General features: G+C 47.6%; 5 protein-coding genes and 3 pseudogenes across 5 annotated transcripts in view; 1 reads left to right on the forward strand and 7 right to left on the reverse strand.

Annotated features, from left to right (window-relative positions):
- Positions 1-26,722: 26,722 nt before the first annotated feature.
- Positions 26,723-27,617, reverse strand: LOC120847464. Its single transcript, XM_040219236.2, has 2 exons — positions 27,190-27,617; positions 26,723-27,107 (listed from the first exon to the last, which is right to left on the reverse strand). Exons 1-2 carry the CDS (start codon positions 27,615-27,617, stop codon positions 26,723-26,725), a joined length of 813 nt encoding a protein of 270 aa, XP_040075170.2.
- Positions 27,618-34,967: 7,350 nt separating this feature from the next.
- Positions 34,968-36,370, reverse strand: LOC120835988. The gene is made up of 2 exons (XM_040219244.2): positions 36,331-36,370; positions 34,968-35,730 (listed from the first exon to the last, which is right to left on the reverse strand). Exon 2 carries the CDS (start codon positions 35,724-35,726, stop codon positions 34,968-34,970), a length of 759 nt encoding a protein of 252 aa, XP_040075178.1. The 5' UTR covers positions 35,727-35,730; positions 36,331-36,370.
- Positions 36,371-37,671: 1,301 nt separating this feature from the next.
- On the reverse strand, positions 37,672-39,859 carry LOC115309823 (annotated as a pseudogene).
- Positions 39,860-48,000: 8,141 nt separating this feature from the next.
- On the reverse strand, positions 48,001-50,513 carry LOC115309827 (annotated as a pseudogene).
- A 1,544-nt stretch (positions 50,514-52,057) lies between these two features.
- Positions 52,058-52,468, reverse strand: LOC120847463 (piggyBac transposable element-derived protein 4-like). The gene has a single exon (XM_040219234.1). The coding sequence runs from the start codon at positions 52,466-52,468 to the stop codon at positions 52,058-52,060; it is 411 nt and encodes a 136-aa protein (XP_040075168.1).
- A 12,103-nt stretch (positions 52,469-64,571) lies between these two features.
- LOC121836507 lies at positions 64,572-66,774 on the reverse strand. The gene is made up of 5 exons (XM_042291422.1): positions 66,582-66,774; positions 65,665-65,802; positions 65,480-65,574; positions 65,197-65,398; positions 64,572-64,594 (listed from the first exon to the last, which is right to left on the reverse strand). The coding sequence occupies exons 1-5, from the start codon at positions 66,772-66,774 to the stop codon at positions 64,572-64,574; spliced, it is 651 nt and encodes a 216-aa protein (XP_042147356.1).
- A 1,773-nt stretch (positions 66,775-68,547) lies between these two features.
- The window catches only part of LOC115309820, a 4,671-nt pseudogene continuing 2,569 nt past the window's right edge, over positions 68,548-70,649 (forward strand).
- The window catches only part of LOC120847466 (tigger transposable element-derived protein 6-like), a 2,103-nt gene continuing 1,394 nt past the window's right edge, over positions 69,941-70,649 (reverse strand). The window contains exon 1 of the mRNA XM_040219243.2: positions 69,941-70,649. This exon is cut by the window's right edge and continues 1,394 nt beyond it. Within this exon, the coding sequence (XP_040075177.2) occupies positions 69,981-70,649 (669 nt within the window). The 3' untranslated portion in view covers positions 69,941-69,980.

Raw genomic sequence — 70,649 nt, forward strand, 5'->3', positions numbered from 1 at the left:
CAGTCGAGATAACCGCCATCTTGAAACTGGCGCTCACGTTGGGCCTGAGGTCTCTCGAGAGCTTTCCGCAAAGCCCGCTAGCCCGCAACGCAACATCCCCAGCGTTGCGTGCGTACGCGATAGGCTAGCCCTTCTATTACGTTCTGCGCATGTGCACTCACGACCTGCAATTTTCTTGCGTACGCAAAGCCATAGCGTACGGTCCACTAAAACTCTCCTAGTCGCGGCGTCTCCTATATATTGTTTGACACTCTTGAACGAGGTACTAGTTAGAAACACCCATAAAGAAATTTGTTAAAAGTAAAAATAAGCGCGAACGTCGGAGCGACAACCGACAACAGCAGTCGAGCGGAAAGCCATGGACACCCATCAAAAACAAGAAATGAATAAGTAGATTGAATTAAAACGAAACACACAAGAGGACGAAACAGACGACACAGCTTTCGACTTGCAACTACAGATTTACTGGGGCGACTCGTCGCTCAGAGCTCGACTTGGGGAGGCGATGGGGAAAGGGGGGAGGGGGATGAGGGGAGGTGTAAGAAACACAGGGAGACCGTTGCGGGGGCGAACACAGCACACAGCGGGCGGTCGGGAGTCTGGTCCACGGCGTGGTCTGGTCCGTGTCGCCTCTCTCGTAGATGACACCTCGCGTCGCTTCGTGCCGTCGGGGGCGCGGCGGAGAGCGGGGTGACGGGGGGGGGGGGGGTCATCGGAATTCCCCGGGGAAGGCGCAAGACGGACCGGAGCACCAGAGGGTTAGGCGAAAACAGAAGGCGAGAAGGAGTAAAAACAGAGGGCGGCTTTCCGGGGTTGTTTTTGTTGGCCACTGTTTTCCCAAACCTTTAAGTTCTAGTGCCGCGTGTGCTGGGGGGCTCCCCTCCCTCGCAGGAAGCTAATCTCTCTCTCCGAGAGGGAAAGGGAAGGGCTGGAAAGGTTTGTTGTCGCTGACTTGATACTTACGGATTCTATTATTTCTCTTCCGAATCGAGATCGGTGTCCACCTATGATTTTTGTTTGGGTGAAATGGGGTGTGCAAGAGGAACATTTTTTTGCGTGGACAACAACCGGATGCACGGAATCTTGGGGCGGGCTCGTTATCTCCCTCGCGTGTTCACGGAGACGGTCGTTGATACATCGGCCCGTTTGACCGATGTACTCCGCTCCGCACGAAAGAGGGATCGTGTACACTTTCTCTCGCGCGCAGGGGCGGAAGCACTGGGCGTGTTTTTTAGTGCAGGAGGGCGGAGGTTCGGGATTGTTGACGCGCTTGCACATTCCACCCAATTTGAATTTGCAGGTGAAAAGGACCCTGGTGTCGAATTTGCGTGCAAGCGCACTCAAACGATGGGATGTGGGTTGCACGTAGGGAATGCAAGCAGGGCGGGAGGAGAAGGATCTGGGTGGGGAATTGCGGGGGCGGCTCCCGGACTGCACGATCAACTTTCTGATCGTGCACGATCAACTTTTTGATCGTGCACGATCAACTTTTTGATCGTGCACGATCAACTTTTTGATCGTTCAAAATTCTTCTAAACTCTGTGTCCGAGGCGATTGAGATACATGGGGTGACGAGCTTTCAGAACGCGTCCGGAATACCTACCGGAGGCTTTCTCGACCTCCTCCGGCTCTACCTGAGATCCTCCCTCGTCGAGTACGAGGGGGAGATCTTCATCCAGAGGTCTGGAGTGTGCATTGGCTCCTGCCTCGCACCGATCCTTAGTGAGATCTTTCTCTTCTTCGTGGATCGTGCGGTGCAGGAGGATCTTGCTCGCTCCGGTTCTGGATGCAGGATATTCAGGTTCGTGGACGATTACCTCGTCGTTCACCCATCATCCACCTCGGACGTCTCTGTCCTGCATGCCTTCGCTGCCAACGCTGGGGGTCTTTCCTTCACAAAAGAGGATGCTAGCCAAGAGGGGCTCCAATTTCTGGATCTCCGCCTCACCCCTTCCTCCCACGGCCTATGCTGGTCCTTCCAACAGCGCTCTCAAAAACCTGTCCTTCCTTTCGCTAGCCATCATTCGAAAACAGTTAAATCCGGCATCGTCAAATCTCTTCTCTCCTCCTCCTGTAAAAAGTCCTGTCCCCACCTTATCAAGGAGAGTCTCTCGCGCCAAACGACTAGGCTTCAGGGGGCAGGATACCCCGCGGATCTGATTGAAAACAACATCAAAAAGTTGATCGTGCAGTCCGGGAGCCGCCCCCGCAATTCCCCACCCAGATCCTTCTCCTCCCGCCCTGCTTGCATTCCCTACGTGCACAACACATCCCATCGTTTGAGTGCGCTTGCACGCAAATTCGACACCAGGGTCCTTTTCACCTGCAAATTCAAATTGGGTGGAATGTGCAAGCGCGTCAACAATCCCGAACCTCCGCCCTCCTGCACTAAAAAACACGCCCAGTGCTTCCGCCCCTGCGCACGAGAGAAAGTGTACACGATCCCTCTTTCGTGCGGAGCGGAGTACATCGGTCAAACGGGCCGATGTATCAACGACCGTCTCCGTGAACACGCGAGGGAGATAACGAGCCCGCCCCAAGATTCCGTGCATCCGGTTGTTGTCCACGCAAAAAAATGTTCCTCTTGCACACCCCATTTCACCCAAACAAAAATCATAGGTGGACATCGATCTCGATTCGGAAGAGAAATAATAGAATCCGTAAGTATCAAGTCAGCGACAACAAACCTTTCCAGCCCTTCCCTTTCCCTCTCGGAGAGAGAGATTAGCTTCCTGCGAGGGAGGGGAGCCCCCCAGCACACGCGGCACTAGAACTTAAAGGTTTGGGAAAACAGTGGCCAACAAAAACAACCCCGGAAAGCCGCCCTCTGTTTTTACTTCTTCTCGCCTTCTGTTTTCGCCTAACCCTCTGGTGCTCCGGTCCGTCTTGCGCCTTCCCCGGGGAATTCCGATGACCCCCCCCCCCCCCCCACCTCACCCCGCTCTCCGCCGCGCCCCCGACGGCACGAAGCGACGCGAGGTGTCATCTACGAGAGAGGCGACACGGACCAGACCACGCCGTGGACCAGACTCCCGACCGCCCGCTGTGTTCGCCCCCGCAACGGTCTCCCTGTGTTTCTTACACCTCCCCTCATCCCCCTCCCCCCTTTCCCCATCGCCTCCCCAAGTCGAGCTCTGAGCGACGAGCCGCCCCAGTAAATCTGTAGTTGCAAGTCGAAAGCTGTGTCGTCTGTTTCGTCCTCTTGTGTGTTTCTTTCATTTTAATTCAATGTAGATTACCAACACGCTCAAGTCTATAATGAATAAGTAGATTTTGGGCAGTAGCTAGCACCACCTGCCCCATGCACCCTGTTTCTGCTTCGAAACTGAAAAAGATACAATCATTGCTTTATCGGATGCAATTAATACTTAAAAACACTAAAATCATCGGAACCTTGATTTGAACGGTAGATTGCAGAGAATGCTGTCTTTCGTTTTAGTACAAAATCTGTCTTCATTTTTTTTTCACAATTTTTATTTTTGAACAGAATTATTTTTGCACGTGATTAAACATAATGATGGGCTACTTTAATTCACGGTACGATTGAAGTTGTTTGTGTGACTAAATTTTGTCCCTTTACCTGTTGATATTTGAACCGCAATTTACTCCATATCGAAATAAAAGTGCACAACGAGTTTGATGCGTTTTTTTACCCATTGGAGATAACACGCCAGCTCATTGTCCTTGCTAGTACCTTGAGCATTTCACGGCGATGCGGAATACAAACACTTCTAAAGCAGTCCCCTTTACCAGCGCAGCCAGCGTGCCCCGACGAGCTGCCCCATTTTGTGCATGCGTGTCTTCATGGCAACCACGCCGTCTCTACACACGCTGTTTGTCGGCTTCCTAGTTGGTACCTTTTCATTCTCGTAGTTTAGCCACACTTCAAAACAACTATTTGGAGCACTGGTTCGCAGTTCAAAAACAAACAAATATTGGGGATAATGAATGCAGACCAGCATTTATTTTCTCCAAAATCTCACAGAAACGTGACAACAAAAAACATCGCACTATCGCATTTGTCGAAGCTAGCTGCTTGGCAGATTTGCCAGAGTCGTGCCAAGCGACTCTGGTGATTCCGCCAGAATGCTTCAATGAAATCAATATTCCACAGCGACCTCTTTCTGACAGATGGCTGGTCTGTTATCATCATAGTAGACTTTCACGCTGACTCAAGAAACAGACACCGAAGAGGGCGGACGATGCCTAATTACGCAATGCATTTGTTTGAAATTGTAGTGCACTTGACAGAACCTTTACAGACAATGCAAAATTCAGTCCCACTTTCATTGTGTACCGCTACTATCGTTTACCTAGCCGAGGCACCCCAGATGAAAATTTCTGGCCAGCTAATGGTTCGAATGTCTCACTGGGTCAACCGTTCCCGTACCATTGTTGGCGCCTGTTTTGATCGAGAACAGCTGCCAGTGCGTATAACTAGCACATGATAATATCTTGTATTAAAACTGCAAGTTGGGCTAGTTGGTATTTAAATATGGTGGTAAATACGCTTAAAAACACGGACAAAGAAAGAAGCACACAGGACGAGGCGTAACTTGCAACTGAACTTTACTGAAGGGAACACATAAAAGGAAGAATAAAACTGCACATGCGCAAAGATGATGGACTCTCATTAACCACCTGAAAAGCCTGCCGTCACTGTTTAGTGACCGATAAAAGCCTGCTTCTTATCGGATAAGGTAACAGAACGAGCACTGATACACACATTCGTGCCATGGGCCATTATCACGAATGTCTCATGTTCTCGTGTTCCAATTTCGTTTTGAATTTTTTCATTATCTTGGTACCATTAAACTCGGCCTGACACTCACACCTATCACCATGTACAGCAAAGTGGTCAGACGGAGATTGCCTGGTGCCGACAGAGTGTTTTCCGATTCTATCATTGATGCACCTCCCCGTCTGGCCAACATAAACCCTACTGCAAGACAGGGGGACCTCGTAAGTGACCCCTAAGGCACATTGCCGAAACTTGGTGGCATGACGCTTGCCGCGCATCCCCTCCTCATTGCCCGGCACCGGCATTATTTATTTTTTGGCAAAGCTTAGAAAGCTTGTTTGGGGCAGAAAAAACTACAGGAATGCAAAACTTATTCGCCACCTTTTTGAGGTTGTAAGATACCTTATGTACATAAGGCAGGATAACAGGTCTAACTTCAGGCCTTCCCCTCTCAGCCTTCTCTCCCCCAACAACCTCTTCAGCTTCTTTACCAACCCTTCAGCAACATCACATAAGACCCAGGAAGGGAACCCCACATACTGCAATCTGTCTAGCTGCAACTGAAAACTAAAACTCATCTTGTGAGGGCAAGATTTTTTCGAGGAGGCAGCCAGACAACTAGAGGCAATTCCCCTTTGAATGGGCCGAGTCGTATGGAAGCAGCTTTTTCTTTGATCGGAGCTCATACGCCAAACACACATGGTCGCTCTCAAAGAAAAGACCCAAGTCCAAAAATTGCAGGCGCCCGGCACTTGCGGTTTCATGCGTAAAAGCCTTCCGCACAACTCTTCAAAAATCTCAAGCACTCCAGAGACCATATTATCTTCGTTAGCCTCTAAGGATCTCTGCTTAAAACTAAAAAATCGTCAACGTACCCAAAAATCTTGAGCCTGTAATTCTTTGCCAACAACTTTTCTATTGCCCTATCACACGAAGCAAGAAAAATATCACACAGTATTGGCGCCACCCTTGATTCATTGCATATGCCTCTCTTGATGTTTTGCTGGGCCTCATCTTTCGTAACGCCCGGGCTCTTTGCCCCTGGTTGAGGTCCTGCCGGTGAGTTGCTAGGTGTGGAATTTTTCACATGGCGTTCTTTGTGACGTGATTCTCAATGGTCTTCACCTGACCTCCATCGAGATTGGCTGTCGCTGGGCTGCGAACTTTCCTGCGGTCAGACCAATCCAAGATTCCCGTGGGTAATTGAGGTCAATCCAAGATTCCCGTGGGTCGAGAGGGTTCCGTCGCCAGGGGGCCCGGCCCACTTAAGGCTCGTCCCTCTGGAGGGGGACTCAGTCGAAGGGCAGCAACCGTAGCAGAGGGTATCCTTCTCCACCCCAGATAGACCCCCCCCCCGAAAAACAGTGTGGCAGATTCGTCTGGAACGTACCTTCTTCTGGCCGCCGCTACCATCCTGTGCAGATTTTTTCTTTTACACTAGCCATGCTGCCCGCCGCGGTCCCCGTTACCCATGCCGCCCAAGACTTCTGCTCACCCCGACGATGACGACCAAAGTTCGGAAAATGAATCCGATGCTCCAACTGTGGTTAGAGCACTCGAATCCCATGCGCAGCGGATTGAGGAACTTGTGCATGCTCACCGCCTCGCCGCCAATCAAACGCTCGAGCGCCTTCTGCAGGAAGCACACAGGCAGCAGCAAGAATCACAGCGAGAAACAGCGAGAGGGGAAAGGTAGGGTCCCCGCCTGGTTTCCTCAATTACGCCGGCTTGAAGCATCGACGCCACCGCGTCGCGAAGGACGGGTAGTTGGGTTCGAGGAGGGTTACGTGCATTGAAGACTGAGCTCTTCTTGCTTCTAATGACGAGCCATTTTTTTACCACTTTTTTCTCCATCCGCGCACAAGACCACTAACGTGCTTCCGCTTGGACGGCAAGTACTATAGGTTTAGGGTTCTGCCCTTTGGAATCAGAATCGCACCCTTTGTGATGCAGCACCTAGCGACCGCCATCACACGAGAAGCCCGGGCCCGTGGGTTATGGTGTTGGTCCCACGTAGATAATTTTCTTTTCGCGCATTCCGACGCTGACTTTCTCCGCCTCAAAACTGACCAGTTTGTGAACGACCTCATCGATTGTGGTTTCCGACTCAATCCGGATGACTCTCAATTTGTGCCTGCCCAACGCATACGCTTTTTGGGATTTCTTCTCGATGGAAAAGCCGGCACCATCGGCCACACCCCCGGCCGATACAAGGACCTCCTCGGGACCCTACAAGCCCTCAAGGCCCCGTTACCCATCTCGACTTACCAGCGCTTAGCTGGACTTTGGAATTTTTATTTTTCTGTGTACCAAGGTCACTTCCACGCCCTGCGTTTACTTCACCAGGCAGCCGTGACCGGTACCCCACCGCCACTGGACTGGGTCCAGATTTTTTCTTTTACACTAGCCATGCTGCCCGCCGCGGTCCCCTTCGTGCCCCCGGCGGTGCAGCACGCTGCGTTTTCCGACGCCAGCTTGACTGGCCTCGGTGTTTGTGCAGCGAAAGGAAACATCGCTGTCATCAGCTCAACGCCAAGAGGCATCTACCGGAGAGAGCTCTACGCCGTTTTTTTTGCACTCTTGTGTGCCCCACCGAGAACTCTAGTGTACTGCGACAACGCCGCACTTGTCTTTGCTCTTACGCGCGGCCACGGTCGCACCTTTACTTTCTTGGAAGCCTTAACGGCTACTGAACTTTTGACGAATAAAGGCAGCTGGCTGCGTTGGCTCCCAACGGCTGAGAACCCCGCCGACGTTCCCTCTCGGCTCAACCACACACTTCTCCGTGGGTCGAGAGGGTTCCGTCGCCAGGGGGCCGGGCCTACTTAAAGGGTAACTGCAAAGAAAAAAAAGTTTTTTTTTAAACAGCCTAATTGGGACAAGCATGTCACAAAACAAATGTTCCGCGAAAAAAAATATTTTTTTTATCAATATTTACGCCACAGGACGTAATTTAGTAGAGTCAGAATTTCTCCACATTTGAAACTCCCGCTCTTTCGACCCCCGCGGAAGAGGAGTACGCCCCGCCCCTCACTCTCCTTGCGTTGCGGAGTTGAACGACGCAGCGTCTCGACTTCCGGCAAGATCTGGCAACCACGCCAGGCCGTGGTATTTTTTTGGTTTGGTGGGTTTGACGCGGTTTGCGAGCACATGTAGCGAAGACGTGACCGGAGAAGTGCCCCTGTGATGTTCTCGGAAGATGGAAAGTATCGTTCGTAATCGTCGTGCGCGCTTTCAAAGCGAAGGGAGTCACAGAATCCACGAGTGCGCAACCACGAGCCAAGGTTCACGACAGCGCTGCGTTGGTTTCGGCGATCTCGTTCCGTTTGGTGCAACACGGCGATGCGACAGAGCTGAAACGTTTGTGGTGTGTGTAATGCGGTGCTAACACGGAGCGCAAATTGGTTGTTGTGGGGTTGACGTTCAACCAGTTAAGTCCCGTCGTCGTCAGCTGATCCAGTCAAACTGGTCCGGGGAGGACGCTGGGAGCGTTCTTAAAAGTAAATCTGCCTCGTTCTGTTTCAAAATGTGGAAGTTTCCCGACGCATTCCGTGAGTAAAAAGCTGCGGGCGTTTTCAACAAAATTACTACGTTTTAATTGAACAATGGACTCCGCATTGTTGTCCTAAATCTGCCGTTTTTATGCTTCGTGTTGGACTGCGTTTGCACAGCGACGTGTTGCATCGTCCGGTGTGAATAAATTTGGGCACGATTTCGTACCTGCCTACAGATGCATGAACTGAGACCATTTTTATGTAGTGGACATAGTGCTTTTTTTTATGTTCTGTCTAGTCGCGGACGTTAGGTGCACACGGGGCGAATCTCGACGGCCTCCAGAGCGATATGACGATACCGTAACTGGACACGTTTGTCGCTACGCGAACGCCCGATTGCCTCCACCCAAATAGCATTCCTTTCGGGGCGACATGGCTGCTGGAAGGCTCACTGTCGGGATCACGCATCTAACATCTCCGAAACGTCAGCATTTGCACGCACAAACAAGCCAAAAAAAAAAAAAAAAAAAGCACGCTAAGCAAGCAAAGAGGAAAACGAAAGAACCGCGCTATGAAAGCCAAAACCCCGCGTCGCTTCCTATCACTAACACCTGCGACAGCTGCTAAACACACACTACTTCACTTCAAGAAGTCTCACTCAAGCACCTGGGTCAGCACGAAACGACGAAACACTGATCACTTCGGCGAAACGATTAGTCGAGGTAGGCGAGACAGGCGGGAGCAGACTTCGGCGGCCATGAAAGATGGCGAAGCTTTTGTTTGTATGAATCCAAACGGAAGTGCCCGTCTTGTAAACCTTTTGTAAAGAATAATAACTCTCATCAGATGGGTTATTCTTTAAACGTAAAAATATGCCGCTCAAAAGGAAATTGCAACGAATAACAAAGGTTTAACAACCAAGATCTAAGCTGTCAATCAAACTCTTAGCCAATGAGAACCTTTTGGGATTGACGTCACATAATCACAACTTCGTGGCGCGCGATTTAAAACGGACGAAATAGCCGCAAACTAAAACGAGTCTCACGCACTAAATATTGCTGTAAAAAATGTTTTTTCTCGCGGAAAAATTGTTTTTTGACATGCTTGTCCCAATTAGGCTATTTAAAAAAAAACTTTTTTTTCTTTGCAGTTACCCTTTAAGGCTCGTCCCTCTGGAGGGGGACTCAGTCGAAGGGCAGCAACCGTAGCAGAGGGTATCCTTCTCCACCCCAGATAGACCCCCCCCCCGAAAAACAGTGTGGCAGATTCGTCTGGAACGTACCTTCTTCTGGCCGCCGCTACCATCCTGTGCGCGCCATGCCGCCCAAGACTTCTGCTCGCCCCGACGATGACGACCAAAGTTCGGAAAATGAATCCGATGCTCCAACCGTGGTTAGAGCACTCAAATCCCATGCGCAGCGGATTGAGGAACTTGTGCATGCTGACCGCCTCGCCGCCAATCAAACGCTCGAGCGACTTCTGCAGGAAGCACACAGGCAGCAGCAAGAATCACAGCGAGAAATGGCTGACGCCGTTGCAAACGCCGTCGGGAGAGTCCTCTCCCAGGGACTTCACCACCCCGGAGCAGCCCAGGCCATCCCCCCCCAGACCGTGCAGCCCCCCATCACAAGCTTTGGCGGGCTCCGACTTGGAGGAGGCCCACCGGACTCCCAGCCCCCGGTCACCATCCCCCCTCCCGCCGACCCCTGGCCGCCTGTGTCGCAATCCGAATTTAACCCCTCCGCTGCGACTCACGCGGCCGCAGTCGCCGCCCCGGACCCCCGGCTCCAACAGCAGCAGCAGCCCTTTGGGGTCCCACCCCCCGACCCCGGGAGGTTTTATGCGCCGTTTGACTTCGCCGCAGCACAGCCCTACAATGTCCAAGTCGCTGGCCGCCAGCGCGTCTTCACGGTGCACGACCCCCCCTCCAAAAGGGACATTGCGGAGGCTTTCCTTCACATCCAGCAAGCATCAAGACATTCACCCCACATCGGGAAGCGCGAAATCACGGAGCTGCAGCTCCTTGAGTGTTTTGTGCAAATCTGGGATTGTAGGTGCACAGGGCTCCCCAACCGGGACAAGCTCAAAATCTTCGACCGAGTACGACTTTTGTATCACGTCGCCCAGTCCGGTTGGGGAGCCGCACTGGATGGGTACGCCGACCCCAGTGCCTCGCTTCTCTTGGGACCTCCCGTCCCCACACGCCGACCGCTCCAGCCCAGAGCGACCTCACCTGAGAGAACCTCCAGCCCTACAAGGGCCAACCGGCCCACAACCAGGAGCCAGCGCCCTCCCCCCAAGTCCCCGAAAAAAACCAAGAAGTGAGGAACAAGAACTGAGCCCTCCCGGCTGCCCTGCCGCGAGTTTAAAGGCTCCCGCCCAGGCCACCCCCTCCCAGGACCTTCTCCAGGGAGATCGACCTGTGCACCATCCGACCTTAAGTGACAGAATAACCGGGCCTTCCCCGGTGAACTTTTCACTACCAGCCTCGACGACCTCCACCTCAGACCTTCCCCCCGGAGACGTCGATGCAGTGGTCACCAGTGTATCCCCTGTGCCGCTCCCACCAGGAGTCTCGGTCCCTCCTGAGTGCCAAGAACTTTTGACGTACTACGACGCGGCTACTGGAGTACCCGCGCCGCTACAGCTCATCCTGGGTAATGCCCAGTCCGTCTTGGCCATCGTGGACGGCACGCCAACCTTGGCAATCTTGCAAGACCTTATCCTTCCCGAGGATATCCTAGCCCAGGCTATCAGGGAAGCGGGGATACCCGCACACCAACTTGCAGTAGAAGCGCCTGGCCTTCCCAGGCACTCCACCACGCAAGACGAGACCGAGACCTCATCATCCAACGCCACCCCGTCGGAGCCTTCCTCCACCCCTTCGAATGATGAAGACGCACACGAGAACGACAGCCTCGAGGACGCGGCACTACGAATCCTTAAATGGCTTCACGTCCACGAGCCGTTCCCGCCCCTCCCCGAAGACGACTACAACGAAGAGCAGGATAGCCGCAGACCAGCCTTCCTGGCCGCCGGCGCCCCGCACCCTCCGGTGCGGCCAAGCCTTCCACCCCCGCTAGTCAACTGGGAACGTGTAAGTGTCACGTTTGGGTTCTCACCCCCCTTTGACCCGTCAGCACTCGTCATTAGAAGCAAGAGCTCAGTCTTCAATGCACGTAACCCTCCTCGAACCCAACTACCCGTCCTTCGCGACGCGGTGGCGTCGATGCTTCAAGCCGGTGTAATTGAGGAAACCAGGCGGGGACCCTACCTTTCCCCTATCCAAGTCGTCCCGAAATCCAAGACCCTTTCGAGGTTCATCCTCGATTGTTCTCACCTCACGCCCCATTTACCCGCACCGACCTTCTGCCTCCCACCTTTGCCGAAGGTCCTGACCCAGTGCCTCTTACCGAAGGCCCCTTTTTTTACTAAAATCGACCTAAAGGACGCTTTTTACCACTTTTTTCTCCATCCGCGCACAAGACCACTAACGTGCTTCCGCTTGGACGGCAAGTACTACAGGTTTAGGGTTCTGCCCTTTGGAATCGGAATCGCACCCTTTGTGATGCAGCACCTAGCGACCGCCATCACACGAGAAGCCCGGGCCCGTGGGTTATGGTGTTGGTCCCACATAGATAATTTTCTTTTCGCGCATTCCGACGCTGACTTTCTCCGCCTCAAAACTGACCAGTTTGTGAACGACCTCATCGATTGTGGTTTCCGACTCAATCCGGATGACTCTCAATTTGTGCCTGCCCAACGCATACGCTTTTTGGGATTTCTTCTCGATGGAAAAGCCGGCACCATCGGCCACACCCCCGGCCGATACAAGGACCTCCTCGGGACCCTACAAGCCCTCAAGGCCCCGTTACCCATCTCGACTTACCAGCGCTTAGCTGGACTTTGGAATTTTTATTTTTCTGTGTACCAAGGTCACTTCCACGCCCTGCGTTTACTTCACCAGGCAGCCGTGACCGGTACCCCACCGCCACTGGACTGGGTCCAGATTTTTTCTTTTACACTAGCCATGCTGCCCGCCGCGGTCCCCTTCGTGCCCCCGGCGGTGCAGCACGCTGTGTTTTCCGACGCCAGCTTGACTGGCCTCGGTGTTTGTGCAGCGAAAGGAAACATCGCTGTCATCAGCTCAACGCCAAGAGGCATCTACCGGAGAGAGCTCTACGCCGTTTTTTTGCACTCTTGTGTGCCCCACCGAGAACTCTAGTGTACTGCGACAACGCCGCACTTGTCTTTGCTCTTACGCGCGGCCACGGTCGCACCTTTACTTTCTTGGAAGCCTTAACGGCTACTGTACTTTTGACGAATAAAGGCAGCTGGCTGCGTTGGCTCCCAACGGCTGAGAACCCCGCCGACGTTCCCTCTCGGCTCAACCACACACTTCTCCGTGGGTCGAGAGGGTTCCGTCGCCAGGGGGCCGGGCCTACTTAAGGCTCGTCCCTCTGGAGGGGGACTCAGTCGAAGGGCAGCAACCGTAGCAAAGGGTATTTTTTGATACCCTCTGCTACGGTTGCTGCCCTTCGACTGAGTCCCGACGGCGTTGCAAACCTCTCCCGATGGCGTTTGCAACGGCGTCAGCCATTTCTCGCTGTGATTCTTGCTGCTGCCTGTGTGCTTCCTGCAGAAGTCGCTCGAGCGTTTGATTGGCGGCGAGGCGGTCAGCATGCACAAGTTCCTCAATCCGCTGCGCATGGGATTCGAGTGCTCTAACCACGGTTGGAGCATCGGATTCATTTTCCGAACTTTGGTCGTCATCGTCGGGGTGAGCAGAAGTCTTGGGCGGCATGGCGCGCACAGGATGGTAGCGGCGGCCAGAAGAAGAAGGTACGTTCCGGACGAATCTGCCACACTGTTTTTCGGGGGGGGTCTATCTGGGGTGGAGAAGGATACCCTCTGCTACGGGTGCTGCTGCTTTGCACAACACGCACATGCGCACATACTTGACTGGGTCGGCGCAAGCACGAATCGAAGCAGCCTGTGAATGTCCTTTACCAAACTGTAGTGGGTCAGACTGCCGATCACAACACTGTTGAGATACAGATTTCCAGATCACATTGAAAAGTTGACTCTTTTTCAGTGAACAGTCTTTGTTGGAGGTGTTCATCACAGATGCCGCAGACGAATCTGTCCCAAAGCATGACACCTTGTGGCAGCATAGTGGAGTTCGTTTGTGAAATGAATGTTGTGGCTACTTGTGTCAACACTGATGCTGCAGTCGTCGTTGTTAGCACTTCGAAATTGCAGTCAGCTGTCAGTCGTTTGAGCACTGCGACGCAGCTGCTGATAGTCTCATCCGGCAGTTGGTCGCGTCCTTAGAAGACATACAGACTGTAAAGCTCAGATGGTCTTGGATGGAAGTGCTTTTATACAAGTCACCAAAGCTGACTTCATCTGGGGCCTTTGGTGCAACTAACACACAAGCCGTTTCAATGGTTGAGCCACACAGCGGAAGGAGGAGCGCGCGCTCCTTTTGTTGATTTTTGTTGTCACTCGCCAAGAAGTAAAAACAAAGTTGGTTGAACTACAATGCCCAGTTCCTGCCCTAAAATTGCTCGACGATGCCTTGCAATCCCCCAGTAGCCACGGCCTTGACCTCAAAACTACATCCATTCTTCGATCCAACTTCTCGTTGCCCGTGTTGGGGGCTTGCAGCCCTGTGTTAGAGGAATGACATGAGTCTGGGTTTCCTGAATGAGAACTTGTTTATTGGTATAAGGAATATGTATGCTTGAGATGGCTCATGTGAGGAAGTCACGGCGGCTCAGCTAAGGATACCCAACGTTCCAAGGTCCCGCAGGGTGCACCGTGGGACAGCTCTATGTCCGTTCCTGCACTGCACCCGAGCGTCGGTATTTCTCGAGGAGCAGACATAACATCAAGAACTGAAGTAAAACAAGTCCAGCTGTTAACAGGGCATTTTCACCAATGAAACTGATATAGAGATCATGACACATATCTCGAAATGTTGTGAAAGGGATCCAAGCACAATCTTCATTATGTCTTCCATGAAATCTGTGAATGGAACCTGGAATGTCTTGTTGAATCTGTATGACCACCCCATGTGGATGTGCAGAACTTCCCGCATTTTCCTGCACATCCTCATGGGGTGCAGCGTCCAACACCATACTGCATGTTGGATGCTCATCCAATATAAAGGGTGGAATAAAGCATGAATTGGTGAGAGGGGTGCTAGCATTAATCATCAGACGTAATGAGCATCACTCATCAAATGTAATGGAGAGGAGCATAGGGTGGTAGCTACATTTTGTAGGGTTTATGCAGAAAGCTCTCAGCAGTAGGAAAGGCACATTATTTTGCGGAGCACAGAAACAAAATGGCTTTGATCGCAAAACATCAGTATATTTTTATTCATCAAGCTGCTTCAATAACAGGATTTGGTCTTGGGAGTGGTTTTAGCTACAATGTGCACGCAAGAGAATTATAAGGTGTAACAGGTGCACAGCTGTAGTATAGAGTTCCAAACATCTTTATTCAGCATCCAGGTACCCGGTGTACGAGTCGGAAGCGAATTCTTTACGAATTCTTGATGCCACGCAGGCTGGCAGAACTCATCTGTTGTTGCGTCCTAGCCACTTCCACATCCAGCGCACAAACTGCTTGTATGCCACAAAGCGAAGTCTTTGAAATTAACAAGAACCAGATATTAGTAATTTCACTGTGACATGTATGATTATAAATAGGATTCCGTGTTTTTGGATTTTATCTTTCTTCACATTTGGAAAGTGTTTATCGGAGGTCATTTTTGTTGGATTCCTCATTCTCCAGAATTCAGAGTGTAATTACACAGTGTTTCTTATTAAGAATAAATAGAAATGTCCAAATGTAAACGTATGCTGGACAAAAGAAAAGAAACGCAATTGTATTAGTTAGTATTTTCTTCAGTTGTATTTTGCATTGGTCAGGGGCGAGATAGGTGAACCAGGTTTTGGAGTCATCATCGTCGATAATGGCCACATTGGTCTGGGGTGAGACTGAAGCAGGTTTTGGAGTCATCATCGACGATGATGACCAATAAGTCATCATCGTCGATATGCACTAAGATAAAATATAAAAGAAAAAAAAATGGAAAAAGCAATTGCGAGCCCAATGCACATAGACAAGAAACGCAGGTTTGCTGCAAAGTTAGGTGGGCACCAGGTACCTCAAGCTTATACGAACTGGTGCCAAAGTGCAATTGTAGAGCAAAACCTTTTAAAGCGGTGATTCGAGAGCGTGAACAGGGAAACACGGTTTACAACCAGACATCGATCGTAAGTTGGAAAGTACCATGTGCAGATAAATAACTCCCCACAAAAAGTAAGTTACAAGGTAAAGAGTGAATTGGTAGAAAATCTATGAGCAGCACATGCACGCTAAATACGGTCGTGTGACCGATTCATCCGATTGTTCACGCACTGGAAGCACGTGTGGGATAACCGAAAGTACTCACGGCGACGGCGTTGTCCATTTTGACGAGAAGGTTGCGGACACGAACAAACAATTACACAACGGAGGTGCTCAATAGCACTTCATACCTGCCAACTCTCCCGAATCGTCCGGGAGCCTCCCGAATTTCAATCACATCTCCCGATTGTACGGACGCGACCTCAAATCTCTCGAAAAATATCCGCCGTAATTTTTTAGATTTTTTTAATGACGTTTTTTCTTGCTATAATTATCACGCGTGTGTCATTGCGAGTTACTCAAGAGTAGGTTTAGGTTACTCCGGCGGGTTATCACGTGACAACTCGGAGCAGTAGCGTAAAACGATGGAAGATTTTCACACGCCAAGGTACAAAACCTCTACTCCTACTACGGCTTATATGATCATGGGTGCGCCAGGCTTCAGATGGCTTTGTCAGGTCGTCGAGTGAGGTGCGGGACGCCAAACTACTCTTCGTGTTTCCCCGATTTTAGTTGGAACCACTGATCTGTTAAAACGATCGATGGCACTTTCAAAAGCCAAGAAGTACTTGCAAGTACTTCTGAGATCATACACGACTGAGTTTCCGTGCTTTGTCGCTTCGGGGAAAGCTGACAAGTATGGATTCTGTAACATGTGCGCCTGTGATGTGAGCGTTTCACAGGGCGGCAAGCTTGACATCAAGATACACATCGCTTCACGAAAGCATCGAAACCATGCTCGTGCCGTAGAAGGGCGGGGCACCACCGGCAGTTTACTCCAAAATAACTGCGAAGACAGTGTGATTTGCGCAGAGTGTCCCTTCACAAGGTTTCTTGTCAAACTAAAAAAAAAATAAAAATAATGTTTCAACCCCCCCCTCCCCCCCTCGGCGGTCCGAATTTTTATGTTGCTGGGTTGGCAGGTATGGCACCTTCAAGAAGAGATTTACTCTCAAAATGAAAGAAATGCATGCTAATCTTGATAGCCTGTGCTCGCGGCCAGACAGCAAGACCGCGTGACAGTGCACCGGTGGCATGCAGTCACAAATGACGGCAGAAAATAGTAGGAAAATCGGGAAGCGACCACATATCAGAGGTAGAGAAGGGTACTACAGCTGAAATCTTCGAATCCGGCGGCTGCTTGCGCCACCTTGTACCTGTGCCGTGTACTTTACTATGATGAGATTGAATGATGCCAACCAAGCTCTCATTCCCCGCTAAATCTAGCGTCGTTGCAGACGTTTTTTTTTTTTTTTAAGTTTTTGATTTACTTTGGCGCAGTGTGGCGCAATTTCGAAATTTCGCGCAGAAAATTGGGTTTGTATCAAAATAGGGAATTGGCACAGATGTCACACCCCTGATTGGTGCCGTTACTACTGACAATACTATTCCATCCATCTACCGCGGGAGGTAGAGCGGTAAAGAATGTAATAGAGAGGTTTCAAGTGTCCCTCTTCCCCGCTTTATGCAATTTCTATGGTCCATAGCTTTCACTGTTACGAAACCACAACCTCTCCTTCCTCTAAAGTACAAATAATATGAGCCAAGCTGGAAACATAAACAGTGACTTTTGTCGTGACCCAAAAGTACAACGACCTGTTGTCCTGACCGAAATTTTAAACATAAGTGGGTTGGCATTTTTGCAGGACCATTGACTTTGTGCACTGATCAAACCATTAATTGTCAAATACTTTCGTGTGTCTGGGGGGGGGGGGGAGGGGGGAGGGGAGGGGAGGGGAGGGAGGGGGGGGAGATTGGCACATCGAAATTTTGAGTTTATCGCTTAAATCTGAAATCGCCAAAATTTTACCAGCAGGTATTTTTCGGATTTATCGGAAAACACTGAACCCTAATTATAAAGTAGAAGTCGGGATTCATGCTCCCATGGGTATGAATCTGGACTACGCAAGTCCAAGAATATGAAGTCGAGACACATTCAAGGTTGAAAAATGCAATGAGATTTAGTCATCAGATTTCGACGGGAACTGGAGGACCACAGAGATGTGCTGGCTTAAAAACAGTGAATTACTGGGAGTCATACAGCATTAGGTATGTGTCTTATTGTACTGTGTATGTAAAATTAAATGCATGTAATAAACTTTATTTTGTTTCAAAGCTGTCTGTTCCATCATCCATCAAGTGCAATAAATATGGTCCCAGCAGTTGGGAATAGATATTAAAGTTTCAGAATCTGGCAATATCCAATTAAAAGGTATAAGTGATTTTCAGAAATTTTCGAGAAAATTGTAAAAGGTCGAAATTGGCACTATATGAAAAATGCTACATGCTGGAAAGTCTGCCTTCGGTAATGCAGAGCTTTTTGGCAATGCAAAACTATGGTTTGTTTTTATTACCAAACGCCCTACACTATGAACACATGTTCACAATCTTTGTCGGCCCCCAGGTTTTGCAATTCCTACAACAAGATAAATGGGCCACTGGTACATTTAGAGAATATAAAGTAAGTTCTGACATCTTAAATGGAAAGGGAAGCTGGACTGGGGACTCCATGGCTGTATACATTGCTTGAGTTCAAGAATTAATTTTGGAAGAACATACTAGTGGTGTTCGTGAATGTGTTGCTGTGACCATTCGATCCTGCACTGGTGACCACACCGGCTAAGAACCTCAAAAGGGGAAAAAAGGCAGGCGTCAGCTGTTCCATGAGGGTAACTCGGATGTAAGCAAAAACTACGGATTGCGTGCTTGTTTACAGATATTCCGAATGTCAGTACTTTGCACGACATAATTACTGCAGACACCGACCGAGCAATTGTTTAGCTATGGACTGGCGTCAGGAAGATTCCACTCCTTCAGCTGTATGAAGGGGCTCAAAACCTGCGATCGTGTGTGCATGCCAGCGGTGTAGAGTGCAGCTAGCATGGCGGCCAGCAACAGCTGTCTTCAAAACAATTGCAGACCAATAATGCACGTCTGTTCGCCTGGTGCCGGTTGCAGACCTGCTTCGTCCAGAGTTCAGTGAGCTACCCTCAGCACAGCATGCTGGAGGCAGATTATGGCAAAGTCCATGTGCTCTGTAACACAGCCCTCCGGCTGAGTCGCTACCGTGGGCGGACTATCGCGGCAGCAGAGGCACTCCCTCCACGTCGGCATGACGCTGCACCACTTACAGGGGCACTTGTGATTAGAACAAAATAGACGTTAGGCAAATGCTAGCTCAAAATAGCCTAGCGAAGTTGAGAAATCTGACGCACACGTCTTACCATGCTGTCGACGAAAGCCGCCACCCGTCTAGGTCGGGGCTGTCGACGAAAGCCGCCACCCGTCTGGGTCGAAACTTGGGTCAGGCGGAGCTGTCGAGTCCTCGGGGGAGAATTGCTGTTCTCTATGCTGTTTTGGAGACGTGCTCGCGTACGCCACAAGTCCAGCTGACTTGCTATACGCAAGCATCTTGCACTCGACGTCGCTCAGGCCGTCCACCCATGCCGCCATGTTGGTCGGGAACCGACGGGAGGGCGGGGAGAGCGGCGAACGCTGGGGAAACGGAAGCCAGAAGAACCCAACCGGAAACCAACGCCACTCCGAATGACGTCACAGTCGAAGATGGTGCTGCTTCAATGTTGAGTTGAGGGGTGCCAGAGATGTCAATTAATGAAAACTAGGGCAAGCAGGAAAGAATAGTTTTTGATTTTTTGTTTTATATGTAGCCGGGATCAACTCCTGCAATTGATTAGCCAAAATCCACAAATTGTTGCACTGCCCCTTAACTAAAAGAATTATTTTTTATTTGTAAAATTTTTATTTTCTTCTTTGAAGACGAAGAGCTTAGGGGCTGCTGCTGTTCCACATGCTTTCAGTCGCCCTGGAAGAAGAAATCAAGTTGGTTTCGAAATGTCTGGTTTCCTTTCAAGATTTGGTTGGAGCTTAATTTTTCGGACTTTAATTCTCACCCAGCCAGTCAGATTTCTGCCGAATATGTTTACCGTATTTGCACGATTCTAATGCGCCCCCGATTCTAACGCGCACGTCTCGAATATCCGGGTGTCAATTGACACCCGGATATTCGAAAAATAACTTGATGCCGATTCTAACGCGCAAGTAAGAAAAAGTCAAGGCTGAGCAGCACATACCTGATAAGAAGTATTTATACAGCACAAAAAAGAATACAAATTGACAGACTAGTCGTCGTCAGAGTCCGACGAGAGGTCCTTGTCACTTTCCACGGACCACAGGCAGTCGTCTTCGGTTCCGTCTAAGGCTTTGGAGATGCCGCACTTCTTGAATGAGTGGGCGACCATTGCCTGGGGAAGTGCCTTCCACGCGTTGAGCACCTACTTGGCGAGGTCGTTGAGTGCCGCTCTTTTGAGACGTCCTGCTGGCGTCAGAGCGTGCTCGCCGTTGATGAGCCACTCGTTGTAGGCAGCCCGGACGCGATCCTTTATTGGCGTGTTGAGGCACACGTCCAGTGGCTGGAGTTGAGATGTCATTCCGCCTGGAATGACAACGAGATCGGTGCGGCACGCCGCGAGCTTGTCCTTCACACGCTGGGTGATGTGACACCTGAAAGAGTCCAACACTAGCATGGACCGCATGGCTAGGTCAGCTCCTGGCCTCTTCCTCCAGACGGAGTCAATCCAATCGACCGTCAGGTCCGTGTCCATCCACCCTTTCGGGTCCACTCGGACGATCACATTCGCGGGGAATGCCACGTTTGCCGGCAAAGTCTTCCTGTTGAAGATCAAATATGGGTCCAGCTTGTGTCCGTCGGCCGTGCAACAGAGCATCGCTGCCACCCTGTTTTTCTTGTTGCCGGATGTCAGTATCCTCACTTGCATAGCGCCTTTCGTCTCCACCGTGTAATTTGACGGCATGTCAAAAAACATGGGCGTTTGGTCTGCGTTGCCGATTTGCCCAGCGATGTAGTTTGTGCGGCGAAGCATAATCACAAACCACTGGAATGCCACCAGCTTCTCGTAAGCTTCCGGGAGCTTCTGGCAGATGCTGGTTCTTCGCCTCAACGAAAATCCCTTCCGCGTCATAAACTTCGTGATCCAGCTCTGGCTGGCTTTGAAGCTGGTCCGTGGGATCCTGGAGCTCAGGGCCAGTTGAAGGGCTTTCACCTTGATGATGTCGGAAGATACGGGCAGCTGATTTGTGCGCAGTTTCTTGACGAAGTCAGAAAGTGCGCTCTCCAGTTCGGGGAAACGTCCTCGCTGAGGGCCATTAAAACCCTTCCTGGTGGCAAAAATGCGGTTTCTCTGTTTCTGCCACTCGTGAACACACGTCTCGGGGACACGGGACGCCGTTCGATTTCACTCTTTTTCGGCAAGCAGAATCACTTTTCGTTTGAACGAAGCCTCGTAGCGAAACCGCTTCTGCTTCTCCATTTTGAAGTTCGACAACGACAAAAGCAAAATGGCGAGGCAAGCGAAGGAAGAAAACATGTGACGACGTATGGATTGGATTGGATTTGGAGCTTACACAATCCAGTGAAAGCCCAGCGACCCAGTGTCCATTACGATGCGGGTAGCCATCTGACGCCAAGTTTATTTTTCCACTTTTTTTTTTCGGTTTCGATTGTAACGCGCATGCAATTTAGAGGACAATTTTTTCGGAAAAAAAGTGTGTATTAGAATTGTGCAAATATGGTACTTTCAGATCTTCTCTTTAATTGGCTATGGGTCCAGACAATTTGGTGCGCCTGTATTAAATCCTCTGAAAAAAAAAAAAAAAAATTTGAATCTGAATTTGAGAGTAGTAGCAAAAGTTAAAAGAAAGAAGGATGCTTACTGCATTGGCTATAGGGTACTACAGTGGAACCCGTTTATAACGAACTCTGTAAAACACTACTTCTATTTCTTTATATCAAGTAGTTTATGAAGATATTTGTGTATTATGAATCAGTTATACACGGGTTTCTAGACATCAAACAGCAAAAAACAAAATGACACTTACCGTTCAAGAAATTAATTTATTGGGAACAATAACATATTCACATTTGCTGTCGGCATCTGGCCGTTCGCAGGCTTGGTTTTCGATGGTTGACTTGTTCTTTAGGATCATGTTCAATGGCGATCTTGAAGGTTGCAGCCACGTCCGATTTTTTCTCGCCGTGCTCGACATGGCGAACAACATCGACCTTGTCAGGAAGCGGCAGCACTTGCTGCTGCTTCGTCGTCATTATTCCAGCGCACTGCACGCACAACTGGCACAACCATGCCGAACAATCACAAGTGGCAAAGACGACGTACGACGTGCTTGCGCAATGACACGCTATAGGCCCTGGATGTGAGAAGGATGGCATGGCCACGGTGCTCAGATCGCCAGCTCCGTTTGCAGCTGTTCGCTTGCTACCAGAGTCGAAGGAAGTGACCTCTCTTTTTCTCTTTTCCTCGTTCGTTCATGCGAGGCAAGGAGCAGGCGAACCGGTTCTGCATTGCGAGGAAGCCAGACTCCTCTGCGGGTGCTGAGATTTGCTCCGTTTTTCTGATATTCACGAGCTTCAAAAGTTTGATATACCCAATGTCCGGTTCGTTATGCGAGATATATTTTGCATAAATATCGATCAGAGATTTTTCCGTGTTCGATACAGCAAATGATTCACTGTGTCAGAGTTCGTTATAATTGGGTTTCACTGTGTACTCAACCTGTGTAGCAGTGGCAAGCGAGTTGCAATGCTGTGCAATTAGAGCTATTCATACTGGGTAAAGAAGAGCAGACCTCAACAGGCCCGTGAAAATTAGCATCGGGCCGGGCTGGGCCAGCTGTCAGAAATAGATAACGGGCCGTAGGCGAGCCCAGGCCCATGAGACAGTGGGTCGGGCTGGGCCGGGCTTCTAAACATTGTCCCGTGCAGACCTCTACAAGGCAGTACCCAACAAGCAATCGTTGAACTCCGGAAAGATTCCAGGTTTGATCGTAGTTTTTGCACTATGTTCAGTTTAAGGGAGTCAGAAGTGTTGTGTCGTGTCCTCACGCCACTGACAATTGATATAGCCAATATTGCGCATGTGCTTCAATGGGATTAAAAGGGCATCCCGCATGCTATCGAGCGTTCATCTCGCTGGAGCTACGGTATCGTAAACATGGTTTAATAAATGTCGCTGCCTCCCAGAAACCTACCTGCTCTTTCATGGATGTTTGTACATAAGATTTGTGAAATAAAAGGTATACAGCCAAAAATAACACCAGATCAGTAAATTATGATGACACTATGCGCACAAGGAGACATGCAGGTATCAATGCCTGAAAGATCAGAGAAAAGACAAAATTCAAGCAGATGGAAGCATGAGTGCATAAGTGGCAATAAGAAGGAACCTTGCAAAAGTAATCGCAACTAAAAGCTCAGGCACCCCACACCTCATCCCAGTCGTCTTGACTTGGTGCAACCATGGCTTTAAACAAAGCGCTGGCGGGTTACCATTGCTGCCGTCGCTCGACGTCGAGTGGGTTTGGCAGACACGTCGCCATGTGGGAGGCCAGTGCACCTATGAGCTGCTGGAACGGGCTTATAAGTCGGCACGTACGGGGCCCACCTCCTGCTGCAGGAACAAAAAGATATCTTAAGATCATCCATGTACTATGCTAAACAGAATACAACAAACAGCAAAAACAACAAAATTTGCAGCAACTTGGGCGGTAAATTTGGTGTTCAGCACTAAACTAGGAGTGTAATGCAGAAAAGCAGCAATGTTCTGTTTGCACCACTGCTTCGTGCTAGGTACAGCCTCCGGCGATATGAAAGACCCACTGGGAGCGCGTGGCTGAGGCGGTGGCTGGCGGGGGCGCTGCGAGCGCTCCGGGCAGTTCCATTCTGCTTCGAGGGGAGGACGCTCATTCGGCACTCGGCACAAACTGATAAGCGCGTTTCGCTTTATCTGAGCCCGAGTGAGCGTCCTCCCCTCGAAGCAGAATGGAATTGCCCGGAGGGCTCGCAGCGCCCTCGCCAGCCACCGCCTCGGCCACGCGCTCCCAGTGGGTCTTTCATATTGCCGGAGAGTGTACTACCTTCACGCAGCAGTGAAAGTAAATGCTATAGAGGTTCAATGCATTTATTGACAACAGCCTTTTTATGGATTTTTTCAAAGATGTAGCTTACTAAGCACCCGAATCAAATTTACAGGTCTGAAATTGACAAGGTCTTCGAGAGACATCTATTGCCTATAAAAACAACACAAGAAAACATGCTCTCGTGTTGTCCAAAATCACAAGAAGCCGTTACAGCACTTTCGGTGGAAGTTTGCCAGTGGTCGTGGTGTGCACGCTCGTTCATTATCGTAGCTTTACCAAACTGTTATTTCTAAAAATTGTCTATTCTTTACCTGCCCGCTTCGATCTGGCTAAGGCATTGAACTGGCGTGCAGTCATGTATCACTACTGCGTGATGCACGTTAACGACCCCCAGTTCAAAAACATGCACCAGTTTGAGTGGCAAGGTAGCTTTCTTGAGAAGATTTGCAGCGTCGGCAGAAATCTGCTCCCCCACTCCAGCAGACAGGTACAGCACGACTGATCATCCCACTCTGATCACACACCGCATTATTTTGACCAAATATATGAATGGTTTACTCACCCGTGGCGTGTATATCCCGCTTTTCGTGTGATGACATATTCCACCTGGATTTTTCATTCTCCTAACATTTTTTTAGTTGTTTAACGTCCTGTGGATGGACATACGACTGTCAGCTATACTCGATGCAAAGTTTGTCCCACGCTTTGGTTTTAGCCTTCTTGGAGCTTTCGTTGGTTTTACGATTTTTAAGCTTAAGGATGTGTTTCTTGACTAAACTATTCAGCAGCCCTTTCTTTGTCTAGAAGACAAACTGCTCCTCCGTGGCATCTCCTCTGCTGCTTCGTCTATCACTATGCCATGCTGCGAGCAGTCGTATAACTACTCTTCAACCTTGAGCACCGATCGAAGGCAACCTTGAGCACGGATCAAAGACGACGAACGATGACACCACGTGTTCAGATCCAGACAGACCGCACGTGAACATGTAGACGGACGCTGTCCTGCGGGGCTGCCATGCGTGCGTTGCCAGACTGGAAAGCGCTGTAGTGTCTTTTCTTAATGCCGAAGGAGACAACCAGGTAATGAACCAAAGTGATTAACTTTATTTCACATAATGTAAGCCTCGTGCATCTGTCTTCTATGCACCGCCTTTGGGGCTCTTTACCAACGCATACCAGAGAGCGGGGATGTGGCGCCATCTGGTTTACTTGTTCGACACCACATTTCCTTTCTTGCTTTTAAAAATAAACTTCTCAGTGAAACTCCACTGCATAGTCCTTCAACTGGGGTGGCATTACATTCCTGGTTGATCGGACTGGCAGCTGTCTTCGCGGTGCTTGAGTGACCCGGCTGTTGATGTTTTCCTGTATTGTCTGGATATACCAGGGCTTGAGGTGCAGTCCTTTCTACCAGCTTCTCTGCGTTGAGTGTGATTGGCAGGTAAAGGGGTGCCCTGATTTCGCTGCGTATCAGCCAATTGTAGTGGCCCAGACGTTTTTCTTGTTTACAACACATTTGTGGAAGCGCGCACGTACAAGTCGAAAGCGTTGTAGAGGAAATTTCGGCCGTTGCACTGCTTGAACTTGGTCATTCTGTCACGTCCGGTTTTTGTACATTCCGTCGTGTCCTTGGAAGATGGGCCCCGCGATTGACGGCGTCAACAGAATGTAAAGATACCACTCACGGGCGCGCTAATTTTTCCTGCCGATGCATCAAAAAAACAGCCACTGCCTGGCCCCTCCAAATTTCTGGTGAGGTTCAGGTAGCGTATTGCATACATTTTTGGCAGGTATGATTTTCTGTCATGCTGTGCTCACATGCTGAGAATCTGCTTTTTGCCAAAATATGGGTGCCGTATTTTGTAGAGTGTGGCTTTTTCGCAAAAAGTTCTTTTCCCTTTCCTTTAATATTGCTTGCAATCTACCACATAGTCAAGCTTGTCTTACCTCTTCAGTTGCAAAGGCACCCTACAATTACATTCATGTAGAAAATCTACACATTTTTGGAACTTATAATTCAATTGACAAAAAGGTACTATAACTGGTAACCTTTATAATAATTGTTTATTTCTTCAGTGCCCCAGGACCACCGACGTGAATTCACACTGTCACCGAGACCTTGTGTGGCATCACTAGCACAAGGTTCAGTGCGTGCAAGTTCACTGTTGCTTCATCTTTTGATTCAGCGTCTGTTGTATCCTGACTGATGCTGAGTAAAGTTCCTAGATAAAAGACACACTTTGTATTTCTTAAAGTAGCAACATTCTCTGAAGTGCCGACTGCATGATGGTGCAGATTTTAGGAAGCAAATGGTGGCACAATGCATTAATACACTGAAAGGCACCATTTCGTTCCAACGAGAGGTGCTTCGTCATGCATGTTTAAGTGAATATATCAAGACCTTAATGCCAATCATCCTGCAGCGCCCTCTCATGGTCCATGCCTGCTTCAAGCATGCCTTTTCAATGTGTCTCTTTTCGTTGCAAAACTGGGGGGGCATGGTCAATAATCAGTAGCTAGAAACTGCCCCTCCTGATATAACTGGAATGTTGCTTGAGCCCGCTCTAGCAACACTGGGCTGTTGTCTTGTGTTCGGTGCCGGTGTCTTTTTCAGAGACTGGCCTTTTGCCAGTTTGGTTCGGTTTTTGCTGTCCTGAGACCCTGCCGTTGGAGTGCCGTGCTTTCTTCTGTGCGCCGCATTGTAGAGCTAAGACAGCCGTGAGTCAAAAGAAGCTTGCACAGTCAGCAGCTCATTGAAGGCGACCCTGCCTGGTTTCATGGGTTTCTTCGAGACGGCGAGCTTTCCTTTGAATGCTGAGCATGCTTGCTTGCAGAGATGAGACGGGCGGCGGCGTCATCCCAAGTCGAGAGTTGTTGAATGCAGTGAATGTCCTCTAGCCACACGTTGACATTTGCTTCGGCGAGCCCTTGAACTGTGGGAGGGATGAAGAGAGGTCTCAGGTGTTTTAACTGTCATTGACAGGCATGGAAGCTGCTGTAACAAAACCATAAGGTTTTGTAATATGATGGGATCCAACATCAAGGTGCCAACGGCAGGTGCCGACGCTTGGCCCAAGCTCAGTCGTGTGGCGACTCACCACTGCAGTATGTCACAATCCATGTCTTTGTCATCCGAGCTGTCTGTGCTAGAGTCTCCATCGGTCTTAATTATGAACCTATCGATGGTGATGTCCATAAGTTCGTGATTTATCCACATTTGCTCTTCCACTCTGGCGACGTGATGTACATAGCTTGACCAGTTCTCAGCAGTCACTTGCTGGAGAGCGACTGGAGTCAATGCTTCCACATCCGCAAGCTTGAAGGTGACGTTCTGGCTTGCGATGTAGCCCTTAATTTGACTCCACACTAGCTCAGTCAGATTGAGGTCGCAGTGGTAAGGCGGCAGACGGAGAACCACGTGTCCATGCTGCTTTGCTATTGTGTCCACGCGACATTTCTCCAGTTCCGGCCCTTTGACTCTCCATTTTCACAAGGTTCAGCAGCTCTACTTTCAACATTGTAGAGTCCCAAGTAACTGCACGCAGCGTCAGTCAGCCTTGCACATCCTCCTTCAGCGTGCTGCTCGGAGAGGCATAGACCTTGACGGAGTGACTAGAAGCGTTGTCCATGACAACCATGCTGTGGGCCTTGATGTTGGGCAGCAAATTTTCTGTGAACCACTTCTCGAATCGCTTGCTGTCCATTTCCGGGTGATAGTCACCGGTGCCCTTCTTGGCCCAGAACACTTCAGCTGCGCCTTGCACGAAGCCCTCTTCACTGCCAGCATGTAGGATGATGACGCGGCCTCTGTTCCTGGATGGATTCCTGAGTCCAAGACTGAGGCCTCTATTGTAGGTGTCTCTTGGTGTCTTCACGGTTGTATCTTTCCACACTTTGGAGTGAGTGTGCCCTGCATTTGCCCGTGTTTCATCCAGGAAATAGATGAGGCGCCCTTCTGCTCTGTATGCTTTGATTGCCCACAAGTACATTGCACGCCACAGAATAAGGTCTGTTCGCTCCAGCAGGGTGGAGTTCCGACCTGGCTTCTTGAAACGAAAGCCTAGGTTCTGCAGTGCTCTCCACAGAGTAGATTGGCTGACCTTGGTGAAAGAAGCATCGCCGTGGACATCCTCCAAGACCTGCGTAAGGAATTAGAAAAACAAAACTCACAGTGTGCAATTTTGACAACAAACTTAGGTTGGTCTGATTAGGAAACATTTGGACATGAGATACATCTTTATGTCTACTACCTGGCCTCAAAGACAAACTTAAACGCTGTTTTTCAGCGTGCATAAATAAACTGCATCACAGAAAGTCGGAAGTATTCTAGAATATGATGCCTCCGTTGATGACAGGATGCAAAAGCTTGAGGACATGACGTTACCTGTATCAAAAGCTACAAGATAGAAAGAAACACCTATGAGGGGCCCCGACCATAAAAAGGAACAGGCTGAACATGTCTTGTTTGCGTCACTTCGCGCAAATTGTGCCACCAGTAGCAGTTGCAAATAAATTGCTGCAAAATGAGCCTTTGCTTTTAAAATCGAAGTGAGGGCTAATTTCACAGCAATTCTGTTGTCCCGCTTACTCTATTTGTGCAATGTGATGCAAAATGCGTTTGTCTGTTTCTTTCCATGATCGGAATCTTTAATGGATACTTGTTCTCCAACTTTTGCATCCTGTCACCTCTGGCATATTTTCAGCTTTCTGCGATCTTGTTTATTTATGCGAACTGAAAGACAGCATTTCTGTTTCTCATTCTGGTTATGTACGTAGAGGACTATTGAGAGGCAAAACCAAACTTTACAAAGTTCAGCATTGAGCCAATAACGAAACGTTGCCTACATAAAACTTAAGGAAGAATCCTTCTTGCACCATTTTTTTTTAATTCTTCTGGTTCAGTGCACTCATTCATATCATTTTCGGCTACATTGTTATGCTCCGTTTGACCACAAGTACGAGCGGAGTGAATGCTACGGGCATGAGCATGCAGTCTGGAACATAGCTTGCACTGCACGAGCGCGTGTCCGAGCAAACCCACGGTGCGCGGTCTCGTATTTCTAACTTTGGCTTCGCTCGTATGCTTGCGACTTTAGAATGCACAGCACACGGTCGCTGAGCCTGAATGACACGCAGCAAACTCCTGAAATACTCAATGAGGAACGCTTCTTACTTTCAGTAGAGGAGGGCCCTCGTTCTTGTAAAAGTAGCCGTGAATGATGCCTCGGTGTGCTTGAAGATGAAATGAGTCCAGAGCTTCTGGAATTGCCGGAGACATTCTCTTCTTGGGCCGCTTCAGGGATGTCAGCAAACACGCACCGTCAGATTTTGTTGGCTTCAAGAGAGCGCCAACAAAGCCTGCTTCCATGTGATGATGTTGACTGTCCAACACCTGTCAGTACGAAGGTTCGTTTGACAACTTCGCGGTATGATGCAGCCGGAGTCTCCTGCTGAATTCGAAAGTAGACATTCATCACGACCTCTTGTGCCTGATGCCCAAACGTGCCTTTGTGAAAGAATGTTTTGAAGCAACTCGGCTATTACGGAACGAAATCACAGAAAAACCGGGCGCTGCAGCCGTGTTGCCAGCAGATGTACTGTGCGCCTAGAACTTAACGCTGCCACGACATTTGCCATTTCTGACAGTCCCTGCGGCGGCCGATTGAACTATCTGAAGAATGTTTGGGTTCCCTATTTCTATCCCATCCTCGGAACGCATCCCGAACGTTTTGGTGACAAATTTAACACTAAGTACCCAGTGGCGGCGTTAAGTTTGGGGTGCACGGTACGTGTTTTCACCAAATCTTATGCATTTACATATATTAATGAAAACATAAACTTCAGATATTTAATTTCTTTAGTAGCAAATCATTCTCAGCAGTACACACCTGGAATATTGTGCATGTTTACGCACAAAACAGTTAAAAAAAAAAAACTTTTGCAGACTACTTTGTGGCGCATAAGAACACTCTTCTCAAAGTCACGAACTTTGGCTGTGCTCGGACGGAAGCTGAAACGAAGTATAGTAGGTATTTGACAGCCAGGTCTTCAGGGACCTCACAGTTGGTAAATTTAATACCCCTGATAGAAACATTGACTTTTGGACCATGGAAGTATGGGTTCATAACAAACTGTCTCCATTCCTGTGACCACCTCCTTTTATTGTTTAAACCTTGCATGTTCCATGTGTAGACAGCAATTAAAAAAAAAAAAAAAAAGTTTCGCTGGCATTGAAGGCATCATTTTGGAAACCTTTTGAGATTTTTTTTTCTTTGCTAAGCCTTAACAGTGCCTTTCATGTACTTTGCATTATATCTCTGTAGGCATGTGATCCTCCATGAGATTCTTGGTGTGTACTCACAATCTTTGAGCCGTCCAGCCGCAGGTGAGTCTAGGAAAGAAATTGAATTACCGTAAAATACCGGGGGAGTAGCCCATCCCACTTTCACTGAAAACTCCATGGGTTAATCTAGACGTGGGTGCTTGTCCAATCAAATTGGTTGCTTAACATATAATTTTCAGAATTCCCAAGTTTGGGAAATGTTAATAGTGGGCCGCTAGAATGAAGAGAGCACTTCTGAGGTATTTTACGGTACTTGTTTTTTTTGGTCTACCTGTATGGGATGCCTGACCATGATTGTATGAAAAAAGTGAACATATAGTTTTGTATCTCCTTTCAAAGAATGGTACTTCAACTCTTTAAATCACAGTTTGGAGTATTTTATTCTTAAAGACTCCAAACTACATGCACCTTTCATGTTTTTCCTCCTCCTCGAATTGCCTCCACTACAAAAAAGGCAGTTATTTAGACTTTAATTGCATAGGTGGTGTAAGGGCAAAATAAAGATCCATGATGATGTATCATGACCGTAGGAAACTAAGCAATGAAATTAGAAAACCTCATTGCTTAGCATAGGGGTAGGAAAGTACAAAAGCTCATCTTCCCGTGGCATTGGGTGTCCATCATGAACTTATATGAATTTATAATCTCATTGCTTAAACTTAAAAGAGCGGATGCTAGATAAAACAGTAAATAGTTAGAAACCAGTATCAGGAGCTCCTCCTTCATCTCCAGCTTGAGAGCTTGACTTCTTGCAAACAGACCCATGCATTGCTGACAACTATCCGGAATAAACAACTCGCCGCAACAAATTTATGCTTCCTTTCAGGCAACATCTGTTCACAATCTTGGTATTAATAGTGTCAAAACACAGTTCACGCCTCAAGGTACTTGAATGGGTAATCCTAAACATACATAGTATTTTGTTTTGAGATTTGAAACTATTGCAGCCTTTTACTAAAGTGGAATTACTAATATTCACTATCCCTGCAGCAGTTGGGTGCTGCTATCGCAAGCCTTCAATCAGAAACAAGCTACTGAAGAAAACTGAAACAGCGTACCTCGTCGGTTGGAATCCGGAAGAACTTGAGTCCAAGCTTTCGTCAGTAGTTGTTGCACCATGTGGTGTAGCAGGCTGCAGTCGCTGTAGGAGATGGGTCGTTGTAGATACTCATGAAACTCCCGTGATCGTCTCTAAGCTGTGACTGGAGGTCGTTCAGCGCAAACTTTCGCTGGCCTAGTTGTCGATATGAGTACTTCTAGTACACGTGGTGGTAGCGCTGTAAGCGTCATTCGGCCATTTGCTACAATAGTTGGGCTGTTGAATATGTTTTATATTAAGCAATCCAAGTATTGTAGCAAATGGGTGAACGACAGTAACCTTGAAAGGTAACCGTGAAAGCATTTGGCAAGTGCCATGGCATCCTCCCACTGCAGGGAGCTCCTAAGATGGAGCAGGCATTTGCTGCAAGCTTCCTGTTGTCTTATATGCCTTACATTTGTCTACAAATTTTGTTGTTTCAACCTTTTTTGAACACGATTATGAATACCGTAATACCCCGAGACATCGTCCACCACCGAGACATCGGCCACCCCACTTTGTGGGTGAATATAGAATTTTAAATAACACTGAGTGATCACCCACCCCTAGAAGTACCCCAACGCGGACTTTGTGATCTGCGAACATTCATCCTACCCGAATGACGCAGCCCCGGACCTTGCGGTTGGAGGACATGTGTGCAAAGTAAAACGAGGGAGGGAGAGACACTTTACTTTCTTAACGCATTTCCTCCCTGATTTTCGTGGCCCCGAATTTGTTGTACATGCGTGCAAAAAGAAAACTATGAAGATAACAAAATTAAACTTTGTCTTGCTCATAAAGGCCCTCGTTTAGACAAAAAACAAAACAAAAAAACATTGGGAAGGTAACACAAGCATTAACCCATTCAGGGATCACGAGGTCAGCGAATGCCCCATCCTGAGCCTAGATTCACGAAGAGCTTCTTAGGTTACGACAACTTAGCTAAGAAGCTCATAAGTTAAAAACATTGTAAGAAGAGGAGAAATCGGTATTCACAAACATATTTTTAAAGGGAAACTCCGCTCAATTCCAAAAATTTTAGGCTTATTTGCAATTTTATTTCCCAAAGCACTACTAAACAGCTCTACGGCTTCGAATTCGCGAAATGTGTAATATTATTTGTGTAATCTTAATTTAAACATTAGCAGATACCGAAACTGAAACTTCGGTTGCGTCAGGCCACATTGGTCTCGTGTCATCAGAGTCATGGCCACATCTCGTCAAACCACGTGGTCTTGTGACGTTCGGGGGGTCAAGGTACAGGGCATGTGACGCGGGCAGGCCATTTAGGATGGCGCAAAAAGTGACGGCTCGGGGGACAGGGGGAAGGGGAGAAGACTAAAAAATAGAGGGGGAACGGAGAAACCGTACATGGAAAACAAGTTGGGACAGGTCGGGAGGAAGCGAGTCCGAGTGGGAAGACGCGCCGAGAAAAGTGCCAGGGAGCGTGCTGCAGAGCGCGGGAAGCAACGCACCAGAGAAGCACAACCGAAAGGCCTCCCGCTGGCGTCAGCGCCCCAGGCCCCCAAGCCCTGAGAAGCTCGTTGCCTCAACTGCAAGGTCATTCGCTAGCGTCAGCACTTCAAGCCCTGGAACCCTGTGAGCCCGACCAGAGAAACACAGCGGCCACCCGCTGGCGTCAGCGCCCCAAGTCCCCGAACTCTCCGAGCCCTATGAAGCCCGGATCACCTCAATTGCAAGGCCATCCGCTGGCGTCAGCGCTCCAAGCCCCAGAACTCTGTGAGCACCGGAGCCAACTCGCCCATGCACTAGCGCAGTGACGGACAGCCCAGGACACCACCTCTTCAGAACGCCACGACGGTCGGTGAGCTGCGGGCGGCACCAGCACCGACTCCTATTATTATACAGTAAATATTGTTTTCACCTCGTCTCTCCTCACCTCAGCGTGGGCCCACCACGGCGCGTCTGTGCCTCCCCGTAGGGGAGGCACAGACGCGCTGTGGAGAACTGTACAACTATTGAAGGGTCCACACAATGGCTTTCTTTCGTTTGGTTTACCACAACCAGACTATGAAAAAACATGACATCTTTCTTCGAAACACTGCAATTCTGCTGCTTTAATCGTGAAGCAAAGTGCAGACTATTCTCTGATGTGGAACCGTGCTCCACAGCGATGACATCTGCAGCGATTTGATGTTATCACGGTTTGGTTCAAAAAGATGGCAAGCTGCATGGTGAGGTAGCAACAACCTAATGGTGCATCGCTTAACCTCCCGACAATGTTCAACAAGTAAGAGTGTGACTGCACAGTTAGTTTCACAATTTCGTTTCCGTTTGTCGGGAAGGGGGGGGGGGGGGAGGTTTGCGCCACATAGGGGAGAGTCGGGAGGAATGGGACGCTTTTCACAAATGCATTTTTAGTTTTGTTTATTTTGAACGCAAAAAGATAGTTGATGGATTATAGTACAAGTCGAAACAAGCTGCGCAAATTCTGTGAAACACAGGTTACTGCCACTTCTAGAGCAACTGCAAAAAAATAGTTTCCAACAGCTAAAATCTGTCCCATTCCACCCGTCCCTTCGGGTGGAGTGGGACATCCTTTGGGAGGAATGGGACGCCAGTAAAATATCGGTCCCAACGTCTTCAGCGGACATTAAAAGCCGATAGTTCCACATCAAACTTGAAGCAAGCTTGCAGGCGCTTCATTCCCCCAATAGTTTTTGGCGCTGGCAGCTTCTTCACAATATTCGTTATTGGCACAGTCCCTATATCTTTCTGCAGAGGAAAGTAAAACTTTGAGCTCTCCTCTTTCTTTTGAAGGAACTGGACACTGACGTCAATATTGTCACTACTTTCGACTCTACCCGTGTAATAAACGTCAGATTTTTTCTTACCAAATCTGACAAGGACAAAATCGCCTTTTGTCACTTGAAAAGTTTTATTTGGGCAATCGGCCTCAGAAATGTCCCGCCTCTCATTATCGGAACCTGACATGTCACTGTCTGAATCATCAAATGCAATGGCAACAGTGTCGTCTTCCCTTGAAGAACTGAACTCCTTCTGAAGTCGCCGTTTCTTTTTTGGGCGGGTAGTGGCGACAGTCTTAGCTGTGATAAGCGCTCTTTTTTTCAGACTCTGTCGTGCCACCCTCTCTGCAGCTTCTTGTTCAATCGCATGCTTCTCGGGTGTATCCGTAATGACTTTTGTCCTACCTTTCTTCCTTCCTTTTTGCCCTGTCTTACGCGGTGCAGCCTTAGGGTAGGGCGTTAGGTCGCTCGGAACAATCCGGCTGGGAGATGCAGTTGACGTCGAGGCTGCGTTGGCGACAGTAGGTGGGAAGACATCTGTAGAGACGTTGCTAGCTCCATGGCCGTTTGTCTCAAAGTTCAAATCACTTTCCAGTCGGCTTGCGCTGTCCGTTTTCTCGGTGATGGTGGCCGTCTGTCGTGACACCTCTCCGCTTACGGACGTTAAGGGTCTGTCAGTGACTGATGACATCATGTAGTCATCCGAAGTGAAGGGCTCGCTATTGAAAGGCCAAATTCCAGTTTTCTGAAAGCCCGAGATTATGTTCTTTTGTGTCACCGTTAATACGTAGGCGGATCCAACTAGTTGTGCAACATTGTGGATGGAGATGGTCTTCCCGGGGTTATTTATGAGCCAATCATTGCAAGCAGCGTTGTACCGAGATTTAAATGGTCCGTACACGGACACATCAAGTGGCTGCAGGCGGTGGCTACAGTGTGGGGGAAAGGTCAGCAGGATGACTCCGCTCTCTTTGGCCTTGTTGATGGTGTTGATGCTCACATGGCTTTCATGATTGTCGAGTATTAAGAGAATTGGCTCCTCCTTCGAGCACTTCGTATGTCTCACAGTGTGCTCTAACGCCAGCAAAAACAGTTCGCTCGACATCCAGCCCGACTTGCTTGCCGAACCGAGGCTTCCTGCCGGGGCGCCTTACAGAAAAAAATCTTTAAACATCACGCGTGGGAAAATGAACACTGGTGGCAGGGCGTTTCCGATGGCATTGACAGTGCACAAAACAGTCACCAGTTCGCCGCGTTCTGCGGATGTAATCTGACCGATTTGCTTTTCTCCACGTGCTGCTACTACCTTTGGTGGGTTGTGTGCAGTTGTGAAGCCCGTTTCATCACAATTGTAGATGCGGTCCGGAGTTAGCTTGTATTGGTCGTAGACACTTTTCAGGTTTGAAAGGAAAGCATCGACGTTGTTCTTATTGAAGCTTGTTGCCCGACCCAGACTGGTCGCTTCTGGCGATCGAAGCGATAGCTCGGGATGGCGGTCCATAAAGCCCATAAACCAGTCTCTTCCAGCTACCTTCTTCTGTTCCCATGACGCCGGGCACTTCCTCTTTAAGGCTGTTGCAAACTCGTATGCCAGTGAACGAACTTGCATTCTCGTAAGCCCATAATGCATTTTGCTTGCTTTCAGCAAATATTCTTTCAAGAGTACTTCATCTTCTGTTGTGAAGACCATTCCGCAGACCAAATTGGACTTGAACATGATGCCACCTGTGTCACCGCATTCTCTGTACTTCTTCACTGCTCGGCCAAGCAATGATTTTGATATTTCAAAAGCTTCTGCTACGTCTCTTATACTTTTCTTTTCATCGCACACCAATCTCACAGCATCCAGGATCAAATTGTTCGATGTTTGAGCTCTGTCGGGATGCTTCCTCTTGTAAACCCGCGGCATCTTCCTGAAAATGGAAATGGATCAAAAATTGGCAAATTTAAATATTCACGCACACCAAGCAGCACGCTTAACATCCTTGCATGCACGTAGCAGCACTCATATTGCGGCCTATTATTCACGTGCTTATTCCGGGTTTCTCGCAAATGTGTACAGTAATCACACCTTTTTAGTGGAGAAACATTGCATTTTATGATGCCCCGTTGGTTTAGCGCGTCTTAACGTCAAGTGTCGCAGAAACAGCCTGTCTGGTATTTAACATCACGGCACCAAGCATTTGTACACTTTAAATAACAAATAAAAAAATAACTGCTTTCGGAACTAAAGCGGCGCAGCATTGAAGCTTATTCGCTAGACACAGCACCAGCCGTATGGTGGGGAGGAATGGGACACTGCCCCATTCCACCCGCGACTCAAATGTCCCATTCCTCCCCAGGTGGTTCGCCCAACGAAAAATACATTCAATGGCGAAAATTCTCTTGTTAGGGCTAAACTTGTTATTGCATGAAGCACGACCCTAACGCGTGTTTGCGAAGAAAAATTGGTATCAGCATAGGCAGGGTGGTTTAAAACTGAGGGAGGTGTAATTGAGTAAGCGGATACTTACTTTTGACACGTGAAAAACGAGAGTTGTAGTCAGAGAAAGCTCCGTTCGGTGAAGACGGCCACCATTACAGCCAGGCTATTGGTATGCTAGCGCCATCTTGTGAGCAGCCGGTGAACGTGTTTGAACTAACTCCTGGAGAGAAAAACCAGCTGTCCTATTCCTCCAACCGTCTCAAACCTCCCGACTCTTCCCTACTGATGCCTCGTTTGCTTTAGAAACAAGTCCTGCTGCCTTACTGCATTCCTGCAGCACTAGAACCATTCCTCCCGGTCGCCATATTGCTCGCAGAGAATCGTGAGAACCCAGTAGGGGAATCCTCTCAGCAGCACAGCACTCGCCGAGGGTGCCAGGAACAGAACATGACCGGACAGTAACGGGTTATGATGATGTCAATACAGAGGTAGATGTGGAAAACTGAGTGAAAGTTGAGAGGCACTACTCTTCAATTTAGTTATGTTTAGAGAAAGAAAACTAGCGACCGGAAGCACGAGAACAGCCAAGGAACACATTCCTAAATTATTCTGGAAGTTTGAAAAGCATTGCATGGCCACTTAAGCAGCTCATTCAGTCCTGAAGAATCCTGCTTAGGAGAGTTACGACCATTCATGCCTATTACAAAGTTCAGCAAAAATTACACTCACACTGAGGTCTAAATACATACATGGATGAAAAGGTTGACAAAGCTCGTTCAACCTTTCTGTAACTCGCTTCTGAGCGACTGTCAGGTGATTCGCACCTTTAAAGTCGGTCACATTGTAGACCTTTGACACAACATACACCTTTTGGCCCCCATCCACATCGGTGGCAGACAGAATCCTCTCTGCTCTCACGTACTGACCCCCTAGCCTCAAAGCAGTCGATTCTCGTTTCGATGGGAGTCGGTAGCGAGTGCTGTGCACAGTGTGGCCATCTATGTGCTCTCTGTCATACTCTACAACCTCTTTCACACTCCCCGAGGTCAGCTCACTAAAGTGTGCACAGACATTCTCAGGCACCTGTCTCGGCTTACCTAGAAGCTGAAAGCCATGTTAATTTCGTTGCTTTTTTGCGAAGAGGTACTCTTGGACCTCGTCGGAGGCCCTACTCCTTATTGAAAAAGAACTGTTGCGAAGTAGGGTATGCAACAGAATCTGAAATGGTACCCCATTTGATGACGACACCAGCTTTAGCAGATGGCCTATGTTTGATTCGTAAGCAAAGCAGGACAAGGCCCATAACGGGCCATAGAGGAGAACTGCTTTAGGAAGGTGTAGGAGTGTATGCACATTCGAAGTCATTTGTGCCTCACCTTAGAGGCACTCCATCATGACAACAAACACTATTAATTTTGATGTGCTCATGTCAACATCCTCTACTGTTACATGTGTTTTGCACAGCAAATACAATGCTGAAGTAAAGAGTTCGAAATGCTTGTAAAACTCTTTTGGCAGCACACGCTTTAAGCATGGCAGGCAGTAATAAAAAAATCCAGCACTGCCACTCAGCGGCCTTCCAGTACTTTCTGAGCTTAAGGGCTCGCGGTGGGCGATTGAAGCACTGAGGTGGCTTCAAGCCACATAGTCGTTGTTTCACGACTGTCTGCCGCGTCGGGTCCCCAATGTAGCAGTCCTCTCCAACCCCTGTGAACCATAGCTCAGCGAATTGGCGAGCAACGCCAAGCAATGCGCAATGCTTGTAGTCAGGGGTGAAACCCCAGACAAACCCTGGTACATTCAAGAGGGGCGAGGGTCCCTTAATACCCCGGACTGTGCGCTGAGTTGTCGCCGCAGCCAACATGTCCCTTGATATTCCCTGCTCTGTCCGGTCTTTGAAGACTCCTGCGCTGACGGTATACTTTATGCACCCTGCATGAATAAAAGTAAATAAGACCATTGAAGCCCTGGAAACGTTGCATTAATGTTTCATTGCTTTATCATTAACGCAAACTCCAGGGTGAAGGCACCATGGGCAGCCATAATATCCATTGAATTGCAGGACATTCTGCATAGCAGCCCTTGCTGGAGCATCTGCCACACAGCTGATGCAGTACACCTAAAAAAAGATGTTTGTCATTAACAAATGTCTATTTACTAAAACAATACATACTAGTTAACATCCTCAGATATGTCTAAAGCCCATGGCACCCTTAGAGATTGTCATGTTAAATGCCGCAAAGTAGAGCCCTAGAATTTCTGTCTTTGTGAAGTTCCAGCTTTACTGGTATGGTTCACAGGGCTGTAACGTCAACACTTACAGCGAACAATTTCCACTCTATAAAGGCTCCTGGGGACATCAATGAAACATTTCACTTCTTATGATCACTGAGGGGGTCTGGAAACCCTAGATAAGTTGAGTTTTGTAATATGTTGCAAGCCAACTGGTTACCTCTATAAAGCTGAATAGCACAGCAGAGGGAGTTTGCAAAATTGCGAAGTGGTCATTTGTGCAGCACTTAAATGGCCTTGCATTGGTGACATAAAATGCACTGGCATATCAAAACGAAGGAACTGGAATTTGCACAGCTGTCAAAAGACAGCTCGTGTTTGTAAACAAAGAAGACCCAATATTGTTGTCTGAGGTATTGAACCTTACAATTCAGCGTACACGGCAATTCACGTCAAACTTCTATTTTTATTAAACAAATTAATACTATGATCTTTTGTCACTATATGTTGCTACACAATTTTCCACTGCGCAGATTAACAGGAATTACAACACTTGAAAAACGGAGAGTATATGCATTTATATGAAAGATAAATCGCTTTAGGACTGAACGAGCACGATTGTAATGATACTGCTGTTAAGGAAGGGTAAAGCAAAAAGGACAGACAAGGGACCCCCTCACAACTGTTGTGAGATTTGTTCTCTCTGAAGCAATTTGTTGAAAAGAAAAATTATTTTTTTGGGTAAACTGCATGACTATAGTGCAGCAAAAGCAAGACAAATATTAAAACTACTTCGTGGTCTTTGAATTTTTTCTTCTGGCTTGACCATTCTTTTGTGCTCGTTTGCAGCTAGAACAGTGAAATGTATATCGCAGTGTCCAGACTGCCGTTCGCTGCTTTTTTCCCTTAACACCCGAGCATGCACAGAGAACTGCAGAGAAGGCAGGCGAGTACATGCATATATTGGAACTCGCTATACTGACCTTGTAAAAGATGTGTGCCTGCTTTGCTCAGCAAACTTCTAAAAGGAATGTGGTCATTAGTAGTATTTTTATCAGTTAACAATAGACACATCAAGTTAAACTTGTATAAATAAATTTCTTCTGTCAACCCACCAGATTGAGGAATCAATTGGCTTTTATTTTTTTATAATATCACTTAATTCTAGAAGTCAAATGGGCAAAGGTCAGCCTCACCTCTCTGATCCTCTCGTACGTTAGAAGAGCTAGCGGTGTCAACATCAGGACAGACGTCGCAAAGCTTTTGTCGTGGGTATACCGGGGTTGGAGCTTGTACTTTTGCATGTGCTTGTAGATGGCCTGTTGCAGGTGTAACAAGCGCCCGTGGCGCTTTGTGTCTGGCAACACCTTCTGAATGGCATTCATTGCAACCTGCTCAAACTCGTCAAAAAAAAAAAGAAAAAAAACTGAGGTTAGTTGATTTCCAGTGGCTTCCTCAACCAGATCTGAGAGGTGCTGAAACACAGTAAGTTCAATCCATCACTTGTAGCTTTGTAGAGGAGAAACTTTTTAGTGTTTATAATTTGCAGGGCACAGGCAGGTATTCTGTTGCCTTCCCAAGTCCTTAAAAATCAAGTTATCCATACAAATATTCTCTCGTCGTGTTATTTTAAAATAACAGTTCAAAATTAGCGATATTTTGCAGTGGACAGGAAAAGAATTCCAGTCCTCCTTTTTTTATGGATAAATGAGCTAAAAGTTAAAAATGACTATTGTAATATAAATTTGATTTAAGTGATAATTAATTATATCCTGATGGCAAAAGAGTGCACACGAAGCATGGACAGTGAACAGGAATGTACAGTTGTGCAGATACTAAGTAGCTCCACGTGAGGGAGCATTTTTTTCTGAGAAGTGCTTGACTGGTTGCTTACGTGTGAACTAGCGCTGATGTCGCGACTTGTCAATGTGGAGCAGATAGTGGGAGTCCATCAGCGCGAAGTGCCGTTTTCATTTGCGCCTGTGTTATTGTGGTCTGTTTGGAAGGGGACAGGATTCTCGAAATAGCAGATGATAACATCAGTTTGCATTGATGGGCTCCCCAGCTCCCCCCATCTGCTCCACATCGGCAAGTCTTTATGTCAGCGCTAGTTTGAACGTAAGCCACCAGTCAAGCGCTCCTCAGAGAGAAACGTCCACTCGCATTGAGCTTTTTAGTATCTGCATGACTGTACATGATGTATGAACACTGTGTCGCCATTGCGATCATGTCAATAAAAATTGGCTCGCACAAAATCAGTATGAAAGTTGTGTTATAAAAATGGAATTTAGAGCCATCACTGCTACATAAAGAACTCTGTTCTTTTTTCCACTATCCTTCGATTAAGTGTGCCATCGTACGATTGCAACCGACTACCAACTAACCCAGTGAACAGTGTGCTGGTACTATTATACTGTACACCATTTATTTTTGCCAAAATTTTAATACTGAGTAATAAATGCAGTCTGACTGCATAAATAATGAATGCACAAAATGTTGCTGTTCTCACTCATAAGAATGTACAGTGATCCCAATGTTTGAGTGGGCATGTACTATCTTGTTGATGAACATCCTATAGACAACTCTTCTTAAAATTAGTTCTACCATGTGCTAAGTGTAGTTTCAACAACTAGAAAAACAATCAGTAGTGCAGTTTATTGCTTGTTTGATAGGAGACAATGAGCCTGACTAGTATAGTCTTGTACATGCATTGTCACATGCAACAATTATCACTTTGCTGTCACAAGCATAATATATTTTACCATGCACATTTGTATTTTTAAAATTATAGGCAGGTTAGGGTTCCTTTGCATCCTGAATAATAAAAATATCAAGAACCATTTTCTAATAATGTGCCAGTGAAGTTGATTTTTGAGAAGTTATCTGTCGATGAAACAATCTGTTGATTACATTGCAATGTAGACATAATGGTTTGACTATGAATTACATTTGGCAAAACATCCGCCACAAACCTTCTTCTACAACATGTAATGTGTGCAGTGTGTCAACCAAAATGGTGTTTTCAAATTCCCTGACCTTTCCAGGCTTTCTCTGGCAATTTTATCAGAATTCTCTGACCGACCCCATAAAAGGACAGGACGTGTCTGGACTCTAAAGCTTTGTTTTTATGTGAAAAACACTGGTATATCTGACTACCAGCAGGCTGGTGTCCAAGTACTAGATCTTCAAAACTTGAACAAAGCAACTTTTGTTCGATTTTTGAGCGACGGGCTAACCTTGTCAGTCTATTCTGCATTATTATTTGCTGAATAAATGTCTGGTTTTAAATAAACCACTGTACAAACAAGTTAGTGCAAGTGCAAAAAGAGAAGTTTGTTTTAGCGCGAGCATTTCAAGAAGATGCCATTCAGGTACTGCCAAGACTAGTTTCTGAGCAGGAATTTGTGGCGGCATGCCAGTTAAATTGCATGCAACATGTTTCACACCACAGACGCCTTGTTTGCAGTCGCTCAGACAAAGGAAAGCTTAGTTTCTTTGACCAAAGCTGATTGGGGTGGAAATTACCTGAATTTTTCTTGTCTTTTCTACACTCACCAAATTCCCTGTCAATTAAGGCTTTTTTTGTTTTCCAGGTTGGTAGGCACCCTGTGTATAGCACAGGATTGCTTATGTTCCCAAAGTGCTATTTTCACAGGAGTATGTAGTTGAGAGAGTGGGGAAGGGGCTTATGGTCTTCAGCCAGGCCAGCCCTCCCAAAATCTAGGTGACCTTGTATGCATTATGTCTGAGCCTCCTTTAAACGGAGATCAGCTCTCGCCTCTGCCAGAGGCTCGCATTTCGAAAAGAGGCCTCTTAATACCAGCCCAAAGCAAAACTAACCTTAAAAAGGCGGATGTATGCAGACTCGGTCTTTCACATCATTAGGACATACACCAGTGACACAGATTTGTGGTTTTGATGATAATCTTCAACCCTTGTATGAATTGTGTAGGGCTGGGAAAACATCCTGCGGATGGTCTTAATTGTCCCATTGCCGAGCAGGGTGACTGCCTGAAAAGTGGGAAAATACTTAAGATTACTAAGGCATTTACCACTGGTTTAAAATAAAAAAAGGTGGGAAAATAAAATTAAAATTTAATAGAAAGCTTAGTCGAAAAGTTAAAAAGAAAGGGATTAGTTTAACACAAATCTACACTCTTCGGCATCCCTTAATGCCGATGATAAAAACCCTTCATAAAAAACTCTCCAGAAAGCAAAAAAAGTGAGACTATTGGAGAATGGGTGCAGTCATCTCCAAGCTCATGTATGCTTCAGTTGTTTTTTTTAGCTTCAGCAGTGCTTCAGCTGTACACTTTTTGACAATGTAATCACTAGGCGATTTTGTCGTCATTGTGGAAGGTGCCAGTGAAATACTTGTACTTTGCTGCTGTCCCCTATGTTTGTATGTTCCCTTGAGGCCACCTCTGTACATCTAAGTTCTTGTTACTTGCGCTGTTTCTCATCCAGTTCCCACACCAACGGTCAGAAACCATGGAGGTGGATATAAGTATGATATTTGTGGAGTCCTATAGAAAAATGGTCTTGCCAGTTGGAAAAGCAATATCATACTCGATTTTCTCATAGACTAATCAGTTCTTCTGGGCTACTGGAGCGAAATTTATATTGAATATGTTTGTGATAGTTTTGTGGTAGATGTACTGTGCAGGACACAGTGAGCAGAAATGCTCAACCACCGGTTTTATGTATTATTTTATGGCCTTTAGGAACCGCACATGGACGAAATCAGACTGCGAGAAAGTACTCTTTAGCAGTCACATGTATGAGTTGAATACAAGAGAGTGCCTATCCTATACTTCAGCTATTGTGCATATATGTGCACATCAAAGTGTAAGAAATGTTTTACATGCACCAAATCAATGACCCAAATCCTGGACTTTTTTGTGAACAGGGGATGATAATATTTATTATTATTTTTTTTATGAAACCAAGCGAAATGCGAGAACTGTGTGTATTTACATCTTGTGTCCCTACGCTTTTTATCGTTTGTGCCTTCCACTCCTGTAATGGCCCTGTGATAGAACTAACAGTATCAATAAATAAATAAATAATATTTCTGTTTTTCCAACACTTTTTTTTATTAAAGGAAAACTGAGTTCATCGTCATTATATAAATGTTCATAATGCCATGGTTCATTTACATACCCTTTCATTAAATGAATATTGATTTGTTTGCTTTTGTTTATATCTAGTGTAATTTTCTAATTCACCTTGACAAACCATTCATCAAAATCCTGTAATCAAATAGTTATTTTTAATCAATATGTTGCATATGCATAAACAATGCTTTAATAGTACCTGTAGGTTTTGCTTATTTCTTGGTTTGATAGAATAACACTTCTGCACTGTTTGGTGCATCAAAAGCTGTCTGTCTTAATGAAAAGTACCTGTGACAGAAGCTCAAAATTTTCCTGTGGTGAAAATCAAGGTTCTCCCTTCATTTGTGCCTGTTCTGTCCAACCACAGGAACTGTTCTCCATCACATGTCTTTGCAAATGTCCAGTCGAGGACAAAGCTCTCGTGGGAGCCCGGTTCTTCTGGCAGCTGACGTCTTCGTGCCCTCCTCACCCTTTGGTGAAGGCTATTGCCAGAGGGCAAGGAGGCTCTTGATTGAAGTGCCACTGACTGCCGTACAGTCTGGAAAAATTAATTATTTTGCTGTATTTAAGTTATTGCACAAACTAGTTGTGGTGTTCAAGACGGACAGCACATGGAAGTTAAACTATATTTCTCGATGTGCGCGGTCTATTCAGGCGAGTAAGTTAACTCTTTTGAGTGCTCTTCTTCCCGCGCATATATGCACTGTGGCGAATTGACAGCCGCAGAACAGACGTCAATAGCTCTTTTCTATCGGTTTGCTGGAGTGCACTTGTGTATTTGGAAGAAAAGCGTTCCTTAAAGTCACGTCGAATGTGTTGGTAATACCCAGTCAACGCAATGGCATCCTGAGGATGTACTGTGGATGTCGAGTCCAGGATGATGGGTAGTCCCGAGGACATCCTGAAAGAGTCTCGAATGATCCTCAAATGATCTTTTTGTCCAGACCCATCATGTCCTGAGAACATCCTGAGTTGTCAGCCCTAAGGACTGCATGGGGACCTTTCTGGGATAAAGGCACCCTACTGGTTCAGTCAATGCATATCGTCAAGGAAGCGTTTGATCATTAATGAAGTTCAGAAATACTATACAGGGTGTTTCATGAAAGGTGGACAAATTCGATATTGCAAAAACTAAGCGTCGCAACAAAAAAAGACTTACTATGTCATTTTCGTCCTGGGCCAGGGGCCTATTTAGGAACATTAGAGTTCGGGATAATTAGATTGCTAATTTTTTTGCATAATTAACTCTTTAATATTGGGCATGGTTTCAATGAAAACATTGCTCAGCATCATCGAAAGACACTAAATCGACAAATTGCAGAACGATAGAATGCACGCGCAGCATTTTACGGCTTTCTGAAAAACGGCACAAATTCGACGGGCTTTTAAGTTCCGGTTTGCTATCAGAGCGCATCTCGGCCCTGACGGCACCGCGCCCTGTGTAGAAATAGTGCAACCAACCTGTGCTGCGCTGTCATTGCCCGACGCAGCAGAGGCTGGTTGCACTATTACTCCACGGGGCGCGGTGCCGTCGGGGCCGAGATGCACTCTGATAGCAAACCGGAACTTAAAAGCCCGTCGAATTTGTGCTGTTTTTCAGAAAGCCGTAGAATGCTGCGCATGCATTCTATCGTTCTGAATTTGTTGATTTAGTGTTTTTCGATGATGCTGAGCAATTTTTTAATTGAAACCATGCCCAATATTAAAAGGTTAATTACGCAAAAAAATTAGCAATCTAATTATCCCGGACTCTAATAATTTTCTTAAATAGGCCCCTGGCCCAGGACGAAAATAATGTTGTTTTTTATTGCGACGCATAGTTTTCATATTATCGAATTTGTGCACCTTTCGTGTAACACCCTGTATATATACAGGGTGCCTCAGATAACATGCAGCGAATTTCATGAAATAATGAAACACTAGACGGATAAAAGCAACTATATGATGATGCAGACATCTTCAGAAAATGTCCCTATTCTATTGTGGTTAACTAATTAGGTAAAATTAATTGATAAACTTTTTATTTATTGGTCTAGGAGCTCAAGTGATATTTGAAATTTTAGAATGTCATGAGAAATGATTGATTATGATTTTTACAACAGTGTGTGCTTTGACTATACTTCGTTTCAGCTTCCGTCCGAGCGCAGCCAAAGGCTGAGGGACGGCTCGCAACTTTGAGAAGAGCATTCCTACGCACCACAAAGTAGTCCGCAAAAGTATCTTTTTTTAAATAACTGTTTTGTGCATATACATTGCACAATATTCCAGATATGTACTGCTAAGAATAATTTGCAACTAAAGAAAATAAATATCTGAAGTTTGTTTTTATGATTTTATGTAAATGCATGTGGTTTGGTGAAAACACGTACATCCGCTGGCAACACGGCTTCAGCGCTCGGTTTCTCTGAGTGATTTCGTTCCCTTAATGGTCGAATCATGTGCTTCGCTGCTTTCCACACAGGGTCGCTTCAAAACGTCCTTTCGCAAAGGCACGTTTCGGCGTCAGGCGCGAGAGGTCGTGATCGAATGTCTACTTTCAAATTCGGCAGGAGACTCCGGCCGTGTCGTACCGCGAATGCGTTGTAAACAAGAAAAGCGTCTGGGCCACTAAAATTCACTGATACGCGGCGAAATCAGGGCACCCCCTTACCTGCCGATCACATTGAACGCCGAGAAGCTGGTGGAAAGGACTGCGTTTCGAGCCCTGGTATATCCAGACAATACAAGGAAACATCAACGGCCGGGTCATATCGGGCAGCTTGCAATGTGTACTTACATCTTGAAACTATATGCCGAAAAGGTGGAAAGCTCGCGGACACTGACGCCAGCGGCCAGCCTACGTACTGACATCCCCTGTGACTAAATTTCAGAACGTGAAAAGGCACTTTTTAAACCTGCAGCAGACGATACCATTGATACGTCCGTAGCAGACGAAATACTCGGCGAGTGCTGGCGGCGCGGACGACCAGCGGCGCAGCGGAGTGATACAAAAGTGCAGGCCAGATCGCGTGACCTATTGCCGGCGTGTGATTGGCTCCGGCCACACGTAGCTTTGGCTGCGCTCGCACGGAAGCTGAAACGAAGTATAGTCTTCTTTGAAAGGCAAGAAAAAACGCCCATGAACCAAGGCACACAGACCGCTATCGCAAGGTGGGTGGTCAAAGGGCATTTTAAAATTCCTGAGGTATTTTTTGTTTTGTAAACAGGACTACAGAAACCGCACCTTGTTTTAAACAGTATAATTGTAGTTTTCTCCTGATGCTCTACAACATTGCTAATCACAGTTCAGCTCTTAAACCAATATTTAAAGAGCTGACTTAATTAATTTTACAGAATTAGTCGCAACGAAAAATATAGTGACAAATTTTGACACGACTGCTAAGAGCATACAGCTGGTTTCATTCACCTGGGGTGCTTATTCTTTTTAATGTTTGCTGCATGTGATAAGAGCACCGTGTATTCAAAGTACCATTAGGCGATGCTTAATAGCTGACCGGCCTTTTTGGGGTCACCCATGCAAATGCTGAACTGGCTTGCGATGGATGCTGCGCAGGCTCCTTCAAAACCATGAAACCAACACACACAAAAAATTAGAATTATTTTAACAGAAGAGTAGGCAGAAAGTACCAGCCAAAATATTTATTGAATAGAACAAGCAAAAACAGCACTCTGAATCAATTAAAGGCCAAACTTCAAATTTTTGTCCTAAAAAATAAAAAAAAATACCTAAGAAGGTAATTTCCTCTCAAAACAAAAGTTCCTAGCACGCTAGTGGACCCTTCAAAAATCCCGGTCCGTGTTTCCCATCTGGGCTCCTCCTTTCGGTTATTGAGGGACGTCATGGGAAAGCCTTGAGGAATGACAGCGACAAGGCTTCCTGTGACGTCCCTAGATAAATGAAAGGAGGAGCCCAGACGAGAAACGAAGACTGGGGTTTTTAAAGGGCCTGTTAGCGTGCTAGAATGCTTCTTTCGAGATTTTTATTTCTATTTTTTCTTATTTAGACAAAGAAAGTATGAATTTGGGCTTGTCAGGGCTCCTAAGCAAAATGGCTGGAAACAATAAAAATCAAACAAGACGAGGGTACTAAAATTGAAAAATAAAATAACGAAATGATAATCACTTCTCGTGTTGTGCAATTCTGGCTGCTGGTCTAACAAGTTATCATTTAGCTGTAGACAAGAGGCATTCATTATAAATAATGAGAAAAAAAATATTAGATAAAGATACTGGAATTTGAACACTAAAATAACTGGAAATAATAATGACAAACTAACAAAACTTGTTCTTTGGTGTTATTGTGGCTGCGGGTCAAACAAGTATTACCTGAAGATGGGCTTGAAGAGATAAAATAAAGCATGAACTAAAGAAGTTGCACGCTATACATGGATATAGATGCTCATAAAAAGTTAGGGGATGTTGCCAAGACCGGATTCCTCAAGCTTCCTGAGCTTCTCCGCCGCGTGTCGTAGCCACGTCTTGATTACCTCTTCAATGTCGTGATGTGTCGTTGTGATACGGGGGTTTCTTTTTACAGCTTCTGAAACGGTGTAAGGTTTGCTATTACTAGTCACCCAAAACCCAGAGTGCTAGCTATAGGGCAAAATCGCAACAATGGCATGAGTATGCTCATCCCTTCCTTGAGGCGATTGAGGAATTATCAGAAATACTTTCATTAATATAGCCAGCCAACTGATCACACTGTGAAACTTGTGCACTTTCAGAGCATATACTCCTATTAGATATTTATTGGTTATTTAGGGAAAAAAAAAACACTACCTCCAAACACCATTCCTTCAAAAAAGCATTGTCATAATGTGTTGTGTACTTATGGTAAATGAGCTCAACACACTCCAGCTGTTGGAATTTCGCCTTGCCCTTTTGCCCTTTCCAGCTGAAATTCCCCGCAACGTTTTGGGTCATTAGAGCTTCCAGCAGTCGACGAGTAGTGGCCCCTACAGTCTTCCCTCCGAGTCTTACGAACAAATTTACTTGTGTCACAGAAAACCAGGTTTATATAAATACCAGGCACTTCCATGGCATCTAGCCAAATGCTTCATAATTCCACTTACCAGCTTTTTTTCTCATGGCTTCGCTAGCCTGTAGTTGGCACTTAGATTCCATGAAGGTGTCATAGCTTGCGGGTGGCTCCTGAACGGGGAAGTTATCGTCATCGTCCTCCTTGTGCTTGTTCACAGCTTCTAACACAGTGCCCATCGGGGCAGTCAGGTTATCAAGCCTCAGCCAGATCATGTGTAGAATTTCCAAGGTGTGCCGCCTGAAACCTGAACCATCAACAGGAGCATTGTATAAAATTGTTAAAACCAGCTATCAAAGGCAATCCGAAAGGTTTTATACCTTCAGGCTCAGGTTCCTTTTATACAGTTTTACTGGCAACATTACGGCAAGGAGGTGTAGAGCTGGAGGTTGTACTGGATTGCTTAAATGCTGCACAAAAATACAGTTTCACTGAAAACAAATCAATGACAAATAAGTGACCTCGGGACCGAACAGTCTTAAAACCCTTAGAGGTCGTGAGCACTTATTCTATTTGCTACTGTTCCATTCAGGAACTATTTTGTGTGTTTTGGACACTGCACAGGAAGGGCACTCATGTGAACAAACACATAGCAAGTAATTTACCCAGTATTTTTTTTTTATTCCCGAGGTTTATAAAGGTACTTCTAAGCACAAAGGTGTTATTTCTTTTCCTATGCTACTAGTTTTTCATAGACAGCATCACAGTGGTTTTCACTAGAATCGCTAGAGCTTGCTTGTTACGATGAGTTTGAATAGGTCTCAATTAGTGCAACACTCACTGACACGTCGGGCAAGCTTTCGGCGAAAGAGGCGACCTGCAGCACTGTCGGAAGCCGCCATTATGCAACAAAGAAGACATTGCACTATTATAAACACAATTAAGCTTGAGCAGATACTCTTGGCTAGCCTCAGACCGTGCCGACGCTTCACTACGAGACATAGTTTCCTCATTCTACGCTGCAAGTGAATATTGAATAGTAATTAAAAGTTACTTACCTAATTCGCACATCTCCTCGAAAAGGTGCCTGGCTTCTTTCTTGCGCAAATAACTTCCCGCCTCCTTTTTCTTTCGTGGCGGCGTCGGCGGCGTGCGGTTCGTAGTGCGGCCATTGCGGCCTGTGTGCAGAGAGCGGATTTGGCCGTTGCTTCGGCGGCAGAGTGTATTCTACAGCAAAATCTTTAAATACTATAATCCACTTGGGATTTTATGTTGATTTTATGTCCGACTTCATTTTTGTGGTTTTGTTTTAAATATGTCTTGAACGTTTTGGCATGTGGGTCAAGCTCTAAAGCAAAAGCCGCATTGCGACGACATCACGCAATCGCTATCGCGGTATGAACTTGGCGCGCGCTGGTCGGCGGTTTAAATTGTTTTAACCTTTTTAGCAGCATTTTGGCTTTGCAGTGGTTCCTTTTTTTTCATATTTGATCCCGAAAGCTTGTTTGAAGAACCTGCAAGGCATTGCTCGAATTTAGCAGAACGGGATGCAAGGACCTTCTGAGGATATCCTTAGGACGCCACGTTGATGACGAATTCCGGATGGCCCGTAGGATTTATCCTGCGGACATTCCATGGACTGCTTTTAGTGGATGAGGATGATAGGACCTTTTGAGGATGTCCTCAGGATGTTTTGTGTTGACTGGGTAGGAATCTCACATCGGGGAAGGCAACAGTACCTTGGGCTGACATGTGCACACTAGATATCAGGAAATAGACACTCGGAGTTTTGGAGAAGTTGCCTACCTCCGATTGCAGTTGTAGCAACGACGTAACCTCAGGCGGTGGCGCAGACGGCTGTCGGCAGAAGCCCGGTGCTGTCATCCCTTGTGGTGTTGCTCTTTGGAGGTCCGAGTAGGCTGGCTCATGCTTCCTGGCTCCCATGTTGTGATGGCTGAGTGTTGAATCCCAGCAGCGGATGTGACGGCATAATCCACATATTCTGTTTGGCCATTTTCACTTGCTTGGGTTAGATGCTGGAGTGTGTCGACTCGTTCCAGGACGACTCGTTCCAGCAGTTCTGGCCTCAGGCCGCAGGTCAGCTATTGGAGATTTTCCTCCTCTGTCATGGCCTCCTTCACTCGAGCGCAGAGCTGAAGTACATCATAGAAATACTGTTCCGGTAGCTCCGATGGCAGCTGAAACCGCTGGCTGAGCTGCAGATGAACCCACTCCCGCATGCTGCGATTCCCAGAGGTCTCCATGAGCGCTGCCTTCCACGTTTTTCAGGTAGTTGGTGCGTTGGTCCCTCGGAGTGTCATGGTGTACCATTTTCGGGCATTTCCATCAAGAGCAACTCACAGGTACTGCTCCACGGCGTGTCCCGTCCCAACCCTTAACCCTTTAGAGCCAAATTTATTTTTCGGTTGATTACAAAATATATTTTTGTGGAAATGTGGTGCTTAAGGTGCTCTCAAAAAGATAGAAGCATTGTGAGTTGTGACGGGTACCCTATTTGGCTAAAAGAGGTATGTCTCAAATTCGCAACAACAGGCCACGAAGTCAATAAATTTACTGACGCCATGTAAATAAAATTAATTTTTTTTTGTTCAATTTTATATGTGTAGTAAAAAGGTCTCCAAAGGAGTGAAACACAATTTTGCTCATTGTCTTCCCACAACAAACAAGCACAGTGCAGAAAACATCTGGTTTCTACTTTATGGCTGATGGAAATTAAAGAAGCAGTTGGTGTTCTTGTTGAGGCGAAGATGTGCGTTGCATTTGCTGTACATTATGTTGGTATGCCCCTTGCAACCAGGTTTCCTGCACCGCTGCCTTGTGTCTTTGACAACCGGCCAACGTCCTGTGCTGTCCGCGCGAACGTCCTCGTCGGGAATGAGGCTCGTGGTTCCTCGTCGCTTGTTCACTTCGAGTTGAGCTTGAAGAGAGCCGGAGGGTTGTCTCCGTTTCTTTGAGGAGAGGTCATTTCCTTACTTGCATAGCGCTTCTGCAATTCCAAACCGGAATTTCAGTAGGTCTCTCTGCTTATTCTTTGGTATGCCCAGTGACTGACAGTCTCGTTGGTAGAGGAGCCAGCTCACAACAATCACCATGTCCAAAAAGTGAAGAAAAAGCTTGAGGTAAAACTTTTTTGACCTCAACTGGATCCGATAGTATGCTATCAGTGCATCAAGGAGATCAATGCCTCCCATGTACTCGTTGTACGTCACAACTGTTCTAGGACACTCAACCTGAACAGACTTCTTTTCACGCCTATCCCACCTCATGATTGTAAAGACGGGTTGTGCACCGGCAAAGGTACTCGCGGTGGTCACCGATCGGTTGTTGTACCACTTGACAATGATCACCGTCTGGTTATCCACCAGTGCCTGGTTCTTTTCTTCACTGCCTCATCCTCTTTTGCGGAGTTCTGTGTCCGAGGCCATATTACAACCCTGCAGTCGATTCGCACGCACAGTACCAAGGGCCTATATGCCTCTTTGTGCCAAACTTATGAAAAGCTTCAGAGATATGAACCAATTGTCAAAGTATAGAAGGTGGCTCAGTTGAGGCTGCACGCACTGAGCGAGCTTTATGACGACGTTACCACTGGCCCCAATGTCAGGAAACCCCGGCACTTGATCTATGTGGCCTGTGTACACGTCAAAAGAGTGTACAACACCGCTGGAGTGACAAAGTATGAATATCTTGTAACCCCACTTGTGAGGCTTCTTGGGGAGGTATTGCTTGATGCTGGAGTGCCCTTTGAATGGTACTATCTGTTCGTCCACACAGAGACATTGTTCCTGAGGAATCTCCTCGAATTTCGGGAGCAGCATCTCGAGAGGCGGGCGAATCTTGAACAGTTTATCCTTCGGTGAGCTGTCGGCTGGTGGCATGCTGAGGTTGTCGTTGAAGTGCAGCGAGGGTTTGATCTCCTCCAGGCTTGTACAAGATACTCACTAAAAGTATTGAAGGGGGGATGGTAGGGTAAATGGGTCATCTTGGTTACAGCTTTGTGTCTCAAAAGCTATTGCATATTTTCACTTGAAATTTTATGAGCTGAATACAGTGAAAGCTCGTTAGTTCGAACCACATGGGGAAGCTGCTTCAGTTCGAACTAACGAAAGTTCGAACTAACGAAAGTGAAGAACCACAGTACACTCACTGCGATTTGGAAGCAGTAGGGCATGTCAGCAATTTAATGCTTCAAAAAGTCTGTGATCATAGTCTGCCTTTTTTCTTTGAAGGCGACAGCAAGCACTTTTTGCTCTAACGAGTGAATGTAACGGAAGGCCTCCTCTGCCCCTTCTTCAAAACTGAAGAAGAGACGGGCGGCATTCAATCCAGCCATGATCTCCGCAGCGGAGGGCCGCAGTGGTGCTTCGTCTTCCTCCTCCTCCTCGTCACTGGCAGCGACAGGTTCAGCGCTTCTGACTTGAGAAATGATGTCCTCATCCGTCAGCGCACCACACACCACTGCATTCGCGTCCACATCGACATAGTCCGCAAAGGAGATGTCGTCCGAAACATCCGCGACGACGCCATCTTCGAGCGCAGGTGGCTGGTCTCCTCCTTGCAGAGCTTGCGCTTGTGCGCCAAAGTCGCAGTGGCAATAGCAATTTGCTATCGTAACCGCAGTTACCTGCTCGCAAGCATGCACAAGCATGTGTAGCGTACTTAGGAGCGTCAACTGATATAAGGACAACGAGCGGGTCGGTATGGATTGTAGAGTTTGGGTCGTCCCAAAGCGAAGAGAAAGGACGAGGAGAATGTGCTTGTAAACTCTAACTATATTTTATTTTGCAACTTGAACGGGAGGACCGATCGTGGTCCCCACACCTGTGCCGGACGGACAGCATCTGGGTTCGACTCGTCGGGGTCCCTTTCTTCTTTCTTTTCCCCGACGATGTCCTCCTTTCCGGTCCTTCTTGCAACACGTCTCTCCGTCCTGGCGGCTCTCTTTGTTTCTCAAAGGGAGGCAGGCCGGGGAGAGATATCCAATTCCCAATAGTGCTTGCCGCTTCCGTCTCGTGTTGGCTTCTTCTCGTCTGAGAAACCGCCTTGGCAGGTGGCTACGACTACACCGATGTCGCCACAGTACTCCCCCCCCCCAGTGAGCGGGCGAGCGTTTGAGTGCCGTTAGGGCCCGTGGGGCGTCTTGTAGGGTGAACGGAGGGGAGCGTTCGGTGTCGAATGGTCTGTGATGCCAAGTCGTGCTGGCCAGCGGACGCGGCGGCCGGAACGTGTTCGGCTGTGTGGCCTTGCCTGCGGAGCGCCAGCGCACGAGCTGTCGGCAGGAGGGAGAGTGTCTGATGAGGGCGATGTTCTTTCCGGCGGGGGTGTAACACGAGCCGGCGTGGCAGATGGGGCGCTATCAAGATAGCCCGGTTTCACGCGGTCCAACGCAACAACTTCCTGGCGTCCGGGGATTGCAAGTGTCATATTCTTTGATCCTTGCCGCGGCACCTTGTACGGCCCGTCGTATGGCGCTTGGAGGGGCTTCTTCACGGTGTCATTTCGTAGAAAAACATGCTTGCAGGTCGCCAATTCACTGCTTACGAAGGAAGACGGGCCGTGGTTTTGACGCGGTGATGTGGCGCGGAGTTGCGTCATGGCCTCTTGGAGTTGGTTGGCGTAGCTTGTGGGGTCGGGACAATTAGCGGCCGGCACGGCCTCGAAGAATTCGCCCGGGAGTCGAAGGGTTGTTCCATAGACCAGCTCCGCGACGCTGCAGCCGATGTCAGTTTTTAGTGCTGTGCGCAGTCCGAGCAGAACGAGTGGCAGCACCTCCGTCCAGTCTTGGCGCTGATGGGTCTTGAGGGCGGCTTTGAGCTGACGGTGGAAGCGCTCCACCATGTTGTTGCTGGCGGGATGGTAGGCGGCCGTTCGAATCCTTCTCGACCCCAGCAGCTTCATGAGGCTGGAGAAGAGATTGGACTCAAACTGCCTGCCTCGGTCTGTGGTGACTGTCGAGGGCGTGCCGAATCTCGAAATCCACTGCGCGACGAAAGCGCGTGCCACTGTGTCAGCGGCAGGGTTGTAAAAGTTACTTCAAAAATGTACCTAAGATACAGTTACAGTTACTCATACGAAAATGTACCTAGGTGCGTATCTAGCTACTCGCTTAAAAATGTACCTAGGTACAGGTACAGTTACTTCAAAGGTACTTTTTATTTTCACGTCAAGTATTTTTTCTCAAATTTATCACATTAATATTGGAATTAAATCCTTTGTATAGTGGGATGTACACAAAAACAAGTTTGATAAACCTGCTTTATTGGTGTCAATGGGAGAAATAAGGCAAAACGCTCACCAGAGCATTCGAAGACTTTGTCTTTTTCACATGGGTGTTCGATTTGACCTCAGAATCAGGACTTCTTCGAAATGTTCATCCGACATCTTCAATCGCATTTTGGTAGCAATGGTTCCTCCTATGCTAAAAACGTGCTCTACCGCCGCACTGCTTGGAAGCTTTGTGTTGAATTTTAAGAATACGCTTTTTAGCAGCGGCATGTGCTTGAAACAGTCCAGACTTCTTGTCGGAGCAAGTTTGGTGTACTGTACAGTCAGCGAGAAACAGCCACCGGAGGAGCCTCCAACTCGGTAGAAATTGGCAAATGGGAAAACAGACGGGCCCGGGGGGCCAATAAGGTCACTGGAGCGAGGCACGTGACGGCGCTGCACAGATGTCCACATCGGAGTTGAGTCCTCGTATGCCTCACTCTCACGCTCCAATTGGCTCACCGAGGACACAGCTTCCATTGTTTACAACGTCCCGCTCAAACTCGCTTGTTGACGTGGCTTGCCCTTCAGCGCCAGCACTGGCATCGAAGCCATCGGCGGGCCCTGAAGACGTCGGCCGCACGGAGAAACGAAGAGTCGAGTGCATACGCACCAAACATTCGCAACGCAACGATGCGCGAAGGTCTTCAAGCTTTCACGTTTTTTCTTTCGTTTTTAGGAAGGAAGAGAATATTGTGACGCGAGCGCGTTTAGGAGCTCGTGTCTCAGAAAATCCGTCGGATGTCGGTGGCGTGACGGGAAATTTCTGAATGCTCGATAGGGTCGTGACGTCACAGCCACATGACTTCGCGCGGGAATTTCAATCAACCCACAACGCTCATGTGAAACGTGACGTCACGCGTGGAATGAAGGTGGTTAAAGACATACGAATTAATGGTCGCAGCATGTGTCAAATGATCCCACTTGATAAACTAATTCAATTGCCTTAAAGAAAAATTTGAAAAATTTACGGAGAATCGCACCCACGACCCTTCGGTTGCGAGCCAGACATGATACCGACTAGGCAACGGAGGGCTTGGGAATGGCACTGCGATCCTGCCGTCATTAGAGTGCCTCGATGTCTGTCTGCGTCAGGGTAAAGGCATTATCGCATCGAGTGTTGTTAGCACGTGCCCAGCAAACACATAAATAAACCTTGCGGGGTAAAATGGCATCAAAGCACTGGCAAAAGCTCCTCGATCGCGACGGGAGTGTTGTATCATAAGAACTAGGTCGTTGTGTGACTCAAGAGCATGAGAAGCGATTGAGAAGGCCATGCGAACGGGGCCCGATAACCCTATCGCGTTCAACTCTTAAAGGCGAAGGTGAAACGTCCTCCCATTTTTTTTCTTTTCTTCGCAAACATTTTCGGTTTTATAAAGTGCAAATTTTGAGTTTGATTTATTGAGTGGAAACACTACGTGATGTTAAATCGCTTTATGACTGTAATTATAATTTATTTTCAGTTATATGTTATATTGTATTTTCTACGATTTTGACGAAGTGAATAGAAAAGTACCTGTAAAAAGTAACTTCACTTAGTTACAAGTTACTGGAAAATGTACCTAAGATACAGATACAGATACTGAGACATGAAAGTACCTAGGTTTGTACCTCAGGTACAACAAAACTACCTAGATACCGATTTACAGTTACTTGTACCTAGGTACTTTACAACCCTGGTCAGCGGTGATGTCGGGCAGCGGGATCGCTTCCGGCCAGCGGGTGAAACGATCGATGCACGTCAGCAGGTACGCCTGTCCCTGGGATCGTGGCAGCGGTCCCACAATATCTATGTGGATGTTGTTGAACCGCACGTCAGGTTGGTCGAACTTTCCCAGTGGTGTTACAGTGTGGCGCTGAATTGCGGAGCTTTGACACTGCAAACAGGTGCGGGCCCACTGGCGTACGTCCTTGTTAATACTGGGCCACAGAAACCGGGATGTTTGAAGGTGTTGTGTGGCCTTGATACCAGGATGAGAATGTCCATGAAGCGAGTCGAAGATCTGGCGACGAAATTGTTGGGGCACGTATGGGCGCGGGTATCCCGTCGATGTGTCGCAGATGAGGTTGACGGACACTTACGAAGGGGAACCGCGCGGAAAACGAGCTTGCCGGGTATTGTTTAAAGGTCGCGCAGTTGTGCATCCTCGCATTGTACCTCTGCCAATCTCTCGAAGTCGATGGCGGCTAGTGAGTCGACGGTGCAGGCACCTATTCGCGAGAGAGCATCCGCAACGACGTTGTCTGCGCCGTGGATATGACAGATGTCGAACGTGAATTCCGAGACGGAGGACATCTGCCGCAGCTCTCTCTGGGAGTGACTGCCGCCATCTGATCTCAGAAACTGGAAAGCGTGGACGAGGGGCTTGTGATCGGTCAGCACAAAGAATGTGCGACCTTCTATGAAGTGCCTGAAGTGTCGTAAAGACAGGTAAACACCGAGTAGTTCGCGACCGAAGGTGCTGTACCGCCGTTCAGTGGGTGTTAACTTCGGGGAGAAAAAGGAGAGCGGTTGCCACTGTCCGTTGACTTTCTGCTGAAGCACTGCACCGACGGTGTTGTCCGAAGCGTCGGTGACCACGGAAAGTGGGGTGGCTTCCTTGGGGTGCGTAAGCATGGTGCTGGTAGCGAGGAGCTGTCGGGCGCGGTCGAATGCCGATGTAGTGCACTCGTCCCAAGTTACCTCTGCAGTGGAGCTACTCACGCCCGAGAGCATCTGGTGCGGCGGCTGCAGCTTCTCGGCACAGCCCGGGAGAAACCGGCGATAAAAGTTTATCATGCCAAGGAACTCTGAGTTGTTTCTTTGTTGTCGGTTTTGGGAACTTTTGAATGGCCTGCACCTTGCTGTTGAGTGGGCGGATTCCGAAAGACTTCACCATGTGTCCCAGGAAGTCGAGTTCCGGCCTGCCAAACACGCACTTGCCCACATTGATGACAATTCCGTACTCGGCGAGGCGAGTAAAGAGGGTTCGGAGGTGTCCGAGGTGTTCGTCGGCAGATTGGCTTGCCACAAGGATGTCAATGTAGGCGTAACAGTATGGGAGGCCTTGCAACACCTGACCTATGAAGCGCTGGAACGTCTGTGCGGCGTTTTTTAGTCCGAACGGCATACGCACAAACTCGAAGAGATTGAAGAGCGTTGTTACTGCCGTCTTCGAAATGTTCGAGGGCTCGACCGGTATTCGGTGGTATGCACGTACCAGGTCTATCTTGGAGAAGATGGTACTGCCGTCGAGCGATGCTGTGAAATCATGAATATGCGGAATCGGGTACCGGTCTTCGGATGTGATCCTTTTGAGGGCTCTGTAGTCTCCACACGGGCGCCAGTCCCCGGGTGTGGACTTGGGGACCATGTGGAGGGGCGAGGACCAGGAGCTCTCCGACTGGCGGACGATTCCCAGCTCCAGCATGTGCTCGAACTGTTGCTTGGCGGCTCGTAGCTTGTCCGGTGGCAGTCGGTGTGGACGCGCGTGAACCGGAGCGCCTGACGTCTTGATGTGGTGCGTCGCGGTGTGTTTGATGGGGCGCTCGTCGGGTCCAACACGCGTCAGCTCCTGGAACTCGACGAGCACCTTGGCGTACGGCGACTCCTCAGCCGGTACCGTGAACGTGGGGCTGATGGATTGTAGGGACGAAGGGATGCCTTGTATGGTGAGACTTGTCGCTTCGTCTCGAAGACGTCTCCCCTTGAGGTCCACCAGTAGCTTGAAGCGCGTCAGGAAATCGGCTCCGATAATGGCGTGCGGGATAGCCGCACATACAAACGCCCAACGGAAAGTCCGCCGTAGTCCGAGGTCGAGAGTCGGTGACTGCTCACCGTACGTCGGGATGGCCGTGTTGTTGACGGCCCGGAGCTGCGACGTACTGGGGTGCTGGCGATCTTGTGCGCTTGCAGGGACGACACTAACTTCTGCTCCGGTGTCCATGAGGAAACGTACACCAGTGGTGCGGTCCGCCACAAAAAACAATGATCGGCGGCTGTCCTGAGCGGCGGGAGCACTTGCCACCGTTAGTGCTCTGCCCTGGCGTTTTCCGACTTCGAGCATCGAGGCTCGCACTTGCGAGCTGAAGCACCAAACCGTTGATGGTACCAACAGTCGCCGGAGTTCGCGCGGGACGATGAGCGAGATTGTCGTCGAGGGCCTCCACGTGACGTGCTGCGGCCGCAGAGAGCTTGCATTTGCACCATCATGTCAGCGAGGCGAGAGACTTCAGCTCGAAGTTCACGTACCTCGTCCGGGATGCCGCGGGCATGGACTGCTGAGATGTTGGGTGATGGCGCCGCGACTTCATGATTTTGTCCGCGAGCTCAGCAATCTTGGCAAGGCCGATGTCACCTGCCGATGCGAGCACCATCCGCACGTTGCTTGGCAGCCGCTGCAGGAATAGCTCGCGGAGGAGCGATGCGTCGATGGTAGACGCCTTGTCCACGAGGAGCTGCTTCATTCGACACAGCAGCTGCATAGGCGTCCGGTCGCCCAGTTCCTCGGCAGTGAGCAACTGCTGGAGACGCTTTTCTTCCGAGGCGCTGGTCCGGCGAATGAGCTGTGCCTTTAGTGTGTTGTAGGCGTCTTCTGCTGGCGGTGTGATCAGCAGGTCTCGCACCTCTGTGGCGATGGCTGGGGAGAGGCTGGATACGACGTGGTGGAATTTTGTCATGTCCGCTGTGATCCGACGAGTCGCAAATTGCGACTCAACCTGGACGAACCACAGCTGCGGGTCCGCGGGCCAGAAGGCAGGCAGCTTGAGGGCGATTGCCGAGATGCTCTCGGATGGCGTGGGGTCAGTGTCCGGCATGACGGGGCTTGAGGCTGTTGCGTAAGGTTGTTTTGCAAAACTGGGTCACCACTGTAGAGTTCGGGTCGTCCCAAAGCGGAGAGAAAGGACGAGGAGAATGTGCTTGTAAACTCTAACTATATTTTATTTGCAACTTGAACGGGAGGACTGATCGTGGTCCCCACACTTCTGCCGGACGGACAGCATCTGGGTTCGACTCATCGGGGTCCCTTTCTTCTTTCTTTTCCCCGACGATGTCCTCCTTTCCGGTCTTCCTCGCAATGCGTCTCTCCGTCCTGGCGGCTCTCTTTGTTTCTCAAAGGGAGGCAGGCCAGGGAGAGATATCTGATTCCCAATAGTGCTTGCCGTAATTAAACTTGAGGAAGAAAACGAGAAGGGACGGACAGCCACAAACTTCCAAACGACGACTTCCAAACAAAGTTTGTGTTTGTCCGTCCCTTCTCGTTTTCTTCCTCAAGTTTAGTCAACTGATAAGTTCTCACACAAAATAATTCGCTCCAACAAATGGCACCGGTAAAATTATTTAAAATTTTTGATGATACCCTGGTCCATGGGCTGCAGCACTGCTGTTGTGTTAGGTGGAAGGAAGGCTAGCTCAATGGCCTTCGTCTCAACTTAGACCTTATGAGCCGAACAGTTGTCAACAAGAAGCAGGACTTTCCGGCCACAACGCTCCATCTTCGCTAGCCACTGCCCGAACAGTGCACCCGTCATCCATGCCTTTTTGTTGGCCGCGTAGTCCACTGGGAGTGACTGGATGTTCTTGAAGCAACGAGGACTTTTTGATTTGCCGATGACCAAAAGCGGCAGATTTTCAGTCCCTGTCATGTTCGCTGCAACCAGTACAGTTATCCTCTCTTTGCTTCTTTTCCCTCCAGTGCACTTGTCGCCTTTATTTGTGATTGTTTTGGCGGGTAGCAATTTGAAAAATAGAGCAGTTTCGTCCGCATTAAATATGTCCTGCGGAGAATACTTCTCCATGTGGCCTTGCAGCACCTCGGAGCGCCAAGCTTCACACGTTTCAACGTTTACGGCCTTTGCTTCTCCCGACACAGCACGGAAAACAAGATCGTAGCGCTCGCGGAGACGGTGCAGCCACCCATCTGAAGCAGCACGCATGTCCTTAATCCATAGCAAAAGCGCTTCTTCGAGGTCAGGATACTTTGCGGGCCGCATCCTCTTCCTTTCGTTGGAAACTTCTGCCACCAAGGCGTCTTCAATAACCCTCTTATTCTTTATGTAAGTAGATAGCATGCTTTTCGGTATTGCATGCTTTTTCGCAATTTCTTGCTTAGACAAGAGTCCGGCGTCCACTTCCCGCAGAATGTCACTCTTCTCTTGGAGTGTTTTGGCGTGGTATTTTCCGCGGGCACGCGCCATCTTCAAGTCGCAGCCTTGGGTCCGACGGCGCCACACCACCAATGTCCACCGAAACAAACGTTAGTTCAGGCTTCGCACCACCACAAAGAATCACGACAACCGGTACCTCGAAGCTGAAAACAGAAGTGCATACCCCACGCCGAACATACATTGGCAAAGGTGGCAAAGGCCCCGATTCGTCGGTTCTTGATTGCAACCGCAGCGGCAACACACTGGATTCGCTGTGTTTTGGTGCTTGCCGCGCCATCTGCCGCTCAGCAACAGCAGCTACAGGACAAGATTTGCAAAGCCATGCAAAGTCCTCGGCGTGCAGGTGCAAGCGTTCATCGTACCCGGGCAGCGTACACGTCGATGCACCCGGGAAGCTGAATGTGCACACTTGCACACTTGGGACAAGCCGCAGTCGATGGCGTTCCATAAACTTCAACTGGCTATCCCCGACGATAGCACCTCGGAGTTCCATGGCGTTGATGTCAGCATGCGCTCAAAAGGCGTAGCGAAAAACCGTCGAAATGAGTTTGAAAAACGGCACGACGGCGAGGTAACGTAACTATAGTAACCCTGGCGACGCCATGGAGCGACACGCTGGCAACCAGAATCATCCCTAGTTCAGTTATCCCTACGCGGCCTATGCGGTACCTACAATCCTGCAGCCAATCAGCAGAGGAGTTGGGGCTCTCCGATTAGGTGCACGCTCCAAGATTGGCCAAGGTGGTGTTGGATCGGCGCAGGCAAGGAGTCTCGGAGGTCACGTATGCGCACAATGGAGAGGAGGCAGCCGCCACTGCCTCCTCTCCATCTGTGCTTCTGGCCCCCTTAGCGCGCTCCGCGTTGGCTGTTGGTTGGCTCCGCGCCGGTTAAATTTTTCCCGATTTTGCCTTCTCTCTTCATTTTCTCCATTTCGAAGGCGACGCGGTCCGATCCGAAATTTCGCCGACCAGTAGCTGTCACGCGAGCGGTAGATCTACTCAGCGTACTTTAATCTTGCTCCGGCTTATCGCTTCAAATACGATAACTCCGTTAATCGTAGTCTGCTGCTTTGATATTGAGTTGTACAATATAGATAAACTCAAAATTTGTTGCCCTATTCCTCCGCGCAACTGCACGTTCGTTGCTTACGTACGTCATGTGGTTCACACATATAATTACTATGTCAAGCGCGTGTGGGTTGTGCAATATGCAGTGCTGGTCTGCATTTTGAGCAGCTGAAAGCCACTCAGAAACACTATCTTCAGAAACATATGGTACTTGCTTTTTTGTTCTCATTGAGGCTCACAACATTTTAAGTTTTCGCATCTTTTACACTGTTATCCCAGCTACCTAGGTCCTTACGTTCAACTCTGCTGCTAAGCACAATATAAATTGCTCCCGTGCTTGGCTAAGACACATGCTGAAGTGCAATGGAAATTGATTTGAGCTGCTCCTAGCCTGCTCCAGAATGTAGTTTTGGCTGCTCCCAACCTGCTCTAAAACAGCTGTTTCAGCTGCTCCCGTAGCTGCTCCCAAGTACATTGCATGCATTTCTGCGTCGTAAGATTTCACGTGTGGTCTTTCTAGGCGATACTGAAGAGGACTGCATTGTTTTTTCAAAACCAAAAATGAAGTGGAGTTGCCCTTTAAGGAGAGATTAGTTCAGAAATGTGACAGCTCATCAGATGCATATGATGCCAATGTCAAAAAAGTAAGCCATCCAAAAGAGATTAAGTATTCTCTGTATGTATGAAACAACACGGGCATGCAGTCTCCAAAAATACACTGAATCAGGGGTGGAAGCGGGCTAGAGCCTTTTGTAGCAGGGCTGGGAGCAGCAAAAGTCCCACTTTGGAGCAGTTTTGGAGCAGTAAAAGGCTCGCTTTAGAACAGCTCGGGAGCAGCAAAAGTAAGTTTTGTAGCCGTAGAAGTAGGTTTTAGACAGGTGTCTAAAAGTGATTTGTTGTTGCTAAATGTGAAAACGTAGCAAAAATATATGCATGCACATTTTAGAATAATTTTCAAGCAAAATACTATACATACCCTTCTATTTCTATTGCATTAAAATATGTAATATTGGCAATTTATGCAAAGGAAAGGCTTTGAGAACCATTCCGGCAGCAGGCAGAATCATGATAGACTTTATATGGGAGGCTCCTACAATAAAAGCACAACTTCAGCCACGCCAGTACAAAACCGTCTGTTTAATAGACCAATTGTAAACATGTATCCAGAATACTAAACCACTGCAAGGTGTCGATAAACTACCTTCGCTGACTGCAGTTTTTGTTTAATAAAAAATACACAAGTTCAATCATTGCTGAAAAAGCCCTATATCAAGTTTAGTAACAAAATACAAGGCTACTGACATTTGACAAAAATTCAGATGCATAATAAAATGTGTATTTTTTATCTTGAGAATACCACAGTCACTCGTACATATGCAGCTTTAAGCATCGACTAGAAGAGCAACGCAACCTTATGTACTCCATAAAATGTTGTGCATTGTGTGTCTCCATAAAAAAATTAAGGTACCACAACATGTTTCAAAATAAAGCAGTCCTTGCTGACCTGTTTTCATTAAATACAAATGTTCTCAATCCCTGTTCATAAAATAGAGTAATCCCTACACCCAAGTTAACATGCAAAGCTATATCTATATTACTTCAGATAGAAAAATATATTGCCTTAAACAATATCACAGCCACTAATACATATGCAGCATATACACTGACAAGAAGAGTCCACAGGCTTCCATGTTAAAAAAAAAGGGGGTTGTGACTAAGCTGAATCTGTGTACATTAGAAACAACTGAAGTTCACCTTTTTCACAGTTTGAAGAGCAGAGTCAATTTCTTTTATGCGCTCGAGTACTTTGAGCAGTTCAGAGTTCACATCACTTAGCATGAGGTGTCCACTCCCCACCTTGTCCATGTCCTTAACTGCCACACCCTTGCTTATGAGTTCTTGTGCACTCAGTAGAAGTGCTTTAAGAGAAGACAGTTTGAACGAGACTGAAAATGAGATGTAGCTGATCAGGCGCTGATCCCTGCGGGGCAGGCTGCCTTCTTACGTGACAAAAAGCCCACCAGCTTCTCTCTACCCAACCCCCCCCCCCCCAACCAGATACACCTGTACCCGAAACTTGTACGAGTAGAGTGGCTATAGCAAGTTAAGGTGCGTTCACGACAGAAATCGGCAGTGCGGGAGTGCTGCACGGCATTTCTGATGTAACCCCCACTCCTCCACGCTAAAGGAAAGAAACAAAAAGGTGTGCAGCACTGCCAATTAACCAACTCGCTTAAGATCGCGGGTATTGTTTTCGCCAGTGGTCTGACGGCGGGAGACAACACACGGCAGTGTGCACATTCGCGCACACAATGATGGTTTTGGTTTCGGTTTGACAAGACAGATTGAGCTCGAACGCATGTGCCTGTGCTCGCGATTCTTCACGGCTAAGCGTCCAAATATGGTACGCTACCAAATAACAGGTAAAACTAGTAAAGACCCATTTATTTTTACTCATGTTGACGCATGTGCATGCGCTCGGAAACAAAAACAAACGAAACTAACATAGCGCGTGTTTCTTAACTTCGTTTGCAAAGAAAAACAAACGTAACTAACATACTATGTGTTTCTTAACGGCTAAGCGTCAAAATATGGTACGCTACCAAATAACAGGTAAAGCTAGTAAAGACCACTTACTTCTGCTCATGTTGATGGCCGAGGTAGCCCACCGGTGCCGAGGCGCCAACTCTCACGATCACGGCAAATCGGGACCACAGGCAACTGCATGCACGCTCCAACCGCGCCAACCAACTACGCCCGAAACCAAACCGATGTGTTCGTATATCAAGCTCTTTGTAGTCAAAATCGACATCTCACTCTCGATGAACTAAAATCGACGCCTCGCCCTGCAGTTACACGTGGTTCGGAGCCCCAGTTGAGTTGGCACGAGTTACCCGCACTAACACCTAAACAAAAGTACACACCACATGGTGGCCAGTGGCCGACTGTTTTTCGCTAAATTTTGAAAAAATACCAAAAAAAAAGCTGAAATTGGTGTTTTGGAGCAGGCTGGCGCTGGGAAGTGGATTGGCGCAGGGTGGCGCAATTGGCGCAGCGCTTCCACCCCTGCTGAATAGAACCACAGGCTTCTACGCAAACAGCTGAATGAATGAAGACATACTTACTGGCTGTCAGCTTGCTAGCGATAGTCCCATTCATAGATTCTATGATGTTGGTGAGTTGGGCCTTCTCTTTGATGGCTTCCTCACAGCGGTGGCGCCAGTACCTCGCCTCGCTCCTGGCACGCTTCAGCTCTGACGCAGAAACGACATAGTCATCACTGTCGCTGTCCGATTCAGTTGCAGGACGACGTCGTTTTGTAGAGACCTGAGCAGTAAAAAAATTTGGACCATTGTGCACACAAAGTATCAAAATCTTGTGTTAAATGCATATTTATGGACCACATACCTGGACGGCACAGGCGGCTTCATTTTTTTTCCTAGAGTTTTCCAGATGCTCTTGAAGGATGCTCTCATAGGCAGAGCTCTTAGATGCCAATGCAGCTGGTGCACTTTCTGCCTTTTCTTCTCCTGTAAAAAGTTACGACAGTCCTGAAAGACTATGAAGTTGCACTAAGTATAAATGAGTGCAACATACCTGTTTGGATGTTTGCTTCTGAGAAGCAGGTGCCTCATGCTCACTTCCTTCTCCAGTTTCAAGATCTGAAGGGTGGATTACGGCCTTGCGCACCCTTCTGGATGCCCTCTTCGCTTGCAGTTCTTCTTCGGAATCTGTGTTACAACAAAAAAAAATTACTTAAAATAGTACATCAAATATTTATACAACAGAGTTTGGCACTCATTAGGTCGCAATTTTGAGATATATGAATGTAAGAACTTTGATATCCAATGCTACCCGTAATGTCTTTTGACTAGTAATTGCTATCTCTATATACTGCGCGAGTATGAATAAGTTGTCATCTAGTCGTCTATCGGTGCTGTTGCCAGCAAAAATGATTGACACATTTTGCTTGTTCTTTCTCTCCCTGCTATTTTGGGGTAAGAGTCACACTATTACCACGCGACGAAGCGAGTGTGACGCAAAATTACGCATTTACCTAGTGTTGGACAGTGAATTCCTCGCATAACAATTGTGTGTACACTGGCAACTGAAATAAAAGGCTGTCATCAAAACCACCAAAACTTGAGCCATATAAATACTACTAAAACACTTAATCACCGTTTAACGTAGTTTTTCTCTTGCACAGTTTGCGGTGCTGGTCTTTCCACATGCAGTGGGCTCAAACCTTCTGACGAACAGCCCGCGGATTTCGAAAGGGGCTCTTAACTCGTCCAGTGAGAAAATGCGGATTACGTGCGCATGCTAGTCGTTACGAGCAGTGTACATGTGACTGACATATTTGATATTTCCCATCAGTGGCTGCCTAATTAAATTAAATGACCGCGACCACCACGACCACCACGCGTCCGCGCATATTTTATGAATACGATCACGCCCCCCTAATTTTATGTATTATTTATTTGTAATAATTAAGTCTCCAAATACTTACTTGCCAGAAGCAGCACTTGCGAAGGATACGATCCAATGTTCTCGGAGTTTTCATTGTCCTCCCAGAACGCCGTGTATACTCCGTTCTTATCCAAGTCATTTTCGTTCACCGGATGAAAGTCTTTAATGCACCGCACCGGAACCACGTACCTCTTCTGATCAAATTCTTTTAAAAAACGAACTAGCGCGAACATCGTTTCGATGATGTAATAGGAATTCGCGGTTAACTAATCTCCACCACAAAAATGTTCTGGAATCTGCATCCGGAACACGACCAACTCTATAAAGGGCGACCAGGTCAGCTCTCCCCTCTCTACGGGAGCGCATGTACCGGAAAATACCACGTGACCACAGCTGGGGACAGCGAAATCCGCCAGGCGCCGCCGCGTATCATCTCCAACTGCGCGCGCGGTCACAGGCGACGGGCGGCGGTTGTGTTGATAAAACCCACGAGTTTGATTGTAACCTTTTCTGTCGACAACCGCATAGTTTTCTTGACATGTTCTGTAAACAGAGTAAAGTGACAGCGCTTTCTATTGCCGGTCTATTAATTATTTATTTTTTCCCTTTGAGAAGAGCTAAGTTCATGTGAAGCCAACGGAGACCAATGGGAGTGTTTGCTTATCAGTATAGCTATATAGCGAGTCCTATAGCGCGGCCACACGCACAGTCTTTTTTCTCACTTAATACGACCGGCTTTAGTTCGATACCTTTTGTGAAGAATGCACACACAGAAATACTCCAAATTTCAATAAAAATATATTAGTTTCGGTTTTAAGATCTGGCTCTTATCCGCTCATAAATTTTTTGCCAGGCCAGTAATGAACATACTATATTGTATACATGAAGAAACGTATATTCGATCTCTTGAAATAATGCTGTAGGAAAGGCAAAAGCGTAAAAATGTTTAAAATAGACCATTAAAATAGGCAGACTCATAACAATGGTTAAAATAGGAGAGACAGAGACAAGCTGTATATTTACTATTATTCTTTTATTTTCACTAGGACACAGACAACTATCTTCTTTATTAGTGATGGACTAACTCGAAAACAGTAACGAATACAGTAAGCAGTATCAGATAAACAAACGACGTCTAACATGCTCATAATTAAAATATACACCCTGTCAGCAAGTTCCGCGTCATCTGAAATTCGTGAGCTCGCAACATTAACACGTCAACATCATTCTTTCCGATGAATGACGGCTGATCCGGTACGTAGATGTATCAGCATCACTACATATTTAACTAAACGCTCAAAATGAGGAAGGTTATAATACAGCGTCCAACATTCGCAACACGGCGTGTAAAGGATGACGCTGTAGACTTATATGTACCACGACCTATTTTGTGTTATGAACATGAAGAGAACCTATTTTCTCTTTATGCTACATAGTTTGTTGGGTAACTGATTTGCCTTCTGCTTGGCAAGAGATTTTCTTCAGCCAGTCGTTCCGGATCTCCGTCACTGGGAACTCGTGGAAAGCGACCCCCGTCGAAATCTGCGTGCTCGACTTGCACAGCGGCACACAGCAGAAGACCATCACAGCCCGTCGTTGAGTTCCACTTTACCATTAACGTTAAGCTATTTTACAGCCCAAAAATCCACACGTCCCCGCGTGCACGTGCCAAAAGACAGCCTGTACTAGCCTCCCCAGGCTTCCCGAGCGTACTAAGCAGCGGGGATAGTGGAGATTCTAAGCAGCGCCAGTGGGAGCAGCGGTAACTAGGCGAACTAAAAAGAACTGAACAAGCAAAACAAAAAGCGGCGCGCTGGGGCAGGAGGAGGTGAGCTGGTCGCCCATTATAGAGTTGGTCGTAATCCGGAATGCCGACGCTGTGGTGGCTGTGGATCGGATTGGAATCGGACCGATGATTAGGCTTGAAAAATTATGACCACATAATCTACATCTAAAGAAATGTACTATTACAACTAGATCAAAGACAACAGAGATTTTTACTTGAAATGTTTGGCAATTATAAAGCATGTGTAAACGAAGTAAACGTAAGTTTCCCCCTCAACCAGTTACAGAGGCAATAGCCAACGAAATCCAATCCCAATCCAAAGAACTGGACAACTAGCTAGACAAAGCCAACAAAGCCACATTTGGTTCACGGCGAACGTGATTTGGTTAAAGTTCGGAAAATTAACATTGTTTTTCAGTTTAGTTGGGGCTGCTGGGCAAGAGTGACTGCCTGTGGCTAACCGGGCCGATCTAGGCTTCTGTGGACTGGACCGTGATCGTTTTGTGTTGTTTCTCGACTGGAACATGCTGTGAACGTACGACGATGAGCCTGAGCAAATTCAGAACTCGTAAGCGATATCTTGAGCCCGACGCATGGGATGAACCGTTACCAAGATCAACAGAACATGAGATAAGAAAAAGGGTGCTCAAGTCTCCAAGTGTTCCCTGTCCACGCCATAATTCGGGGTGCCCAAACCCTGCGACTGCTTCGACTACTCGTGGAGCATCGGACAGCAGCTGCGGAGATGAACCAAACAACCACTCGAGATCTGAAGGGAGTGGTCCGTCGCCCGTAGTTATAGACGATGATCCAGGAGATCACTCGGCTGCTGAAGACAGCGGTTCGGAGCCCTACGATGAAGACGAACATCACTCTTCAACTGATACTCATCCAGGCACCAGTTCTGCCAGCTCCCTGTTCTTGCTGGAGTTTGTGACCCCTCTTCGAGATGGAAGCTCCATGTCTGTAGGAGACGTCCTTGTCCTCATCATAGACATAGCGATAAAGCATGACTTGGAATGGACAACCATAGAGGACCTCCTAAAGTTTGGAAATATTCGTTTGGGAAAGAATGTTCTTCCATAGAGCAAATACTTGTTCAGGAAGTTTTCTGGAGCTTCACCGGAAGACATGCAGTTCCACTTCTACTGCCCTACTTGTGATCAACTGCTGACGAAAACTGGAGGAAAGCTACCAGAGCGCAACAACATATCGAGCACGTGTTCGATATGCGGAAAGCATTACGTTGGTCGCCAGTTACAGTCGAACCCGTTTATAACGAACTCCATCGGACACGCATTTTAGTTCGATATATCAAGTAGTTCGTTATAGCAAATATCGCTATTTCGTGAGGACGGCAAAAGCGAGAGAGATGAAAGGAAACCGCGCGGAATAGCGGCGAAGGCTGCCGAGCGTAGCGAGCCTCACGCCGGCGCTCAGAGCCGTGTTATCGCGAGGCAGCTTTCATGATGGAACATATGTATTCATATTTCTATCAATAAATTTCAATATTGAAACATATCATCTAAGAAAGCCCGAAAATTTCTAGGTAACAGACAATAAATGAACACGATAATTCCGTAAAATTGAGAAGGAAAAAAAAGTCGTGGCACTTACGACAGAGAGAAGTCTTTATTACCTGTTCTTTTGATATTACCGACAGAAGCTGGTAATTTTTGCCTGCGTCTTCGCTTTTACTGCGTCCTTCAAAATTTCGTCCTCGACGCGAGATAGCTGGTTTACCAGACTTAGTCCACTTCCCTGAAGCTGGGAACAGTAGCGACGGAGCACTTCCGTCGCTGCAAGCGCCTCGTGAAGCGTCGGGCAAGGTGCCTCTGGGTCCTCTGCCTCCTCGTCGTCGTCGTCGTTTGCTGAAGCCGCCACGACCTCGGCGACAATTTCGTTGTCTGAAGGACTGCTGGTCACTGCGACATCATCATCCACTCCGAGAAAATCTTCCAGCTCCACGCCATCCGGGACCGCGTCGGGAAGACGGCCGAGGTCTCTCCACATCTCGTTTAAGTCGTCATCCGTAACCTCGATTGCCTCTTCAGTACTTGCTCTGTCGTTATCCAGGGACAGTCCCGCGTGGCGAAAACAATTCTTAATTGTGTTAGGCGCGATGTCGCTCCAAGCACGGCTAAGCATTTCAATAGCACCCAACAAATCAATCTTCAGTTCTTTTCCCACACGCAGCTTGGTGAGCAGCTGCTCCACTACACGCTTCCTGTAACCTTGCTTGAAGGCACGGATGATGCCTTGATCTAGCGGCTGCAGCACCGATGTCGCATTAGGGGGCAGGAAACGAAGCTGAATGTTTTT

The sequence above is a fragment of the Ixodes scapularis genome, unplaced genomic scaffold (genome assembly GCF_016920785.2).
Source record: "Ixodes scapularis isolate PalLabHiFi unplaced genomic scaffold, ASM1692078v2 PGA_scaffold2__306_contigs__length_199485367, whole genome shotgun sequence".
In the NCBI taxonomy this organism is placed as follows: Eukaryota; Metazoa; Arthropoda; class Arachnida; order Ixodida; family Ixodidae; genus Ixodes; species Ixodes scapularis.

What these genes read in the sequence shown, in the direction of transcription:
- LOC120847464 (XM_040219236.2), bottom strand. Translation starts at nt 27,617, where the DNA reads ATGTACTTGTGGGCAATCAAAGCATACAGAGCAGAAGGGCGCCTCATC. An exon ending in AGCACGCTGAAGGAGGATGT is followed by an intron (nt 27,108 to 27,189) that starts GCAAGGCTGACT and finishes GTGAAAATGGAG; the next exon opens with AGTCAAAGGGCCGGAACTGG.
- LOC120835988 (XM_040219244.2), bottom strand. Translation starts at nt 35,726, where the DNA reads ATGCCGCGGGTTTACAAGAGGAAGCATCCCGACAGAGCTCAAACATCG.
- LOC120847463 (XM_040219234.1), bottom strand. Translation starts at nt 52,468, where the DNA reads ATGCCACCAGCCGACAGCTCACCGAAGGATAAACTGTTCAAGATTCGC.
- LOC121836507 (XM_042291422.1), bottom strand. Translation starts at nt 66,774, where the DNA reads ATGTTCGCGCTAGTTCGTTTTTTAAAAGAATTTGATCAGAAGAGGTAC. An exon ending in GCAAGTGCTGCTTCTGGCAA is followed by an intron (nt 65,803 to 66,581) that starts GTAAGTATTTGG and finishes GTTGTAACACAG; the next exon opens with ATTCCGAAGAAGAACTGCAA. An exon ending in GCAAACATCCAAACAGGTAT is followed by an intron (nt 65,575 to 65,664) that starts GTTGCACTCATT and finishes AAAGTGCACCAG; the next exon opens with CTGCATTGGCATCTAAGAGC.